Here is a 72,089-nt window from a genome sequence, read left to right as displayed (position 1 = left end):
AAAATGGAAATGTCTTTTTGAATAACGTCATTTCTCAATTGATGTAATTGCTGTTGCTTTAAAATGCTACTCATGCTATTTTTAATTATTCTTCCCAAATGTGTGAATGCAAAGATGAAAGTTGTCTTGTATGTTTATAAATGTTTTGAAAAGCTATTTAAAAATAATAATGGTAAGGTTATCTTCAGAGATGTCATTTATGCTGCCTATTTACTTTTTTAGGGATTAATTCCCATTATCTACATATGTCTCATTTAAACACTTGCACGTTCTACTTGTTTTTCATTTTTGAGTTTTTAAATATGCTATATGCTACATACCGGTATCATTGAATGACTGATTAAGATCAAAGTTTATGTACGACATACTTGCACGGACCCTCCGCAATTAAGTCGATCCTTAATTATGTCGGGGTAACAGGGAATCGTAACGAAAAGTGAAGATAATGAACAGTGATTAATTTCGTAAATCTAAAAAAAAAAAATACAAATTTTAGAGTAGGGCAAGCATAGCCCCTGGACACACCAGAGGTAGTATCAAATACCTAGGAGGAGTGAGTATCCCCTGTCGACCGGTCACATCGGCCGTAATCCCTATATATTGAACGGAGTAATCCGTAGTCCAAATCAGTATTTGAAGTATCTAGCAATTGAAATGAAACACGTCAGACAACATTCGACCTAATGACAGGTTTGATTTGTAAGTAAGCTCATAATAACGATAATTGAATTTTTGAAATGCTGACATCCTATCAAATTGTTGAATCCATGTAACATCAACTTATTTGTTAATAGCTTGCCTCGATTAAAAAATTGATCATACCCAGAACATGATCTCGTGTATCGCATCAGTTGAGAGACATAGACGTCATATGCAAGTGGTAATGTAGCATTGCTACACAAATATGGAAAGTTGACGATGTAGAAGCAGAAGTCATTCTGTTTGTCCTAAAGTTGAGTTAGCAGTTAACATTTATGGTCAATAAAATAGAATAATAATCAATATAATTCGTGCGACTGATTCGTCGTGCTTCATGAAGTTCGATTTTTAGCTCCTTTGTCTTAAGGAAGGAATGTGTTGTCGCAAGAGTATGACAAGTGTCATTATTTGTGTCTTCAAAGGAATATGAGTAGATGACGAACACACACACACACACACACACACACACACACACACACACACACACACACACACACACACACACACATATATATATAGGTGTGTATGTGTGTAAAGTATTTATGTATTATAGCTTGTGATTCGGGATGGATTGCATTTGATGGACATTGTTATCTCGACGGTGGAACATTGCTGTCCTGGAACAACTCAATCGTGGGTATTTAATTTGAACCATGTTAATGACGTTTAACATCTCATTGATTATGTAAGCGTAATGATGTTTATATTACTCCAGGAAAAATGTAGGAAATATGGTGGTTACCTTTTGGAAGTAGAAACTCAAGAAGAAAATACCTGGGTCACGAACGTTTTCCTAACCCATGCTGATGGTAAGAAAGTAATCAAAGTAATGATGATAAGCAAGTAAAAATCAACTGCAGAACTTTGGAGGTTTTCAAAGCTTTTGTGTCTTCACCTCATAGTAAATAAATATACAGACGTGTGTCAGTATGTAAACTCAAAACCAAAATTGCGTCGCTCAAGCGTTATTTATACCTCATACATCCAAACAAGTAAGACATAACTGACCAGTTTTTAAGATTCTGTAATTTTACCTTGGATCCACAACACTTTACTAATGCGTCTTGACAGAGGATTATATAGTTCCTGTATATATTCCAACGGAATATTAGTACTCTGTCACATGTTATGATGGACTATGGTAGTCCATCGGGTGTGATGTTTTCTATGCATTGTAGGAATCTCAGTTGATGGTTTAGCCATATACTAGTATTTTCAACAATATGTAGATCACGTAACTGTGTAGGACAGGTGATTGAATTAATAAAGTTCCTGGCTTTGTAATTTTCGACTTTTGGGCTCAAAGCATTATCGTTTTGAAATAGATAAAAAGGTTTGTTTGGGAAAATGGATAGCTATATCCATAAGTTGTCCGCTAGTATATATATATATATATATATATATATATATATATATATATATATATATAGATATTATATATGCCTATTTTTATAATTTGATAATTGTACCCAGAACATAATATGTTATGCATCCCCAGATCAGAGTAGAAATTCTTCGCTGAGATGCTTGGCAGACACAGTATCCCAGTATTAGGACCCCGATTTATCCTTTCTCCTCCATATACAGAATATATTCTTCTGACCCAAAGCAACTTTAATTTCTTAAGAAACATTCACTCTATCCCACTGACCATTCACGCGACAGTGGAGCTTTCCTCTGCATAAGTCGCGGTAGCTCAGAGGTAAAGCGTTCACTTCGTATGTGGGAGGTCCTAAGTTCGAGCCTCAACACTAAGACGTAACCATAGGTAGTGATTGTTCCTTCTCCAAACGCTCGGCATTTTGAAGTGAGAATCACAGGTCTTTCGGGTATGACATTAAAATCGGAGGTCCCGTGTCGCGGAAAGCGTTGGCACGTTAAAGAAGACTCACGGCCACGGCCGTAAGCGCTTAGCAAAGGTCAACGTTTGTGTTACTTTATATACACCTGATGACGTCTCAATATGAGTAAAAAATTCTAAAAGGGACGTGAAACAAATAAACAACTAATCAACCAAAAACCGATTTGAATTTGATTATTTACCAGTGTGTGGGTACAGATACACCAACGGTCAAAACCACAGTCCATTGTCTTTGTAGATTGCCCTGATTGGCGTGAATGTAGTGTATGGGTGGGCGCAACAGATGCGGAAACTGAAGGCACATTTACCTGGGCCAGAAGCAAAAAGAATCTGACCTACTTACCCTGGAAGGATGGTCAACCTGACGATCTTCGTGAACAGGACTGTATCCGCATTCAGTACACCGGACTATGGCTTGACGCTACTTGTAACGACGTCAATGTTCTAAATTTCATATGTGAGAAAGATTAGTAACCCCTTTCCTGAGTCAGTGATGATTCTTAAACACTCGAAACGTCGTACTAGTATATGTAAACAATGAAGTTCGATATTCAAATTTTAAAGAACATAACAAAAACGCCAGATGGTATCACAAAAGACATTAAAACATGTATCGTTGGAAATTGTCAATGTATTATGAAGGGTTATATCCTACGCCATGTTTTCAGAGAATGGTTGTATCCGGCATTGTATATTGATTATCACTAAAAATCATCTTAATTAATTGTAAAGTTTTTTTTTCCTGACGTTTAAGATATAAATTTATAAAGATGTTTTCTTTTCACTGATACATTTTATATAAATTTTAGGTGCGTTTGTCTGGTTTGTTTTTAAAGCTATGAAATACACAAACGGCCGAGGCCAATTTATAGAAAAATTTCTATGTCGCAGTATTTCAACAAGTATCCTGCATTTCGTAGAGCTGGGTTGCTTCTGTACACTGTAAATACTTTAATTGTAAATGACGTAGATTATGTTAGAAACTAACGTAACTACCTGGATACGCGCATGATGACGACAAACATTCTTCAATAGCATTTAAATTGTACATGTATTAGAGGGGCATACTGCACAGTTACAAAATATCACAGAAGTTCAATTCAGAAACTGAAGTACTTTTGATTTATCTTTTATCCTGATAATGAGTAATACATTTTTTTCTGTGAAATGCGTTACTTTCGACATACAATTAAAAGGACATGGACACGATTTGAGATAAAAAATTTCAAATTTCATTTTTCCATTTTTAATGTTTAGAATGCTTCAATATGGTATTTCTAATAGTCAGCAATAAAATTTGAATGTTAGTTGTCGAGGTACATGGGAAATACAATGCCCAAAATTATTTGTTATGTAAACAAGGCTCATGTCATGTTTATGCTTATATAGGTTAGATATACTAGTAAAAGTTTCCTTTAAAGCAGATTTGTCAAATTACATTTTTTTTAAGATATAATTTCTTTAATTTTCTTTCATACAAATAAAACATTGAAATCAATATCAATAGCATTTGTTTTGAAACGCATACACACACATGCCACTCTCACTCTGACTCTCTACACCCGAACACTTTCAAAGAGTGCATACATATTGTACAAATAAAAAGAACAGATCTAGTTAAGTGGTTACTTGCATCGTTTATAACAAAAACGTCTATACACAATATAGAAAAGGAAAAAAGTAATAACAACAGGAGTAATGAATGAAATATATGTAATAACAGCTACACATCAAAAATACTTTGAAACAATGACCACTGTTTTTCAAAGCTTTTCATTCTAAAAATTTGACTTGCAGCATATTTTTCTACCTTATATTTTATCTTTAAATGACATAATAATCCACATAGATTTGGCATTTTATTTTGCAATAAACAAATGAAAATATATTGCTTGACATAGAGAATAATACAATTAATGACTTCGTTATGAGAAGATAAAGGAATTTCACCAAAAATTATGTTTGAAACATTGACACCAACTCTTTCTTGTGTCTTTCTGTAAATGTGAAGGCTCAACTCACTCCATAATGGTTGAGTTTTTTCACAAAAAGTAAAGATATGCACAATTGTTTCCACATTTTCCTTACAAAATATACAACAATCTGTAGAATTAATACTAATTTTCTTTAAGTAATACTCAACCGGGAGTAATTTATGTAAAATTCTAAATTGCAACCACTGTACAGTTGAATCACATGTTGTTTTTAAAACAAACTTCAAAAATATCTTTAAGTGAAACAGTATTTACTCCATATACAATTAATTCTTGCTTCCATTTGTTTATAGACGCTGGATTAACATCTTTCACATTCAAAAATTTATAAATGATCTTGGAACATTTTTCTACCGTTAAAATAGGTTCAAAATATATAGGCAAACATGGACTAGGAAATCTGATAGAAGTTTTGTCGATGGACAGTAGTTTCAAATATTTTAAAATTGCTGATTTTACGCTATTATATTTCATGATGCAGAAATCATCAAGATTATGTAAATGTTGAAATACATCACAGGATAAAATATTGCCATCTTCATCCAAAAACTCTTGTACAACTTTGACTCCTTTATCATATCACATTTTGAAAAATACAGATTTATTTGCAGTTTTAACATTGAAGTTGTACCATAAAGGCATACTGTGGAAATTGTTTTTAAAATTTCCTTGTTTATCCAATACCTTCATAAAACATAACCATGCATCTAAAACATCCTTCCAAAATGCATTGTTTCTGTTGTGCACGCATTATAGCACAAATGTATTTCCAAATTCATATAGTTTTACAAGGATGTCCTTCCCATTAAGCAAAAGAAAAATATCCATCCATGGTTTATTTAACTTACATGTACCTTTGGTTAGCCTCTTAATCCAAGAGCATTTAAGTGATGTAATGAAACAATTGATATCAATCATTTTCAAACCTCCAGAAAAATAATCTTGTGTTATGACATTCCTCTGTACTTTGTGTACCTTGGATTTCCATAAGAACTCAACGATAATAGCTCTAAAACTTCATTGTTATTTCGGATTTCAAACATTTCGGTTGAACATCACTGAAGAGACATTATTTGTTGAAATGTGCATCTGGTGCATCAAAATTGGTACCGTATAAGATTTACATAATAATGATAAAGTCTCCTTTTTTGGAGTAGGAATTGAAATAAATAGATGATTAAGTTTTGGGATAAGTAATGTTTTGATAACAGTTACTCTTCCAATAGGGGTAAGAAGTCTTCTTTTCCACTGTTGAATGAGTGCGATAACTTTTGGAATTTGAATACCATAATTCATATCAATAATTTCACAAAGATTAACAGAAAAAATTGATACATGTACCTAGGAGACTGAAAGTTGTTGAGCCCAATCCAACTTCCATCTAGTATGGTCAAATTACAAGTTAATTCTTATCACAATTAAACAGTTTCTAGTGTTTGACACATCTCGTTTTGTTTTAAAAACGCTATTTCAATTGAGCAATATACATGTATATGTAAACAAAAACACGAGCCTTGTTTACATAACAAGGAATGGTGAGTGCTGTATCTCACTCGACAGGTGATATTTCAATTTTTTTACGTTTAAAAATACATATACGTCAGTTAAGCATTGTAAACAATAAAATTCAAAAATAAAATTTTCAGCTCAAACCGTATCCATACCCCTTTAAAGAACAATGCCACGCCCCACGAATGAATTATTCGCATGTTTTCTGATTAATACAGAGCAGTTTTATTAGTCCTCTACCGACGAAGTCGAAGGGGGCTTTAGGTTTGCGCTCCGTCCGTCCTCCCTTCTGTCCAGTTTTCCGCACTTTTTTCTCTGTTCTTGCAGATATTTATTTTATATTTGGTATGTCGCTTTGCCATAACAAGTTACAGATCAAGTTTGAATTTGGTTTCGGTCCGTTCATTTTTCACTTAGTTATGACCCTTGGACTTAGAAGAATAGCATGAATAATCAGTTTTCCGAACTTTCTTTGGTTGTGCTTGCAGATATTCATTTGATATTTGGTACATTGCTTTGTCATAACAAGTTACAGATCAAGTTCGAATTTTATCTTGGTCCATTGATTTTCCATTATGTTATGGCCCTTGGACGTAGAAAAATAGTATGAATTGTTAGTTTACATCCAAGTTTCTTATCTCTGTAGATAGGAGTATTACACTCATTAAAACTTCTAGCATAGTAATACTACAATATAGCTAAATCATTCATGATCATCTACATGTCACAGTTTATTGACTTGGTTAAAGACCTAAACCTAATTATAAATTTGTCTTTTTTCTTGATATAGTCTCTACTCGAATAGTATATGTAGTTGATTTCCAATCATTCATATCCTGGTTCCCCAATTTTCCCTTTTACCATACCTACATAATGGATTTTGAATATTGTTGTGGTACAGTAATTTTTGCAACCGGTAGGGGACTATGTATTGCCATGCAATACTCTCAGAATGCCTGTTTGGGTTGTTTTTATCCTTGTTTGAAATTGATTCATTGAAATAGATATTGAATGAGCACATGATATGAATGGTGGTTTATTTAATTGTTTTGGTTTCATATGTCTAACGTGTCTTAAACCAATTACACTCGGGTTTCTAAGGAACGGACCATACCTCGTACATCGGTACATTGTGTAAAGCGTCGACCAGTTGTTTCCGATTTTTGTTTCGATCTTGCATGCATTGTTACGGCACGTTTGGTCCCCTTGGCACGTTCCGTCGCCCGGCAACGATACGTGCGGCACGTTTGGTCGCCGACGATCATTCGTGCCGCACGTCTCGTTGTCAGCAACCAAACATGCCGCACGTATCGTTGCCCGGCGACTGAACATGCCGTGAGGGTGGACACGAATGGTCGTCAATTTTAGGCCATACCCGAGCACGAATGGTCGCCACCCAAGCCCCCTGTCGCAAACACCAACTTTGGTTTTATTTTGCAAAAATGGTGTGTGTTCACAAGTGTGTTCGTTCGTGCATGTCTTTGTATTTGAGTGACGGTGTGAGTGTGCGCGCGTGTATGTTTGTATACGTGCATGTGTGCATATGTGTGCGTGCGTATGTGTGTACATTCATGTGCATTAAAGTTTGTTTTGCAATACACTTGCACATACGTGCACACATTTGTGACACAAGTCAAGTACGATACAAAGCCAACAAACAAAAACGCTGGGCATTACTGGATGGAATTTGATGTGAATTTATTTTGCAAACACACGAGTCGCAACATTTTTTTTTAGCAAAGCTATTCTTACATACCATCCTTATTGCACGCCGTTTTTACATTTATTCCTCTTCAAAGGTATCTCATAAATCTAATAAGGCATCTTGTAAAAGCTGTCAAATATCTTAATATTTGTTTTCTTTATAAGATTTTTAAAATAGATGAGATATCTTATATAATGTATAATATACATGTATCGTAACAATGCATGTTAAATAGTGAACTTGGTTTGCATTTTATTTCATCTTAAATCTTGTATGATTCTTTCATTTCCCCCGAAATATTTTGATAGCACTAGAATATTGATAGCATGATGAATATTTCAGTGTAAATGAAATTATACATTTTCTAAATGAAAATGATATAGTTTGATTATCTCTTTGCATTTTGTTGATAAAGAAAAATAATGGAGCGATAAGCATTATTGAGTAAACACGGCAAGCCGACAGTAAATACGGAAACTTGCAGGTTACTAGATAGATAATGCACAAATGTCAGAAATGATTTGTTTACTTGGTCAGTGGGTAAGAATGCACTATACCACTGTGGTCAATTCAGAAACAAGTAGCTTCTCACATAGAGCCAGGGAGATGAGAGTATTAGGATAGGCGTTATGTAAGAATAATAATAGGTGGTAGAAGGCGAAAAATCGTCAGAATTCCTTCGCTAAATTCTGACGAAGTCTTGCTGTTCTTAGGTAAGAAGAAGTTGTGTGGTTTTGTAGTTTATAAGATTAACTTGTTGAATTTGCTAAGATAATGGATTGTTTTATTGATAATTTATTTGTTGATGTTTAAGCTTTACTTTAATATTTGTAAATATAAAGTTGTGTTTATTAAATGGGTGTGTTAAAATAAAGAATTCCTTCGCTAAATTCTGACGAAGTCGTGCTGTTTTTAGGTGCTAAGGACGTTATACACCAAAGTTAACGGGTTGGACTTTTCGCATTGGAATTGAGATTGTTTCGGTAGTTATCGCTAAATGAATTAGTTGATAATTCATAAGGGGAGACTGAACTCGTATTAATTCCATTGAGTTAAGACCCTGTAACTATAAGGGATACCCCAAATACGGGAAAATCATAAATGTCATAACAAAAGAGAAATAAAAGTTATGATATTTACGTCATGTTTTTGGGTTGCTTTTTTTTTTAAATTAGAAATGTATATAAAATGAATTTTATTGTTTAAACACATTTTCGTTGTGTGATCTTTTGTTTGATGATTATATACCATTACAAATATATATAGGAGATTCATTTTCACGTCTCTTGATCATGATGTTCTGAAATTATGTAGATATTCGTGTCGTTGTTCCGTCGGTTTCTATAACTTAAGTTCCCTACCAACTTCACCGAAGGGAACAACACGTTTCCTCTCTGTCCGTCAGTCCTTCCGTCGAAACTAATATTTTCCGAGCTTTCTCCCCCGTTATGCTTTCATTTAGAAAGCTGAATTTGGTATATGATTTGCTATTGTATGTTTACATACATGTATGAAGTTCCAGATTCACCACCGTTAGCTAGGTTATTATTACCAAATTTATCCGACTTTGTGCAAAATGTAGTTTTTCAGAGATTTATGAAGAATTTTTTTTAGGAAACTGAAATTTGATTTGTGGTTACGAAATCAAGAGACAAAAAGATTTAAGACTTAGTTTCGTGGTTGACTGAACTTTCTTATTATACTGGTTTCTCTGTTTTGTATGGTTGATTGATACATGTCTGTACTCTGTATATTTCTCTGTATTCGTATTTATTGCACAAACTCCATTCTGATCAAAATTTGACCTTTGTCATGAACCTTAGACTTGCGGTCGATTGGAGACATGAACTGTTATACATACAGATTAAGGTAGTACTCTACATCGTCATAATGGCTGACTTCCTTTAAAAACCTGGATGAAAAAATCTATGTCAGCAATATTTGACTTTTCCTTTTCCATTTTAATACCTAGCTGAGTAGCTCAGTAGGTTAGAATACCGACTGCTGAACTGTAGGTCGCAGGTTCGAGTCCAAGAGGGGTTTTACATTTTTTCCAGATTACCTTCTACTAAAACTGTATTTTTAGACAAAATAAAGTAAATTTGAAATTTTTCAACTTTAAAATATTGTTGTACATATCCTCCACTTTTCATCTACATCAAATTTCTCTGGTGTAGGATACCTCCTTAAGTGAAAACATTTATTCACAATTGCCTATTTCATCCTCGCCACATTATAAGGTATTTACATCGCTATTTGTTCGCACTTGTGCTCTGACATAGACCAAGTACGGTCGACTATTAAAACTTTGCAATTTGTCAACATTAATTTCACAATCAGATGATCGGAGAAAGTTGCATGGACGTCATTGTATCACGTGACTCTCTACCTAATTAAGGATGTATGCTACACCGGTGAAATTTGATATGGATGAAAAGTGGGGGATATGTACAACAATATTTTGAAAATGAAAACTTTCAAATTTACTTTATTTAGTCAAAATATGCAATTTTAGTAGAAACCAATCTGAAAAAATTTAAAACGTCTGCTAGACTCGAACCCAGGATCTACAGTTCAGCAGTCGACGTGCTAACCTACTGAGCTACTCATCTAGGCGTTGAGGTTTGAAATGAAAAGACAAATGTTGCTGATATCTATATTCCATCCATGTTTTAAAAGGAAGTCAGTCATTATGACGATGTAGCATACATCCTTAACGAGATATGTATGTTGTAAAATCTCGGGAGAGAGGAAAATAAAGATAGAATGAATGAGTCGCAAATTTCGGGGAACTAACTATTAGAATTAATTACTGTATGTATTTGGTGTAATTGTACGTTGGAAACATGCTAAAACTCCTTTAAAGATAATGCTGCATATTTGCTTACATGCCTTCTCAGACACAACCATGAGACAAAATCCATCAATTTACTGGCGCAGTTTTGTGAGCATTGTGGTTTACCGTGAGTATACACATGATAACTATGGACATTTGACCGTGGAAGTTTCTTCTTTCTTTAATACATGTATGACTAATCATCATTGGTCCTGTTGGTTTTGAGAACATTTTTAAAGATTATTCCCCATATATTACCATGTAACACTGATGTCTCCTATGGAGACCCCATCCTAAATCCGGCGCCCTGATTCGAACAGACTTGAATCTGCACTACCTGTGAATGTTTGCATATTACTAGGGTTAATAATAACACGGTTGCTTTAGGGGAAAATATTGTTCAACTATTTTTTCCATATAAAACGTTGTTCCTCTATTGTGGCTCCACCTTATCCCCGCGACCATTATATGAGCAAAATTGAATCTACACTACTTAAGGAAGCTTGTTTATTGATATGAAGATTTTTCCAGGGGCCGGGCCTACGTGGCCGAATGGTTAGAGCATCGCTTTCAAAATCACACGGCATCTCACCTCTGTCGGCGGGGGTTCGAATCCCGCTCGCGCCAGTAAGTGAGAAAGTTTCCCAGTTTACTTTCGGAAGGTCCGTGGTCTCTTCCCAGGTACATTGTATCTGGGTTCTCTCTTCCACCAATAAAAACTTGGCGCCACCAGATAACTGAATAATTGTTGAATGTGGCATTAATATATATAATATTCTATAAATGAAATGTATTAATAACAGCATTTCCCCGTAAGCACTTTTCAGCACAGCAACAAATATAATAGCAATCTCTACCCAGAGTTATCGTTCCTTAAACTCACATATACATCTGTCAACGTCTCAAAAACTAGCAGTGTTATTCCACGTGTAAAATCACTTTTTCACGGCAAGTAAAAATAAGACGAAGAACGAGTTTACGAAATATCAGGAAAATGTAGGTCAAGCAACTTATTGTAGTTTTTATTTTCCATTACAACGTATGTCTACCTATATAATGTAATCAAACAATATCCGTGCTTCAACACAATTTATCCCCTGAGATCCGGGTTAGAATAGGTCCTCGCGATAAATGTATAAGACCCTTGCTTGTCGTAAGAGGCGACTAAATGGGGCGGACGTTTGGATGAGACCGCAAAAACCGAGGCCCCGTGTCATAGCAGGTGTGGCATGATAAAGATCCCTCCCTGCTCAAAGGCCGTAAGCGCCAAGCATAGGCCTAAATTTTGCAGCCCTTCACCGGCAATGGTGACATCTCCATATGTGTGAAAGATTCTTGAGCGTGACGTTAAACAATATACAATAAATCAATCAACACAATTCAACGCTTTTTGAGTCACAGAAAAACTTTTTTTTTTCATGCTTTATTTTTAGACATTTACAATTACATCTACATAGATGATCTCACACACAAAATCACACACATGCATACAATATCTTCCATACAAAAACTTTCTACATGAACTCGTATTTGACAGCTAGGCATAATTTAAAGGTATTGAAAATATACATATCAACAAAATGATACTAAAAGTAATGATAACAAATATAACCTATAAAGCTTTGGTGTCACAGAAAGACTTAGCATCTATTTGATATTGATTTGTTTACGTTGATCAACTCAAGTCTAAATCATATTTTATTTGAGCATTTTGACCGTTTTACAAGAATATTGAAAAATACTCGAGATTATGGAACTGCGTTATGTGAATAATACTCATGTGATGATATTTCATTATGCTGATACTTCATCATTATGCGATATATCCCGTGGGGATGCGAGTAAGAGTATGTCCTCATTACCCATTCCTTATCGTAAGAGGCGATTAAATGGGGCGGTCTTTCGGATGAGAACGTAAAACCGAGGCCCAGTGTCACAGCAGGTGTGGCACGATAAATATCTCTCCCTGCTCAATGGCCCTAAGCGCCAATTGATTGATTGTTTTGATGTTTTTCGCCACACTCAACACTTTTTCAGGTATCTGGTGGCGACCAGTTTTTATTGGTGGAAGAGATAACCCAGATACCCGGGAAGAGACCACCGACCTTCCGAAAGTAAACTGGGAAACTTTCTCATTTACCGGCGCGAGCGGGATTCGAACCCGCGCCGACCAGAGGTGAGAGGCCGTGTGATTTTGAGCGCGATGTTCTAGATAACCACTCGGCCACGGAGGCCCTCCCTAAGCGCCGAACATAGGCTTAAATTTTGCAGCCCTTCAACGGCAATGGTGACGTCTCCACATGAGTGAAAGATTCTCAAGAGGGGCGTTAAACAGTATACAATCAATCATTATACGATGTTGTGCTTCAATTTTAAATGTAGTCAATGCCAAATAATTCTACAAATATTTTGTGTTTATTAAACGTGTTCAACAGGAAAATGAATTTTGTACCAAAATACTAGAATACATTTCATATAGTGATAATACTTCATCATTACAGAGTTGTACATTATGTATATGATGATACTTCATCATTATACGATGATACTTTAAAGGGAAAGGCAACCCCAAACAATTTTTCATGATAAATGATATAGGATTAATTATATGATAAAGATTTGTCATTATACTATTCTGTTGACATACGGTATAGATAATCTTCAGTACTAATTTGAAAATGTTGAAAATTGAAATTCCCGCTATCTATAAAGGCTGTCATGATGTGAAAGTCTTTTGTATCGAAAACCACAAAAATGAATGATTTTGTTGTCACACCGTCTGTTCCGGTTTTGATAAGATTCTAATAGTATGATCATTAAAAATGTGCACGTGGTAGATTTTACGAATAAATAGGCTGATGCCTTCTAGTCAAGCAGTTAATAACGCTAAAGCGGTGGGAAGATGTGAATTTTTTTTATTTCGAAATTCCTGTCCCAACCAAGTCATCTGAAAAGAACATACTTTGTAAACTGTGAATCCATCATTTGCGTAGTGACTAGTTGAGGTTCGAGACATTTGTATTAAGGAACGTGTACCATCTGTCTGGTCTGCGACTTGACTGAACGTCTATTTCTCTTAATTTCTTCTTGCGAAAGAACGGGGTCAAATCTATACAGCTCCAAACTTAATTGTACGTGACTTGTCATGTTTACAGTGCTGTTGATGAAATAAAGCGGAACCGACGGTGTGACATCATAAATTAAACTTCAATGGCCGCTCTCTTAGCGGCGGGTAATTTAGAATACATGATAGATTCCTATTGATTTAATTATTAAGCAAGGATTTCTGTTGTTAAAGACTGTCTTTTACGATATCAGTAAGTACTACTTTATTCATAAAAGCAAGAATGTGGTTAGGGTTGCCTTTCCCTTTAACACTATATGCTGCTACTTCATCAATATATGATGCTACTTTAACATTACATGATGATACTTTAATATTACATGATGATACTTTAACATTACATGCTGATACTTCATCATTACAATATATGATGCTACTTTAACATTACATGATGCTACTTTAACATTACATGATGATACTTTAACATTACATGATGATACTTTAACATTACATGCTGATACTTCATCATTACAATATATGATGCTACTTTAACATTACATGATGCTACTTTAACATTACATGATGATACTTTAACATTACATGCTGATACTTTAACATTACATGATGATACTTTAACATTACATGCTGATACTTCATCATTACAATATATGATGCTACTTTAACATTACATAATTATACTTTAACATTACATGATGATACTTCATAATTGCATGCTGACACTTTAACATTACATGATGATTCTTTAACATTACATGATGATACTTTAACATTGCATGATGATACTTTAATATTACAGGTTGATACTTTAATATTACATGCTGATACTTTAACATTACATGCTGATATTTTAACATTACATGATGATACTTAAACAATACATGATGATACGTCTTTGTTATACGATGATACGATAAAGATCCCCCCTGCTCAATGGCCATAAGCGCCGAGCATAGGCCTAAATTGTGCAGCGTTTAACCGGCAATGATGGCGTCTCCATATGAGTTAAAGATTCTTGAGAGGGGCGTTAAACAATCTACAATCAATCATCATTTTATAATGATACTCTCACATTAGTTGCTGTGAACTCAAAATAAAAGACAACACAAAGTCGTCCACTTCTGGTTTATACTTAGATATTTTATTAAAAATTGATACCAACGGCAAACTAAAATCTCAACTTTATGACAAACACGATGATTTTAGCTTCTCCATCGACTCAATTTCCGATCTTTATGTAGCAATATCCCATTATCACCTGCACATAGTGTATATATTTCTCAACTGATTCGATACTTAAGAACTTGTTCTGCGTATGATCAGTTTTAAATCAAGGCAGGCTACTAACAAACAAGTTGACGGTGCAGGGGTTTCAACAGTCTCGTTTAAAGTCAGCATTTCGGAAATTATATGGTCGTTATAACGTTCTAGTTTTCCAATACAACCTATCATTGGTTCAAATGCTGTCTGACTTGTCTCATACCGATTGGTAGGCCATCCTCGGCACACTGATTTTGACTACGGATATTGTCGTTTACCTGATCAAGATATAGGGCTCACTGCGGATGTGGCCGGTTGACAGGGGATGCTTCTTCCTCCCAGGCACTTGATCGCACTTTTGGTACATTCAGGGGTCCGTGTTTGCTCAACTCCTTATTTTGTATTGTCAGTATGAGTTATGAGATTGATCACTTCGTTTTCTTCACCTTTCATACAGGTGACAATGGGCCAATGCTACAAAATATGCGAAGACAACGATGTAGAAGCTAAAGTCCTCTTGTTTGTCATAAAACTGTGATATTAGTTAGCCGTTGACATCTATTTTCAATAAAATATCCATATATGAAGCAGGTATGGAAGACTCTGTGGTGTCTTTTATTTCGAGTTCACTGGGATATTTCGAATCGGCGTATGGATGAAAATGAGTATTATTAATAGAGAAAACTTTAGTACATCGTAGAAAATTTATGTTTCTCTATTTGTTTAACACGGGCTGTAAAGTTTCCTTCCTGATCGAGAATGGAATTGTCAATCTGACAATGAGATAGATTCTAAAAAAAAACAAAGGGACGCGAACTGGATATGGGGTTCACGGCGGGTGTGACCGGTCAACAGGGGATGCTTACTCCTCCTAGGCACCTGATCCCACCTCTGGTGTTTCCAGGGGTCCGTGTTTGCCCAACTATCTATTTTGTATTGCTTGTAGGAGTTATGAGATTGATCACTATTCGTTATCTTCACCTTGCATTCACTTGCATGGCGTGACACAATCAAATAAGGAGACATTTATCGCACAGTTTGAATATTAATGCTGATACCTTTCTTCTACAGTCACAGTGCTATGTACAAGTACTTTAATTGGTACATAAACTGTTACATCATCAAAATCTTAGTGAGGGTGGATTTTTTCTCTTCCATGAACCCTAAAGAGACAAAGGAAAACATAAAGCTGCAGACATGTAAATGAAGTCGTGATACTGTATGATCTTGTAAGAGGTTTTGTTTTAGTGCACTCACTACATCAACATAGGATGTGATACTCTCACCATGGCTCTAAATATGGGTGGATTTGTCATCTTTTAATGAATGGAGGGAGACGGATCCTTCACATTTTGTTTACCTAGAGGCAATTGGACTCTTTGTGTATGTGGTAGTGTGCCTTACAGGTAAACAAGGATAGCCTTTCATGTGATAAATAATATTGGGTTTTTGTGTGTGTTTATTTATGAATGGTATGACTTGACAATCCAATCTAACTATTTTAAACTTCATTGCATGAAATTGTATTATGTATTACACTACAAATTCATTGATATATAACATATATTTGAATATGTAGAACATTGAAATAATGTTGATGAATGATTTATATATTTGTTGATATTGAATTAAATAAAAGATGAATAAAAAATCTTTTATGAATCCAAAAGGAAGGAATGGATTAAATAAAGCTGCAGACACCAAGAAGGAGAGCAACGTCAGGGCCCTGGAATGAATGATCTAAGAAGATGATCAAGTGCAAACAAGATGGAACATATCCTTGTGACTATACCTAAAGCAACTCAGTTAAAAGTGATATAACATCACACGTTTACACTAAATGTACCGGACAAAAGTTTGCATAGCATTAAACATATCAGACAAAGGAAACGGGCATAACAAAAGAGACCAATTCCTGAAGGTGATTTATGGAACTTTTTGATAGAGTGGATATTATGCATTTATTGCATGATAGTGAGGGAGATATGAAGATTTATTCACCCAAGAAAAAGCAACGCCCGAGGGGAATATGATTTTTCTTGGGTGAATAAATCTTCATATCTCCCGAAGATCCATGCAATAAATGGTTTATTATACCGAAACAAAGCAAGACCACAAAATTGCATTTGAGATTGAAGTCCGCTCATCTATACATTGTAAATGTATGTAGCTGAGATTGCTCTAACGATAACACCGCGCCTCAACGAATCAGAAGGTACAAACAGCGAAATACAGTGATATGATAACCAGTTTTTGTTTTACCATTCACCTTCAATGCTGATTTACTTGTTTGTTTTTGTATCAACCAAAACCAGGCGATTTAACTGTGTATCAGAGACCCGCATATTTTGTGCCTTACAAATTATGGAAGTAGAATGACTCGGACTTATTGTGACGTGACAATACATTTCGTCGTCTTTGACGTTAAATTTATGGAAAATGCACGAGGCTGCCCAAGCAGTAAACATGATAGGGAGATATGATGTTTGAGAGGGAGATATGAAGTTTTGTTATCCCTGGCATGTGACCGTCTAGACCAATCAGATTACGCGTTGCATAGAATTCTCATACTGAGGTATAATAATAACATTTATTGAAGCTGGAAAATTAAAAGGTGACACTGTTGACATCTACTTTATTTACTTCGGAAAGAACTCTGGAATTGATAACTACCAGAAATACTAATTCCGAATAATTCTTGTATTGTCAATTAACATGGCGTAGAACACTTTGTAAAGAAGATACACGTGCACCGACTAAATCCCAAATGCAATTTAAGTATTTGGTACTCAGATTACCTAAAATCTATGTGTTTTAGGACAATCTAGAACATGTGTTTGGTGAATGGTCTGTGTCAATTGTTTGCTATAAGATAAGCCTATCACCATATTTATTACATGTCTTATAACAAACATAAAAGAGCTCATCACGTTTTGTTCTCTTTCGAAGTATAGCGTGACGGATATTATATCCTCGACGATGATGATGATTGTGAATTGCAGTCAAAGACTTCCAACAAAGAGTTAGTTGATTATTGCTTGGAAATCCAGTTTGGTAATTGGATAGAAAAATCCTTTTAAACAACTGTATTGATAACAGCGTCAATGCTACTATTCCAATGCCTTGTAACTTTTCTTTATACACTTAAATCATTTGTTGTTGCTATCCAATCAATTTGAAGAAAATCATGTTGGTTTTGATGTATATGTGAATTGTTTACGCAGGACTGAGTACAAAGGAAGCTTACACGATTAAGAAAAAATCATTCCGATTTAAAACCAGCACCGACACGAAGATTAACACATAAAACGATTTTTCTGTCCTATTCCAATATGCAAATGTCTAATATCTTCGTATTAAATCTAGCTGAATCTAAAGCGGTATCTCTTATCCATTTTAACTGACAGATTGCTAGTTGCTATATAATCCGCACTGTATCAACTATTCAACAAAATGAGAATATTTCTTGTAGGCCTTCAAGTATTTACCATCGTCGCCATAATAGCTGTTGGATCAAAGTTTAAAACAACCAGGGATTTTGCTTTTGATGACGTCCTACCAACATACAACTATTGCTACATTGAATCATTTGGGGATATCAGTCTATTAGCCTGTGCCATGGAGTGTTTGGTACGGCTGCCTATATGTGCCGGAATGCTGTACAATGACATTTTGATGTCCTGCAGGCTACTAAGATGCCACCTTAACGAGAGATTGGTCGACAGGACACAACTAATAAAAGGATGGAAGTACTTTGGTAATAGTAATGGTAAGGATTGGAAGCTTTCTTATCAGATCTTTAAATTTCGAATTTCAAAAGGGTGAGCTATCAATAACACAAAGACAAGGGGTAATAATCATTATTCCCAAGAAATACAAACCTAGATAATATCTTAAAAATTGGCATCCAATATCTCTTTTGAATGTTTTGTATAAAATTGCTTCTGCATGTATTGCAAATAGAATTAAAATGTTTTAGATTTCCTTATTCATGAAAACCAAAAGGGCTTCCTTAAAGGTAGATGTAAGGTGAAGATAACGAACAGTGATCAATCAATCTCATAACTCCTATAAGCAATACAAAATAGATAGTTGGGCAAACACGGACCCCTGAACACACCAGAGGTGGGATCAGGTGCCTAGGAGGAGTAAGCATCCCCTGCTATTGGTGAGAACAGTCGCATGATATATGATGTAGTGCAATGTGCTCATGAACAAAAGATACCTGGGATGATCTTGCTTATTGACTTTGAAAAGGCTTTTGACTCTGTATCATGGAAATTTTTATTCAATACATTAGAGTTTTTTTTTAACTTTGGACCTGATATTGTCAAATGGATTTCAGTGTTCTATAATGAGGCCAAGCTTTGTGTTATAACAAAATGGTATTTTTTCAGATTTTTTTGAAATTGGAAGAGGCTGTCGTCAAGGTCTTACCATATCTATTTGATCTATGTGTTGAAATTATGGGACATATGCTTTGTCAAAACAATAATATCAGTGGCATGAAAATAGGTAAAGAAAATATTTGTCTTTTGCAATATGCTGATGACACTGTTCTCTTTCTCGATGGGTCTGTAAAAAGTCTGAAATCTGCTCTTGATCTTTTTCAGTTTTCAAAAATTTCTGGTTTAAAGCCAAACATTTCTAAGACCAAGGCCATTTGGATAGGTTCTAAAACTTATTCTACTGATACTTTGAATAACAACTCTGGAATACAATGGACCACAGATCCTTTTAATATATTAGGTATGAAATATACAGCAGATTTACAAAATGTAGAGCAGCTGAATTTTGATGAGAAATTGACAAATAACAATAAAGAAATTATTGAATGGTCAAAAAGAAATATTACTCCAATTGGTAAAATTACGTTTATAAAAAGCTTACTGCTCTCTAAGATTACCCACCTCTTCTTATCTCTCCCTAGACCCAACACATTATGGATAAACGAATTAGAAATTTAAAAAAAAAAATTTATTTGGGGAAGTAAAATGATTGAATAGCAATGAAAACAATGCAGTTGGACCTGGGTAGAGGTGCATGTAGAATGATCAATTTAGACATCTTTATCAAATCTCTTAAATTAACTTGGATAAGGTGATTGCTCATCAAAACTCGGCATGGTCAAGCTTATTCTCAGAAATTACACAATATAATATCTCACATCTCTTTCAATATGGAGCAGACTACTTTAGGCAAAAAGATTTTTCTACCAGTAATATTTTTTGGAAGGAAACTTTACTTTGCTTTGCTGAATTTATCAATATTGTTCAACTTAAAAATTGCATGAAGTTCTTCTTGAACCCTTATGGTACAATGATAAAATTAAGATAAAACAACCTTTTTTAAAAAAAAACTATGACAAAATTTTTCATTTAGTCTCAGATGTATTAGATAAAGATAGTGATTTTATTAAGTTTGAACATATCTGTAATGAACATTTAGTTAATATACCGTTTACTTATTATGAAGGGCTTAAGAAAGCAATACTGAGATCTTAGCCGGATGTTCGATATCTGACATTAAACCAAACCTTAAAACCCTATCAGCCCATAACTATTAAAATATGAATTAAAGATAAAGAAGGATCCAGAACTATACACGATTATCTTAGTAACACAGAAGAATATAGACCGATATGTGAATCAAAATGGGAACTTGACCTAGATCTACCATCTACATTTAATTGGAAAAAAAGTACATAGGAATATGTTTACCACTAAAGACACTGGACTGATATGGTTTACATACAGAATAATACACCGAATTATAGGTACGAATAATTATCTGCATAAGATAACAAGGCTTGCTCCATCTGTTCGGAAGAACCAGAAACCATTATACATTTATTTGTTAACTATCCATTTGTTTCCAGAATTTGGTCATGCCTGTCTTTTTGGATATTACAAAAGACAGGGAAAAGAGTTCAAATTGATTCACAAACAATAATATTTGGCCTATTGACTGAACATGAAAATATTATTAATCTTATTATTATGTTGGTCAAGAGATGTATATTGTCATTCTCTAAGAAAAATTTACCTTTTATATTTAATGATATCTTAGCATATTTACAATTATACTATTCACATGAAAAAAGTCTTTTTAACACACATGTCTTTCTGAAAAGGTCGTCAAAATGGAAATGTCTTTTTGAATAACGTCATTTCTCAATTGATGTAATTGCTGTTGCTTTAAAATGCTACTCATGCTATTTTTAATTATTCTTCCCAACTGTGTGAATGCAAAGATGAAAGTTGTCTTGTATGATTATAAATGTTTTGAAAAGCTATTTAAAAAATAGTAATGGTAAGGTTATCTTCAGATATTTCATTTATGCTGCCTATTTACTTTTTTGTTTCTTTTTTAGGGAATAATTCCCATTATCTACATATGTCTCATTTAAAAACTTGCACGTTCTACTTGTTTTTTTATTTTTGAGTTTTTAAATATGCTATATGCTACATACCGGTATCATTGAATGACTGATTAAGATCAAATTTTATGTACGACATACTTGCACTGACCCTCTGCAATTAAGTTGATCCTTAATTATGTCGGGGTAACAGGGAATCGTAATGAAAAACGAAGATAATGAACAGTGATCAATCTCATAAATCTAAAAAAAAAAAATTACAAATTTTAGAGTAGGGCAAACATAGCCCCTGGACACACCAGAGGTAGTATCACATGCCTAGGAGGAGTGAGTATCCCCTGTCGACCGGTCACATCGGCCGTAATCCCTTTATATTGAACGGAGTAATCCGTAGTCCAAATCAGTATTTGAAGTATCTAGCAATTGAAATGAAACACGTCAGACAACATTCGACCTAACGACAGGTTGATTTGTAAATAAGCTCATAATAACGATCATTGAATTTTTGAAATGCTGACATCCTATCAAATTGTTGAATCCATGTAACATCAACTTATTTGTTAATAGCTTGCCTCGATTAAAAAATTGATCATACCCAGAACATGATCTCGTGTATCGCATCAGTTGAGAGACATAGACGTCATATGCAAGTGGTAATGTAGCATTGTTACACAAATATGGAAAGTTGACTATGTAGAAGCAGAAGTCATTCTGTTTGTCCTAAAGTTGAGTTAGCAGTCACACACAGACGCACGCACGCACGGACGCACGCACGCACACACACACACACACACACACACACACACACACACACACACACACACACACACATACTTGTATACACCTGAAACTCACTACACATGACTTTACTCCTGAAAGTCACTACACTATTTTCTAAGCATGTTGGAGAGCAATTTTGAGCAAATTTGTAAAAGAGGGCTTGCTCTAATGTGCCAACAGGGTTTATTACCCATGAAATCCTTTTATTAAAAATTTGAAATTTCACCTGAACTCCACTACATCTGACCACATGACTCTTCACTGACACACACATGATTCTCACTACATTGTCAGTGTTGATATACACACATGAAACCGACTACTTGCGTTAAATTATGAACTTACCTGTATTTATCTCATCTCATTAACCACTCGATACACATGTCTTTACTTTGAGTATTTAATATTGAGATTCCTGTCATACACGTGTAGTGGGATGTTAGTAGACACACATGAAACCGACTACTTGCGTTTAATTTCGAATTTACATCTATTTATTTCCTCTCATTAACCACTCGATACACATGTCTTTACTTTGAATATATTCCTGTCATACACATGATTGATTGATTGTATTTTGCTTAACGTCTGACTCGAGAATTTTTCACTCATATGGAGACGTCAGTCATACACATGTAGTGGGATGCTAGTAGTGTATTTCAATAACCAGCCAATCAAAGTTTTGTAACAAATAGAATTATTTTCTAAAAATATTTTTAATTAGGTAGTTGACACCAAGATTTTTGTAGGTTCCATTAATCACAGGCAACTAAAGTACGGATATTACTACCCCCCCCCTTTTATAAATTTTTCGTGACAATAACTCTGAAATGTGTGAATTCCCTGTCTATCTCATCCCTCTTTCAATTTATGTAATCATTTGATGCTTTTTGTAAGCTTTAAAGATTGGGTCTTCTACCGGTTTATTTTATTATACTGGTAAGGGGGGGGGGGTGTAAGCCTAATACCCCATACTTCAGGTGCCTGTGCTATTAATTGGCCACGGTAATGTACTTTTGAGGAAAATTGCAGTTGACCCCTATGCTTGTGAAACGGGATAGCACTACATGGCTATCCCACTTCTGACACCAAAAATGTGCAACAGGATAGCGCCACTTGGCTATCCCACCACTGCCACCAATTTGTAACATGTAGCTGTCACCCAGCCAAGTGCTGATCACGCTCGCTGTTGCTTAACTTGCATAATCAAGAGAGATTCTACCACATCACTAGAAAAGCTAGTTCTCTAGCGAGGCAGTATAAGTTCCCTCTTATACTGTTCGCTACACTTATATTACATGCATTTAAGCATAAATTCTTCATTTTCTGGCAAAGCTATATAGGTCAAGTACATAGTAGACATTTCCATTTAGAAAGCCACCATTTCGAGACTGAATGACAGGACAAGTATTGAATCTAGCATTATATTTAATGATGTAACTTACAGGTTCATCGTACAATTGCAAAGAATCACAAACAACTTCTTTTCAAATGTTAAGTCCCAGTTATTGCATCTACATAATTATGCAGTGCATAGAAAATAATGTATATTAAGCAAAATCGGTTTTACTAGTGATTACATCAAATAAATTTATACATAATACACACATTAATACTTTGAAGTTCCTCCCTCATTTATCCCCTTTCTTTACTTTTTGGGAGGAAAGCTAAAACCCTAGCTACTTCAATTTCTGCTTTGTGTGCTAGTTCAAGATGTCTTGCAATGTTAGCAATCATCTTATCACAAAAAAGCAGGCATGCAGTTTGTTAAAGTTTCCAATTGAATTTTTGGGAACACCTTATGGCTTAAAAAGAAATGTCTTTTTCTTTCTTTCCAGAGAGCATGGGATAGTTTTCACTCTCTATGCTACCGTAGCTTTCTTCACTATCAGATACTTTTTCACTTCCAGGATCAATGGTAGGACATTCTGAAACTATAATATAAACTTTGTTACTATCAAGTACAGCAAGCAAATTTATAGAATTTTACTTTCCTTACTTCATGAAACAATTTCCTATACCTTTATTTTGATCAAGACCTTCATTACAAAAGGGGTCTTTATTTGTAATAAAAAAACTTAAAGTACAAGCAAAGTTTTAAACCAAGACCCCAAATACTATTTGAGACATCATTTAGAAACTTTGAACAAGAAAATAATATAGGACGTAGGACATGCGTAGGAGATTTAGGTATTTTTCAAAAATCAGCAGTTTCATGCCAAAATCTCATTAGGGTCCAGTAAGATAATGTGACTTAAGTAGTTCACATAAAAAATAATGGGTATTTGTTATTGGTATATAAGGAATTTGCAAAGATCTTAAATGCTACTTGAGATATCATCCACAAACTACATGTTTTCTACACTGTGTAACATCACAACATTGGCCTTTAAGCATTTGACTTAAAAACAAGGGGCCCATGGGCCACATTGCTCACCTGAGTCTCTAAAGATTTTTCCTATATATTCGCATGTAAAACTTTGATCTCTATTGTGGCACCAACTTACTCCCAGGGACCATGGTTAATACAAACTTGAATCTATACTATGTCAGGAAGCTTTCATGTAAACATAAACTTTTCTGGCCCAGTGATTTTTCAGAAGATTTTTAATGATTTTCCCTATTATATAATATATTTGCATGTAAAATTTTTACTACCTACTTCAGCCCCATCTTACCCCTGGGGACCATGATTTTAACAAACTTGAATCTGCACTATCTCAGGATTCTTTCGTGCAAATGTAAACTTCTTTGGCCCAATGGTTCTTACGGATAAAATTTTTAAAATATTTTTTTCTATTTATTAGTTATGTAAATGAGTTTAACATAATTGAATCTGCACTATTCAGGAAGCTTTCATGTAAATTTCCGCTTTCCTGGCCCAGTAGTTTTTGAGAAGAAGATTTTTTTCCTATATATTTGTGTGCAAAACTTTGATCCCCTGTTGTGGCCCCATCCTACCCCGGGGGGGGGGGGGGGGGGGGGGGGGGGGGGGGCTGATTTTTACAAACTTGAATCTGCACTATGTCAGGAAGCTTTCATGTAAATCTCAGCTTTTTGCTGGCCCAGTGGTTCTTGAGAAGATTTTTAAATGACCCCACCCTATTTTTGCATTTTTGTGAGTATGGCCCTTCATTTGAAGAAACTTGAAAGTCCTTCACCCAAGGATGCTTTTGACCAAGTTTGGGTATAATTGGCCCAGTGGTTCTGGAGAAGAAGTCTAAAATGTAAAAAGTTTACAGACTTATGGACAGATGACGGACAACAGGCGATCAGAAAATCTCACTTGAGATTTCAGCTCTGGTGAGCTAAAAATAAAGGCCGTTCTAAGTCATGAGGATAACACCTACAAAGTTTTATTCCAAGTTCTTGAGATATCATCTGAAAAACCCTTGGTTGACTAACAGATGGATAAATGGAAAGATCCAATTTAATATCCCCTTCTTTCGTGCAAGGTGTGAGACTAAAGAAGATGAAAGGCAATTACCTTCTATCATGAGGTCACTTTCCTAAAACTGTCAGGAAGATCATCTTGGTTTTCTATTGACAAAAAACATTCAAGGAATAAATACAAAAGCTACCTGATTTATATGAGTATAAACTGTATTGGGGCAGCTTATGCTTTAAAACCCTGAAAGCAATATATATTTAAGTGTGAAATGTTCGTGCTAGTATAAACTATATTTTTTTTACCCAAACAAATAGGTGTTACAACCAGAAACAGTGTTCGAAATTGGTTTAAAACTTGGTATAGACCATTGGTCTATGCCAAAACAAGATGACATAGACCTAATGAAATTGGCATAGACCGCAACATTGAAAAAAAAAAAACCCACAAATTTAAAACATTGTCATTTACTTCTAATGTACTTAGCATATTTTCTTTCCATTTCCATAACAATGTCCTTCTTTCCTCATAACGTTTATCAGAAGTCGACTTTTGGGATAACTATTGTTTTAGACCGAGAAATCGGCATGGACAATTTGGTCTATCTTAATTACAATTGGCATAGACCAGTGTCATTTGACATAGACTCGGTCTATCGGTCTATGGTTAATTTTGAACACTGCAGAAATAAGAGGTCCATGAGCCACATCGCTCACCTGAGTCACCTTGGCCCATATCTGAAGACTTTCCATATAGATTTGCATGTAAAACCTTAGTCCCTATTATGGCCCCAACTACCCCTGGAGGCCACGATTTTTGCAAACTTGAATCTACACTATGTCAGAAAGCTTTCATGTAAATATCAACTTCTTTGGCCCAATGGTTCTTGAGAAGAAGATTTTTAAAGATTTTCCCTATATTTGTATGTAAAACTTTGACCCCCCCCCCCCACTTGTGGCCCCACCCTACACCCCGGGGCCATGATTTGAACAAACTTGAATCTGCACTATGTCAGAAAGTTTTCATGTAAAAATCAGCTTTTCTGGCTCAGTGGTTCTTGAGAAGAAGATTTTTTAAAGTTTTTCCCTATATATTTGTATGTAAAACGATCCCCCTTGTGGCCCCATCCTACCCCTGGGGCCATGATTTGAACAAACTTGAATCTGCAATACGTCAGGAAGCTTTCAGGTAAATTTCAGCTTTTCTGGCCCAGTGGTTCTTGAGAAGAAGATTTTTAAATGACCCCACCCTATGTTTGCATTTTTGTGATTATCTCCCCTTTGAAAGGGACATGGCCCTTCATTTGAACAAACTTGAAAGCCCTTCACCGAAGGATGCTTTTGGCCAAGTTTGGTTGAAATTGGCCCAGTGGTTCTGGAGAAGAAGATAAAATTGTGAAAAGTTTACAACAACGACAACAACGATGACAGACAACGGACAAATGTTGATCAGAAAAACTCACTTGAACCTTCGGTTCAGGTGAGCTAACAAGTTATTTACACAATAAAATGCTTTCTTTGTTGTTTCATCGGGTAATGAAGGTAGCTAGCATTGCAAAAAAAAAATTCATAACCCGTGTAAACGGGTTATGTAAGCTTTTTGTGCAATGATTGCTACCTTCATCACCCGATGAAGCAACAAAGAAAGACATTTTATTGTTCATATTTATATTTTGTTGTATTGTTTTCAAATATAAACTAGATTGAAGTACTAATATAACATATAATTGACCCATTTGTTACGTTAAACAGAACAGCCAACGCACCCTTTGACCTTGATGACGCCCCATATTTGGTAATGATTACACAGAAAGGTGGTACAAAAAAACTGGATCCAACAAGTTTGCAACAAACATGCTTTCATTGCTCCAGATGAAAGCAATGTCAATTTCAATAGAAATATAAGAGAAAAAATTCAATGAATGTAAATATATGTATATAAGATTGTTCTGTTTCAATTGCTGAGTACTGCAGTACAGGGGAAAATGACTTTAAAGAGATAATTACCTTCAATTTGAGTCTGAATCACTGTCTGAGCAGTGGTCTGGTTCATAATCAGGGTCCTTCACTAAAAAAAATAAATAAATGAAATTGATTTAAAGCTATATACATGTATTCCGTATTACAAAGTATGTTTGCAATGTTGGAAACCAGACCAAAATTTTGTCAGTATAAACTATATAAAAGAGACCTTTCTGACAAGTGTGATGAATCATTATTGGTACTGTGGTTTCATCATTATTCGTTAAACATCAGTTCCTTGTCAAGTGAATTCCTTGTCAAGTCGATCACTCACTCTCTCTTTCAAAACGACATGGATTTTTATACACATGTAGTAACAATCAGGTAAAGTGTCAAAATTTACAGAAAAGAATGTCTGAAATACAAGCTGATCTCTTTTACTGAGATCTTTTTTTCTCTCTCCATTTCTGATGTCTTTCTTCTGTAGTTGACCACAACTTTGTTCATACCTAAAAGCATATAATCCTTCATATCTTCTGTATCAGTGTCACTGTCTGAAAAAACCAATCTATGCCAGGATATTTGCGTTAAAATTCCACAGAGGTATTACAAATGCAGCCATACTTTTTTAATATGTATACTTTCTTCTCTTACTCTATTTACATTTAAAAAATTCTTATACAGATATAGATTTAAGATTCCTGAAATCCTGTCCCCCCCCCCCACCCCCCGGTCTCTCTCTCTCAACTTTTATTCATGTGTTGTTCATTTACAAATTATAAATTCTGCTCATACCTGCAGGAGCGTATCTCCAACTTTTGCATTATAAGATGAATCACAGTCATTGACTGCAATATCCTGTCCCTTGCTTAGACATTTCCCTGAAAGATAGGGGTGAATCAATATATCGAAATGCACCGGTATACGCCTGTCTAGCGATATACAATATGGTGTTTCGACGATACGATATGTCGGGTTTAAAAATAGCCCTTTTAATAGTTGGGATCGAAGTTCATAATTTAAAAATGGCTTCTAACAGGAACACGATTCTTCAGACCATTCTCTCACCAGAGGGCGTGCTACGCAAGCTTCACTGGGGCGTAGCGTAACGCCCTCTGGTGAGAGATTGTTCCTCAGACTTTAATACCCGCTTTTACATTGTGACATCAGAGGTTCCTCAGACTTTAATTGTCATTGTTTGTTTTGTTATGAAATAAAAGATATTAAACCACTTCATTTTTTTTAATTTTGATATTTTACTTCAGAAAATGCTTAACTACATTGTAAATCCAATATATCAGATATCGCATCAGAAAATATTGTATTGTATCGTATCGGAAAATCTTGATCAATACACACCTCTACTGAAAGACAACACATTAGAAAGTTTATAGTTATGCATATTATCTCTATCTTGTAAACTTCCTTCTTCCATTCTTTCTAAGTGATAAAGAACATTATATACATGTACATTGGATTCTTATATACATGTATTGAAATTCTGGATAGCTTCAAAATGTAAAAATCACGTGGGGATCCGGGTTAGAATAGGTCCTCAGTACCCCCTGCTTGTTGTAAGAGGCGACTAAATGGGACAGTCCTTAGGATGAGACCGCAAAAACTGAGGTCCCGTGTCCCAGCAGGTGTGGCACGATAAAGATCCCTCCCTGCTCAAAGGCTGTAAGCGCTGAGCATAGGCCTAAATTTTGCAGCCCTTCACCGGCAGTGGTGACGTCTCCATATGAGTGAAAGATTCTCGAGAGGGACGTTAAACAATATTTAATCAATCAAAATGTAAAGGGAAATATTTATGTTATACTAAAGAATGCTTGCTTCTCTCACTCTCATTTTCTAACCTCTTCTCTCTTTCAAAATGACACCAATTTTAACACACATGTAGTGACATTCAGGTGCCAAAAAAATTTGATTCTTTTTCTCTTCTAACCTCTTCTCTCTTTCAAATTAACACCAATTTTTACACACATGTTGTGACAATCAGGTGTCAAAATAACAAAAATTGATTCTCTCTCTCTCTCTCATTTTTAATGTTGTAGTTGCAAGAAGTAATTAATTTGTTTTATACCTGAACATGCATCATCCTCAACATTGGCTTCTGTAAGTGAAACAATGGCGCAGTTTCTCATCATGCTTGAACATTTTCCCTAAAAGCAAAAGAGTACTTTAATTTGAAATGCAGGTGAATCCTGATGTTTACTTCCTTCTTCCACTCTTTCTAAGACACACAAATTATAATACACATAGATTCGTATACACATGTAGTGACATTCATGTTGTGTCCAAACACACAAGTTGTATTCAGGTTATACTAAAGGATTAAAAGATGCTTGCTCTCTTTCCCTTTCTTTCTCTCTCTCTCCTTCCACTCTTTCTAAGACACACATATAGTATATATATATATATATATATATATATATATAGATTCTAACACACATGTAGTGACATCCAGGTAGTGTCAAATTACAAATGTTGTATTCTTGTTATACTAAGGATGTTCTCTCTCTCTCTCTCTCTCTCTCTCTCTCTCTCTTTCTCTCTCTCCATTTCTAACATCTTCCCTCTCTTTCAAAATGACAATTTTTTTTACACACATGTAGTGACATTCAGGTGTCTAAATGTAATTTTTTTCAATTCAAGTTAAACTAAAGGATAATTTCTCTCTCTCTCTCTCTCTCTCTCTCTCTCTCTCTCTCTCTTTCTTTCTAACATCTTCCCTCTCTTTCAAAATGACAAAATTCTTTACACACATGTAGTGACATTCAGGTGTCTAAATGTATTTTTTTTATTCAAGTTAAACTAAAGGATAATTCTCTCTCTCTCTCTCTCTCTCTCTCTCTCTCTCTCTCTCTCTCTCTAACATCTTCCCTCTCTTTCAAAATGACAATTTTTTTTTACACACATGTAGTGACATTCAGGGGCCCGTTTTACAAAAGGTCGTAAGTCTTAAAATTAGTCGTAAGACATAACTTACGATGTGAGACCGTTTTACAAAGATTTAGGATTTACAAGTTACGATGAAATTCAGCCTTAAGTCTACGACCGCCCGGGGGCGACCCTATGTCCCAAGTTTTGTTGTAAGTGCTCCATAAAATCTTTGTTACTATGGTTATTAAAATAATTCAACATGGCTGCATTTCTAATGTTTAATGTTATGAATGAGACTCATAAAAAACGTGTGCTGCGGGTGTTTCGCGATAGAAATAATCCGTTGGACTACCTCAGTGATGTTGAGGTAGTCGAGAGGTATCGTTTGCCCAGGCGGTATCTCTACGAGTTAACAAATTTAGTGCCGGGAGACGTAGAGCATCCTACAAACCTAAGCAAGGCTGTACCAGCTGTTATTCAAGTACATACCATGATTCATTATTGTCTGCACACATAAAGGCCTGTCCTGCCTCCTTTGTTTACTACAATGCATCACTTCCTCTGATGACTGCGTCACACAAAATGTGGTATTTCCGTCAGTGCGCGGATCAAACAAATGTAGCAAGTGTGTGCCATAGGACCCATTGCAATGTTTTTTTACAATGTTTGTATATTCCCGCATAGACCATACTTTTTCCAATGATCATGATGATGTTGACTACTTCAAGCATTTTTAAAAAGAATATGTATGTCATATCAGATCTTATATTTCGACGCACCCATCCACGTAGGCCTAGTTATGTACGCCTATATTATACGTGTATGCACTTACATGTACTAGTACATCATTTATATGCACGGTTTTATCCAATATCATGGTAGATTTATACCAATTATTAGTATGTATGAGAAAGACACTGTATTGGGGAAAAATTGTGAGTGAATTAATCCCTAACCCTTTTCCACATCCGCCCCCATCCATTAAATTATCAGTTAGGCCTATTAGTATGTTTGTAATGTATTTCAAATGGAAAAAGAAATTGTGAGTGAATTAATTAATTAATAACTACATTCCCCCATTATACCAGTTATTAGTATTTATGAAAAAATAGACAGTGTTGCATTTTTTTTAACGTGTGATTGAATGCCCCCCCCCCCCCCCCCCCCCCCCCCCTTAACAAGTACCATCATCCATCATATTGCTTGTTATATAGCCATTAACGAACTGCAAAGATTCACCTTTCCGTCCTATATTAGACCACTTGATACAGCCACGTACCTGTAAAATTATTATTTTATATCGCCTAGTACATGTATATTATAATACACAAGAATAACTCTTATTTAAAATCTAACTTTTAAAAAATCAAGTTAATTTCCTTGATATTGGAAATCTGTAACTAATATTAAGATAATTAGGAATATATATAATTTGAGATCGAATAATAAGTCTAATTATTCATATAATATGCATGTATTAGCACAACTAACTTATAATTAGCAATCTGACCCCCCCCCCCCCCACCCCTCCCCACCTTAGTCTTGTAACTCGAATATAAATGCATGTGCATTTGTATATACAATGTATGTAAAAACAAAATGCTTGCTCATAACATGCTATGCAGTAATCAAGAATTGTTTATATGTACATGTATTGATCAGCTTCAAATGGTTAACATTCAATTAACAGGTTTTGGCTACAGTCAGGCCCCCTCATCCCCTTGATTTATTTTGGCGATATTTTCTTCAAAGTGTGTGGATTCCCTGTCTATCCCATCCCAATTTAGGTAGTCGTTTCACTGTTCGTATGAATTAGTAGTTTATTAATTAATGTATCAATTAAGATTGTATGCCAACATGTTTGGTAAATCAATAGATTGAATTGAATAAATTTACTTCGCTTAATTAGCAATGCAAATATATAATTCAAAGTTAATTTGCTCCAATTTTCTTTCCTCCCCAGTGGCTGCACGTCAAAGCGTCGGGTTTCGCGCAATATCTATGTTCAATTCTACAACTTCATGCGCTGAAGAGTTCCATATACGACTTGCGACAAAAGAATTTACGATATACGATTACGATACATTTTGTAAAACGGTCCTACGATCTGTCGTAAGTTCTTCAAATTTATGACTTAGGACTTAAGATTTACGACTTTTTGTAAAACGGGCCCCAGGTGTCTAAATGTAATTTTTTTTAAATTCAAGTTAAACTAAAGGATAATTTTCTCTCTCTCTCACCTCTCTCTCTCTCTCATTGTTGCTAACAGCATGAAGTATTTAATTTTTTATACCTGAAAATGCATCATTCTCCTCACTGGCTTCTCTAAGTGAGACAATGGAACTGTTCCCTATTTTCTCATCATGCTTGGACATTTTCCCTGAAAGTAAAAGTGAATCCTGATGTTTACCTCCTTCTTCCACTCTTTCTAAGACACACAAATTATAATACACATAGATTCTTATACACATGTAGTGACATTCATGTAGTGTCAAAACACACAAGTTGTATTCATGTTATTCTAAAGGATTAAAAGATGCTCTCTCTCTCTCTCTCTCTCTCTCTCTCTCTCTCTCTCTCCTTTTTTAACATCTTCCCTCTCTTTCAAAATGACAAAAAAATTTACACACATGTAGTGACATTCAGGTGTCTAAATGTAATTTTTTTTAATTCAAGTTAAACTAAAGGATAATTCTCTCTCTCTCTCTCTCTCTCTCTCTCTCTCTCTCTCTCTCTCTCCTTTTTTAACATCTTCCCTCTCTTTCAAAATGACAAATTTTTTTACACACATGTAGTGACATTCAGGTGTCTAAATGTAATTTTTTTAAATTCAAGTTAAACTAAAGGATAATTCTCTCTCTCTCTCTCTCTCTCTCCTTTTTTAACATCTTCCCTCTCTTTCAAAATGACAAATTTTTTTACACACATGTAGTGACATTCAGGTGTCTAAATGTAATTTTTTTAATTCAAGTTAAACTAAAGGATAATTCTCTCTCTCTCTCTCTCTCTCTCTCTCTCTCTCTCTCTCTCTCTCTCTCTCTCTCTCCTTTTCTAACATCTTCCCTCTCTTTCAAAATGACAAATTTTTTTTAAACACATGTAGTGACATTCACGTGTCTAAATGTAATTTTTTTTTAATTCAAGTTAAACTAAAGGATAATTTTCTCTCTCTCTCTCTCTCTCTCTCTCTCTCTCTCTCTCTCCCCTCTCTCTATCTCTCTCTCTCTCATTGTTGCTAACAACAAGAAGTATTGAATTTCTTATACCTGAAAATGCATCAGTCTCCTCACTGGCTTCTCTAAGTGAGACAATGGCACTGTTCCCTATTTTCTCATCATGCTTGGACATTTTCCCTGAAAGTAAAAGTAAATCCTGATGTTTACCTCCTTCTTCCACTCTTTCTAAGACACACAAATTATAATACACATAGATTCTTATACACATGTAGTGACATTCATGTAGTGTCAAAACACACAAGTTGTATTCATGTTATACTAAAGGATTAAAAGATGCTCTCTCTCTCTCTCTGCTCTCTCTCTCCTTCCACTTTCTAAGACACACAGATAGTATATATATATATATATATATATATATATATATATATATATATAGATATAGATTCTAACACACATGTAGTGACATTCAGGTAGTGTCAAATTACAAATGTTGTATTCTTGTTAAAGTAAAGGATCTCTCTCTAGTATTTAATTTCTTATACATGAAAATGCATCATTCTCCTTACTGGTTTCTCTATGTGAGGCAATAGCACTGTTCGCTATTTTCTCATCATGCTAGGACATTTTCCCTGAAAGTAAAAGAGTACTTTAATTTGAAATTCAGGTGAATCCTGATGTTTACCTCCTTTTTCCACTCTTTCTAAGACACACATATCAGTATACACATAGATTCTTATACGAAACATTGTAGTGACATTCAGGTAGTATCAAAACACAAACTGCCACGGTGGCCTAGAGGTTATAGCATTCGCCTCGCATGTGGAAGGTCGGGGTTAGAATCCTGGCCGCGACAAACCTAAGTCATTAAAACAGGTAGTGACAGTTCCATAGCCAAACGCTTGGTATCAGGTGTGAATGTCACAGGTCCTCAGAGATGACTTTAAAAACAGATATCCATTGTCACAGTGGGTGTGGCATGCTAAAGAACCCTCACTGTTTAATGGCTGAGCAAAGGCCTGAATTTGAAGCCCTTCACTGGTCTTGGTGACATCTCCATATGAGATAATTGACAAGCATTAAGAAACCACATACCTGAGTGTATAATGTTTGAATAGTTTCAATGAAAATTTTCAGAAGAAACAAGGTAAAATTTATAAGTCTATACTAGCATTACATCTGAAAAAAGTACAGAGATCTATAAAAAAAAAAAAAAAAAAAAAAAAAAAAAAAAAAAAAAAAGGCAACATAGAATGCATCACTCAAGTTTGTAAGTAACTCTTTGAATGCAAAAATGATCTTCTTGACCATCCTTGTGATTTTACTATGCTATAAACATACATTGCCAAGTTAATTTCAAAGTATAAAATAATGAATGTACATGTTCAACATATTAACAGATATAACAATAGATTACTTTTATAGCCTAAAATAGTCACACAAAATGAAGATTGCTTTATGGAAAAAGTTACAACTAGATTTCTGATCAGATTATTAACAATGACATATGTCAAATATTTGGCAATATGCATAGTTATTATGTAAAATCCTATAAAGCTTTCAGGATATCTAAATACGAGTACAATTATGTCTCAGGCCATCTACTACACATAAAACACTATACAGAAAACTAAACACACTGTTTCATACCTTTTTCTCTGATTTCTTTGGCTTTTTGAGATCAAAGGGATCATCATGATTCATCTTCTGAAAGAAGTATAATTACTCAAAATTGAAGTATGGTTTTCAACTAGAAGCATGAAATGTTAAGAAAGGCTAGTAGAAAATAATTGTGCGAGTACCGCTGCACATCCCACTCAATAATATCTCACTCCTATTGATACACATATTGTCAAATGTCAGGGATTTAGACCCCTTCTTAGGCACTTATGGCCTTTAAGCAGTGGGGATTCTTTTATGTGCCAAACCTGTTCACAATGAACCTGTTTTGAACTTCACAAAGGACTGGCCCATTTCCTTCCCTTTTATAACAAATGGGAACAGGGAATTACATAATACATTTAACTTTACTGGGATTGGCGAAAAGAGGAGGTATTAGACTAAATATTACTATTTTGTATTATTTACGAAAAAATATTTATTGATTATCGCATTGTTAATTCATAAATGTATTTTAATACATACAAAATTAATTGGAAAATTTATGATTTCATATTTAAGGGCGAGATAGCTCCTTGACGATGGGCCTGGATAGAGATATCTTGGCTCTGAGCACAAGGCAGCCCTAGGTTCCAGATGCTGTCTCACCTTGTCCATGACATGTGTATCAGCTAGAGCTGAGCCTGATAAACTACTATGCATATGATATAGAACATGAAACAAGAAACTAAGATAATTTGTTGAAGATCCCCACATAACCGAAACTTTCGCTCTCAATTGAAATGTTTTCATTTGTAGTCGACCAATTATAAGATAGCAGATATCTATACTTATACATGAATAAATTTTGCCAATAAACTAAGAAATGCTTGCAAATGAGCTATTGCTTGCACCTTTAAAATTTCAACCACATATGAGATGATGTCCCTATAAACTATAATTGAATTCTACCTGATCAGCAATTATTGTGAAATTAATTGAAAACCTACTTTCATTTTCGATAAACTACCCCGAAATAGCAAAAATGAGAGTAAAGTGGTGGACACGCTTTGGCGGATCTAAGTCATTTGGAGATGACAACATATAGTAATATATTACATAAATCTGTTAATAGTGAATATGTTAATAGGAAATTGATTTAAAGTATGCATAGGATTGGGCGAATTAGGATGCGATAATTGTTAAATCTATAAAATGCGCGAATTTGTATCTTCTATCCACAATTTTAGTTTTAAAGGAAATTTCCAGATGTTCGGGTAGCTAAACAGAGTTTCGTATAATATTCATTTCACCATGGACCAGACACAAATTCACCATGAAAAGAACATTTTTAATGCACGTTTTTTTTCTTTTATTCATATTTATAACTTCAAATACATCTATTAGTAAAATAAACTTTTAAAAATAAACAAAGCAACAGATACAGTACTACTCCAAGCGCTCAAATTGTGGGTCTCTTTGATAATGCATTTAAAAACTAAAGTCCCATGCTACGGTAGGTGCTGGCACGATAAAGAACCCCTTACTGATCAATAACCCTTAACACGGAAGTTCCAATTGTTAATTGAAGAATTTACATGGACATAGATATATATGTTAAATTAATATTTTTAATTCTTTGGATCTGTGATTTATTTTCATAAGATAAGAAATTCTTTTTATTCTAAACTTTTACTGCATAGTTGTTCGATGCTTGGTCAATATTGTTCAATCCATGGTGAAATAGCTCAATACTGCATTAATTAGTTTTATTTTCTCTTACACTGTCATTATTTATGTGTAAAGTGTGATTTCTCGTGCTTGTGCGGGTATTCAACTAGTATAATCAGAAACACAAGATTGGAATTAAAAATTAAAACATTATAACAATATGTTATGTTTAAACTTATAAAAAAGTTCAACTGTTTGGTGGATAAAAATATCTACACTTTACTATATGTATGCATGTTTGACTATAGAATGGGGGTCAAACACACTGTCAAGTGAGGAAGGGGGGACAATTGAGGGGTTGGAGCAGATGTTACAAATCTCATATCGTTAAAGGCTCTGTTTATTACAAAAAAATTATGCACAATGGCAGGACCAAATAAAATACATTCATCCATCCTCCAACAAGTTCCATCAAACCTGTACTTAGGAATTACCATCTGAAGAGCTAAAGCGGGGAACACAAATTTCTAACATCACCAAGAAGGCTGATTCAAACCTAGGCTATATCTGTGAAGAAATCTACAAAACTGCCCCAAAGGAAGCCGACGAAATACCTATATCTCATTTATATGACCTATCTTAGAGTACGTATCTTTTGTATGGGATCCTTACTACACTAAGGACATCAGCAACATTGAGAGAGTCCAAATCATCGGAGCAAGAGTTATCTCTCTGACCATACCAACCGAGTAGCAGAATGTATCAGTGCAATATTCAGAGATTTCAAACAACCAACACTTCAAGACAGATGCTGTAACATTAGACTAACATACTTCTACAAGGTAGTTTAGGGACTGATGCCAGCCATACACCGCCACAAAATTACTGTACCCACCACGTACCTTGAAATTATGCAGAAGTGACAGAACCATCACTGCCCATACATATACAGACTATAATACTGATAAAATATCTGACCATTCAGCTTTACTATGACAGCAGAGGATTGATTTTTGCGACAAAGTCCTGCACTCTCTCACTAATTGAAATTACACTAAATTTGCAATTTGCTATGTATTCATAGATACAAGTATTGAACTGTTGAAGTAAAATATTAATATGTATATGCTACCCGGAACAAGGTTTAACCTGTTAACCTCCAACATATTTCCAAACTTAATTTTGATAAAACAAATAACCTCCATTGTTTACGATTATGGTGATTTATACAACACTTCAATATACAGGATTACAATTCTGATTAGTCCCGATCCACAATGCTGCTCATGTTCACTAAGTTCAGTTCACTCACCAGCATGCAGCAGCCATGATTTCAGTGCCTACTGGGCTACTTTCACTTTCACAGGAAGTGAATGCAGATCGAGGTCAAATTAACGTTGTAGACCCTGTTGTTTGGAATTGGACTCTGAGCATAGATTGATCATACATGATGAGTATTTACTCAATGATTGATCAGGAGAGATACTTCGAATTACATTTCATGCCCAGATATGTTGGGCCCAATGCGTCTTTGCTCCAACCATCACAAACTGACAAACGGATGGTGACCGTGATACTGATAGTAACAGCTGAGTAAGGTAAATATCTTGTAAACATGCAGAACTTTGGAATACGTACTTTTAAGATTTGAATATCGTGGCCAGATAGCAGGATAGATAGATTACAATTTATCAAGTGTATGTATCAGACATTCTTAAAAGCAATTTTTCTTTGCCTATAAGATTTCAAAATAGACCAGACTTAATTTTATCTTATTCTAGGATATTTTAGTTTTGACTATATGGTAATTTGTCATGACTTTCGACAGGCTACATGTACCCCGATCATCACTGAAAGGCAACCGGGATGCAGTCTTTAAATCTGGAGTTCTGGGCAGAACTGTGCATTTCTGGAACAATGATGAGTTTAAGTGAAATGGTAATTTGTCATGAATTTCTACAGTGACTACATGTACCCTGACCATCTTTGAAAGGCAACTGGGATACAGTGCAGTCTTTATCTGGAATTCTTGACAGAACTGGACATTCCTGGAACAATGATCAATTCAAGTGAAACAGACTTGGGTGCAAGCAGACATTCTTGTAATTACAGAATGTATTCCTTAAGAGAGGCAACATGTGACCTGAAAACAATTCTATTCAGATCTATTTAAGGAATGAATTCAATATCTAATTCATCCAAGTATATACTGGGTTTGGGCAGTTTGCGCTTTTTTAAACTGCTAAGTGGTTTATGAAAAAGCACATTTTTGAACTTGCAAAAGAAATCAGACCAACTGCTGATATACGTGGTTTTCAGTGAGTTAATCAACGATTATCTATGAAAAGTTAGCTACACTGAACAGTTTCTTTTTTACATGAGTATATATACCTGAAACCCATTGCACATCATAAGAATTTTATTTTATTTTGGACAGTGCTCTTGTTGTAAAGTGTTATGTGTAATGCATGCGAGTTGTGGACAGGGTTTGTAGTCATCTGAGAACAAGGATTGGCACGTTGGGTGGACTTGGAGCAATCTTCATATGCTAAACCCAGTTTTAGAAGAAACGAAGAAAGCAAACACTAGATCAGTTCCAACTAATAGAGCTGTCAATCAGGATAAGCAATAAAACATGTTGACCAAATTGGCACTCGGCTGTAATAAAACATTGTGTGTAGGGAACATGTACTAGAAGGAAAGAGCGTTTATGTATACATTTAGTTTTTATGTAATATTCATTAATTATTATTATATGATTGATATTAAATATGTAAGGCCACACCAATTTGTAAAATAGTTCTTCGGATTTTCAAACAAAAAAAGTGAGGCGAGAGGGCGAAATTATTTCACAAATATTATTTTTAATTTTGGAGATAAAAATTATGAGGCGAGCGAATACAAGAAATATAAATATTTTTAATTGAATTAAGTGTGATTTTAAAAAGCGGGCGCCTAAAAATAAAGATCTAAAATCATCAGATATCATTTGTTTACCACATAAACTTAATATTTTTCAACTTTGTTGATATAGTTTACAATAAATAAGAAGTATTTCAGGTTTCAAAGACTTATTTTCTTTATACCTAATACATGTACTTTGCAACATTAACTGATAAGGTCTTTTTGAAGCATTTTATTTAAGTTTCATTTCTACAAACTTTCGATTCAGAGATATGCATATTGCTAGGGACACATCCAGTTTTGACATTCATTGCAAATGCAATATCCATTGCATCGCTTTGAGAATTTTCTTGAATTTTGATATGACATCACCAAACCTTTTGTGAATTTGTCGTTAACTGTCGGTCCGGTTTAAAATAGTCATCGATCAGTACCCCTTGCTTGTTGTAAGAGGCGAATGAATTGGGCGGTCCTTCAGATAGGACTGCAAAAACTGAGATCCTTGTCACAGCAGGTTTGGCACGATAAAGATCCCTCAGTGCCATAAGCGCTGAGCATAGGCCTAAATTTTGCAGCCCTTCACCGGCAATGGTAATGTCTTCATGTGAGTGAAATATTCTCAAGAGAGACTTCAGTCAATATATAGGGTAATCAAACAATCAATCATATGCTATCAATGTTCTTTAAATAGTGGCATCGAATAGCGCTTCAAAAGTTTCATCGGCTTCCAGTTCGATTCCAGCATAAGGAACAACTTCCAATCCAGTGTTATGAAGTATCGTACATATTAAGATAGACATCATGAATAACTTAACCGTATTACACTGTTAGGAAATTTCTCGAGAGCCCGCGTTTCTGTCATTGTCAGCATGTACATCAAGGTTATTTGTACGCCTGTTGTAAAAATTAAAAAAAAGATTTACAGATATTTTTGAACACGTGGGCGGATATTATTTTTTGATAATATTATAATTTGGATTTGTTACAAATAGAAGCGGCGAATCCGACGAACTAGATTACAAATTGGCATGGCCTAAATACTTATTTTTATTTTGAATTCTTTTTTACAAAGTGACATACTGGCTCTAAAAAGGTATTTCATTTTTTGATTATGGCAACGAAAATAAGAACATATATATCAGGAATTTATATTTAAGGGAGGTTTCACGCTTTCTAAATCATCCCTTACCAGCTGTTTAAAATTCATCCGGAATTACAATTACAAACCAGGTTGTTTTGGACATTGATATGAGTGTCACATGATTGGGATTGCTGTCTAAAAATAGTACTGATGAGAATTTAAGAAATGGAATTTGAGGTAATTTGATGATTGTAATCAGAAATATTTATTTAGAAATAGTACATCATAAAGGGGCATGGACACGATTTGAGCTGAAAATTTTAAAATTTCATTTTTCCATTTTTACTGTTTACAATGCTTAACAAAAGTATTTCTAATGGTCAACCGAAATTTGAATAGGAGTTGTTGAGTTACAAGTGAGATACAGCACTCACAATTCTTTGTAAAGTAAACAAGGCTTGCGCCATATTTTTGTTTACATATAGATAGCTTAATAGAAAATAGCATGTTTAAACCAAAATGAGATGCCAAACACTAGAAAGTATTTAATTGTGTTCAGAATTATCTGCTTTAAACGAAACATTTACTAGTATATTCAACCTATGTAAACAAAAACATGGCACAAGCCTTGTTTATTACAAAGAATTGTGAGCTCTGCATCTCCCACGTACTTTGACAACTGACACTCAAATTTTTGCTGACCATTAGAAATACCTTAGTTAAGCATTCTAAACATTAGAAATGAAAAAATAAAATTTGAAAATTTTCAGCTCAAATCGTGTCCATGTCCCTTTATTTTCTCCCTCAGTGCCCTCGTCCGAAAATAAATATTTTCTTGACTATTTGATAATAAAACAAAACAGAAAAAGTGAATAGGTTGGTTCCGTTCGTTACAAGATCGCTTTTAATAAGCAAACATCAAATTGACAAAGCTGAAAAATCACCAATGAAAACAGATGAATTCAAAACTGAAAATGGGCTGGGTGGGAGGGAAGGCTATTTAAGCACAGAAATACAAAAGCGACCTTTGTTGCTTGTAACGAATCTTGCATTGCCCGAACACTGACCAGTAGTAGTATATATACTAAGCGCTGGTGCATGAGCTCAAAAACCCGCGAAATGTATTTACGGAAAATAACCAAAAATGACGAAATGTAAAATGTAAAGAAATGAGTTTAATAGATATACAAATAATATCAATTAAGGAAAAAAATCGGGTATTTCTGACAGACCACTTGCTCATGCAAGACACCGTGCTGCAGTATTTACATTCCCTTTGCATCTGCCTGATCATGAAGCAAAAGGGAAAATCTATATTTTTGTTTAAAGCCAAACAGTATTTCTATTTTTGGATCTACATGTATTTACTTTTGACCATCACAATATTTCAAAAGTTCATATTTTCATATGAGAAATTATATGGTTTTGTTTACAGGTAGAAATGCTACTCTCTGTCTGCATGTAAATTTAACATGCTTCACTTTCCAAGGTTGAAGTGAAATGTCTTCAATGTTTGTGCATGTTAGGAAATAATAGAAATACTGTAAGTCCAACATTGTACAGGTTTGTGTGTTGTGTGCAATAAATTGCAAGTGTTTTAACTTAACGAAAGCTACAGTTATGCAGCTAAATTCACAATGGGCATTAGATTGATTGTTTGCTAAATTTATGATCAATGGATGCATTCTTTCTACACAAATTAATAATAATCGGGAAAGTATTTGGCAGTTGCTTGAATATCATAGTCAATATCAACATAGTCATTGTTTTGCTTAAAAATCTTTCATTATAGTACCATGATTCAAAGTAATGTACCTATTGATTGATTAAATTGATAATCTGATTGAAAAGATCCCCAATAATTGCTAATCAGTTAAAATTTTTATCATCTGCTAGCAAATTAATAAATTGTTATTATCAATTATGAAATTGATTAAATATATCACTTGAATATCTGTATTATAACCCTGCATGATAGTTTAATAAGTGAATGCAAACTGATACAAAGTGCACTTAAAAGCTTTTTAAAAAGTTTATTTTCTCTCATTTCTCTCACCACAATCTTTCTCCTCTGAAATTCAAAGGGAATTAATAACTTATTAATTGATTCTCAAGTTTCCAATTCTTTCTAACAATCAATTAATCTCCAATCACTACAAATGAAGACCTGCAAAATTTATGCCAGAGCTTGTGACTTAAGAGTTTTGGTAGTCTCTCCTCAAAGGATTACCTATTCAGTAGCCCTTATTACAAACAAAGGGTTGCCTGGGACAACTTGCTTCTTTTTCCAGATTTATATTACGATCAACAAAACAATTAGAATGAAGAAAGGAAAAGACATAATAAATCACATAAATTGGAAACACTTATTGCACGCTTTCCTTGTGAATATGACATATTTTCTGAGAAAAGTTGATCTGCATTAGCTTCTATATTCTATCAATCCTTAAAATTAAAATCACGATAAATGTCAGAGTAAAATAGATTAATTTGCCAGTGTGTATTTCTTGCTTATTATTTTTTAAATGAATATATACTTGTCCATATAATTGCACTAGTTGTATTTTTGTCTTAGATTTACTAATTTTGTCGATTATACAAATATGATTTTTTGAATATTCTGGTCTAAAGTTATTGAAATTCAGGTCCGTTATTAAATAAATATAAGTGATGATAATAAAATGTCAGATTTATAATAACAAATCTTGATTTTAAAATAGACACTTTTTAACCAAGAAATATCCCCTTGGATATTTAATTTAGCATTCATGTGACGTCACTATTAGTTCTTTCTAAACTCTAATTGTTATGACTGACCTTTTCTTAGCCTTCTACCACAACTCTCTTTTAGAAAAGAACGAAATAATTCCCTAATACCAACGTAAATATTATACTTACTGAGAACAGTTGTCGCCATCTTTAAACAGGAAATTCTCATTGCGCATGCGCATTTAACGCAATGGAGCTAAGTGTGTAAACTGTTCTTTTGGACTCGTGATTGTGTGTGACAAAATTCACGTACACACCGGAAACCGACACATATGACTATTTTATATTTTTTGAATCGAGTATGATGAGAGTTAACGTTTCCGAACGAAATACTTCCCACTACACGGGTGCATGTAGTGGGAAGAAAAAATGTAGTGGGATAAAAGGTGTGTGTTCATACTCGTGTAGCGTGATTCAGGCGCTTACACACACACACACACACACACACACACACACACACACACACACACACACACACATGTGTGTGTGTATGTGTGTAAAGTATTTATGTATTATAGCTTGTGATTCGGGATGGATTGCATTTAATGGACATTGTTATCTCGACGGTGGAACATTGCTGTCCTGGAACAACTCAATCGTGGGTATTTAATTTGAACCATGCTAATGACGTTTAATATATCGTTGATTATGTAAGCGTAATGATGTTTATATTACTCCAGGAAAAATGTAGGACATACGGTGGTTACCTTTTGGAAGCAGATACTGAAGAGGAAAATACCTGGGTCACGAATGATTTCCTAATCCATCCTAGTGGTAAGAAAGTAGTCAAAGCTTTTGTCTCTTCACCTCATAGTAAATAAATGTACAGACGTGTGCCAGAATTTAAACTCACAATCCAAAATGGCGTCGCTCAACCGTTATTTATACCGTATACATCAAAACAAGTAAGACATAACTGACCTGTTTTTAAGATTCTGTCATTTTACCTTGGACCCACAACACTTTTCTAATACGTCGTGACAGGGAATTATATAGTCCCTGTATATATTCCAAGGGGATACTAGTACTCTGTCACATGTTACGATGGACCTTGGTAGTCCATCGGGTGTGATGTTTTCCAGGAATCCCAGTTTATAGTTTAGCCATATACTAGTATGTTCAATAATATTTAGATAAAGTGTCTGTGCCGAACAGCTGATAAAATTAATAAGGTTCCTGGCTTTGTAATTTTCGACTTTTGGGCTCAGAGCATTTTCGTTTGGAAATAGATAAAAAGTTTTGGTTGGGAAAATGGATAGCTATATCGGGCATAAGTTGTCTGCAAGGATATATGATTATACATGTATACTTGTGCCTGTTTTTATAATTTGATAATTATACCCAAAATATAATATGTTATGCATCCCCAGATCAAAGTAGAAATTCTTCGCTGAGATGCTTGGCAGATACAGTATTGGGACCCCGATTTATCTTTTCGCCTCCATATACATAATATATTCCTCTGACCCAAAACAACTTTACTTTTTCAGATAAAATCATTCTATCCCACTGACCATTCACGCGACAGTGGAGCTTTCCTCTGCACAAATCGCGGTAACTCAGAGATAAAGCGTTCACTTCGTAACCGGGAGGTCCCAAGTTCGAGCCTCAAAACTAAGACGTAAACATAGGTAGTAATTGCTCATTCTCCAAACGCTCGGCAATTTGAAGTGAGAATCACGGGTCTTTCCGATATTACCTCAAAATCGAAGCGCTTAGCATAGGTCTAGTTTGTGGTACTTCGCCTACACGTCTCAATATGAATGAAAAATCCTAGACGGGACGTAAAACAAATAAACAACTAATCAACCAAATACCGAGTTGAATTTGATTATTTGCCAGATACACCAACGGACAAATCCACAATCCATTGTGTTTGTAGGTTGTCCTGATTGGCGTGAATGTAGTAGTGTGTGGGTGGGCGCATCAGATGCGGACACAGAAGGCACATTTACCTGGGCCAGAAGCAAAAAGAATCTGACCTACTTACCCTGGAAGGATGGTCAACCTGACGATCTTCGTGGACAGGACTGTATCCGCATTCAGTACACTGGACTATGGCTTGACGTTACTTGTAACGACGTCAATGTTCTAAATTTCATATGTGAGAAAGATTAGTAACACCTTTCCTGAGTCAGTGATGATTCTTAAACACTCGAAACGCCGTACTAGTATATTTTATAAAAAACAAGGAAGATCGATATTCAAATTTTAACAAGATAACGAAAACGCCAGATGGTATCACAAAAGACATTAAAAACATGTATCGTTGGAAATTGTCAATGTATTAGGAATGGCTGTATTCTACGCTATGTTTTCAGAGAATGGTTGTATCCAGCGTTATATTTTGATAATCATTATTAATCATCTTACTTGTAAAGTTTTCTTTTCTGACGTTTAAGATATTTTGTAATTATGTTGTCTTTTTTAGGTGCGTTTGTCTGGGTTTTTTTTTTAAATATGAAAAAAAAAAACAAATGGCCGAGGCCAAAATTGTACACAAAATTTTCTATGTTGCAGTGTTTCAACAAGTATTCCCCATTTCGTAGAGCTGGAATAATTCTGCACACTGAAAATACTTTAATTGTAAAGTGACATAGAGTATGCTCAGAAACTAACATAACTACTTGGATAAGCACATGATGACGACAAACATTCTTCAATATCATATAAATTCTACATGTATCAGACGGGGATACTGCCCAGTTACAAAATATCACAAAAGTTCAGTTCAGAAAATAAAGTACTTTCTAACAATTTACCTTTTATCCTGATAATGAGTAATACATTTTTCAGTGAAAGGTAGTGATTGCAAGGCATCACGTGGTTTATTCATGTAGTATCTAAAAAGAGACTATTTTCGTTTCCGATTCCGGAATACGTCAAGCGCTTAAGCAACAGTAATAATGACAGACGATGGGAACAGACTTGTCAGCTATAACCAGACACAGGGTAAAGTGAAACAATGTTTAGAAATATACAAATGAAATACAATACAAATGAAAAATCCCTTATGTTTTAATTATCTTTTTTAAAAAAAAATAGTCATTAGGCCCTAAGTCTCCACAATACATGTACCCCCCCCCCCCTCCCCTGTTAATTTTCAGTCTTGCAGCACGTAAATTTAATTCACAAACAACTAAGCCTATTATAATCATAATATATAATGCTATGAATTTCATAACATATATATAATTGTTACGGCACGTTTGATCGCCTTGGCACGTTCGGTCGCCCGACGACACGTGCGGTACGTTTGGTCGCCGACGATCATTCATGCCGCACGTCTTGTTGTCATCAACCAAACATGCCGAATATATCGTCGCCCGGTGACCGAATGTGCCGTGAGGGTGGACACGAATAGTCGTCAATTTTAGGCCATACCCGAGCACGAATGGTCACCACCCAAGCCCCCTGTCCCAAATCCCAACTTTAATTTTGTTTTGCAAAAAGGTGTGTGTTCATGTGTGTGTTCGTTCGTGCATGTTTGTGTATTTGAGTGAGGGTGTGAGTGTGTGCTAGCGCGATTCACAGAATTTGCCTCCAATCCAAATCCATTCATAGGTAAGCTACTGACAAACAAGTTGATGGTACAGGGGTTTCAACAGTCTCGATTGAAGTCAGCATTTCGCAAATTCTATGGTCGTTATAACGATCTAGTTTGTCAGTACAACCTCGCATTGGGTCAAATGCTGTCTGACGTGTTTCATACCGATTGTTAAGCCGTTCTTGGCACACTGATTTTGACTGCGGATAACTCCGTTTACCTGATCAGGATATAGGGCTCACGGCGGGTGTGACCGGTCAACAAGGGATGCTTACTCCTCCTAGGCACCTGATCCCATATCTGGTGTGTCCAGGGGTCCGTGTTTGCCCAACTATCTATTTTGTATTGCTTATAGGAGTTATGAGATTGATCACTGTTCGTTATCTTCACATTGCATTGACCATAAACAGCTCAAAAGTGATATTCATTTCTTAAATATTTATATTACAAATCGCATTTTCCTCTATGAACCAATCACTTTCAGCACGCCACATAATCCGTTCGCATTGACTATGAACTAGTTTAGAGCACGCGACTGAGAGAGCGTAATGATTTGTAAAAATACAATATGTGTTACAAAGATCTCGCAGTCACACCCCGGATTAAGATTGTTCGTTATCTTCACCTTGCATTGTGAAGTTAAGTGAATCATCATCCCAATCTTGTGGTCTCCTAGCTCCAAAATGCAGTGCACCGTGCAATGTTGATATAAAAGGCAGGATAAAGTTTGACGTCATGTCTATGTTTTTGACGTACGTCACAATACGACTGTGCCCTAGATGGATCTTAGGAGTTCGTTTTATGCAACAAAATATTTCGACTTATACAAGCAATGTAAACAAATGGTGATTTAGTAAATGATTTTAAATATAAGAAATGAACAGCTCAAAAGTGTTGTACATTTCTTAAATAAATTTTTGTTCCTCTACTGTGGCTCCACCTTACCCCCGCGACCATTATATAAGCAAAATTGAATCTACACTACTTAAGGAAGCTTGCATATTGATATGGCTAATCATGACCCTGTTGTTCTTGAGATGAAGATTTTTTTAATGAAAGACGAAGATAACGATAAACCCCAATGCAAAATGTAAATCTCCTATCGTAGCCCCACCCTACCTCTGGGACCATGATTTGAACAAACTGGAATCTGCACTATCTGTTGATGTTTGTATATCTATATGACTTATCATGGTGCAGCTGCTCTTGACAAAATAGTTTTAGTCTTTTTCTTATATTCCCGTATAAAACTTTGTTCCCCATTGTGGCCCACTCCACCGTACCCCCTTGGGCCATGATTTGAAGAACTTAAGTATGCATTACCTGAGGATGCTTGCAAATCAATAGGTCTAATCAAGTTAAGTTGTTATTGAGAAGTTTTTTTCAAGATTTCCTACATTTCCCTATTTAAAACTTTGATCCCCTATTTTGGCCCCACTCTACCCCCACCGACCGTGATTGGAACTATTTTCAATCTACGTCCACTGAGGACGTTTTACATAAGCTTGCCTTTTCTGGTCCAGTGATTCTTGAGATTTTCCCACCCTATTTTATCAAATTATTTCCATGTAATTATAACTCTTGCAAGGACATGGGTTTTGAAATAAAGTCTTGGAAACTCTTTACCCAGGGACGCCGTCTGTCACTTTAGCGACCCCTAGCACCAGTATCAGTCATTCATACTGCTTTGTGTGCAAGAAGCCCGGACCAAAGTTAATTGTTACTCCAACCTATGCTAGATACAGAACTTATATTCAAAGTGAAGTATTTGTGCAATCAGGATCACGATGCCGTCCAAGTCACATTGAAAATGGAATTCTCTCAAAAGACGCCGTAGACAAGGCCAAGACTTCTAAGGATTCCTGCCACCTCAACAGATCCGGAGTACTGGAGCTTTTACAGCAAGTTAGAGAGGAGGTCCTTAAAAACGAGGGTACAGGACTTGACTTCGATAAACCTACTGGTTTAAGTGACTCAGACTATTATAATTTAACCGGACTCACTGGAAAGCAGTTTGATGACATCATGACAAATGTTGACACCATAAGACCAACAAAGACCAGGTCAATCCGTACCTGCGTAGCCATCCTTTTGACTAAGCTACGTTCTGGAATGGACAACCAAATGCTTGGAACAATCTTCAATATGAAAAAATTCCTGGTAAATAAAATTGTTAGGTTAACTTTGAAGGTAATGATTTGTGCATATAATATATGAATATTAAAATTATAGATTTTATTGAATGATAATATTTTTTGCAGATTCGCAGGGCAGTCCAATCTGCAAGGAAGGCTCTCATGGCAGAATTTGTCCCAAGGAACCTCGGATTTTCCCACATCACAAGTGAAGAGATCATTCAGACCCATTCAAGGCCACTTGCACAACAAATTTTGTCCGATGTAACATCTGTACCTGCAATATTAGTGTTGGACGGAATTTATATCTATATTCAAAAAAGTGGAAACTACACCTTTTCCAGACGATCGTTCAGTATGCACAAGCGAAGACCCCTTTTAAAACCCATGATGATCGTCTCCACAACAGGATATATCGTCAGTGTCCTTGGACCTTATCTGGCAGATCCAAAGAACAATGACTCCTCTATTCTCAACCATTCGATTCATTCAAACACAGATGAAATAAAGACCTGGGTCAGAGAGGACGATATATTTGTTGTTGATAGAGGTTTCCGGGATTCAAAATGACTTTTGAATGACCTGGGTATACGTATGGAGATGCCTGCGTTTATCCCGAGGGGCCAGAAGCAATTGTCTACAGAGGAAGCTAACAGTTCCAGACTTGTAACAAAGGTATAGCTAAGCCTGTCATCTTTCTGAATAAAATGGATCTGCAGTTTGAACAATGAATGTTTACCTTAGCTATTCCATGCTTGTGCACTGGTATATCTAAGATTTAAAATATCATGCAATTGATTGAAAACTTTAATTCTACTGAAAGTTGTGATGTCAAGTAATGTTGTCAAGTATGTTTATTGTTCATTTTAGGTCAGATGGGTTGCTAAATCCGTAAATGGAAGAATAAAGACATGGAGATATCTTGGTAAAACACTTCCAAACAGCCAGATCCCGTGTATTGGAGATTATGTTAGGATTGTCCGTTGTCTTTGTAACAAGTACCGGCCTCCTATCAACTCTGGAACATTTGATGACGATATCACCATTGCATCAACAATGACAATGTTGTCCAAAAAGACAAACGAACTTCAACAGTTTGTTCTTGAAAATGGTATGTTAATGATTGATGACATGTTTGTTTTACATAATGGTAATTGTACATATATTCTATTACATGAAAGTTGAAGATAACGAACAGTGACCAATCTCATAACTCCTATAAGCCATGTGTAATTTCAAACTTGAGTTCATATGTTGAGTCATTATACTTTTGCAGGGCTTGATAAAAGATCCATGAAATGGACTTCCATCGACGCTGACAGCAACACCATCACCGATTTTTCCAGGCTTACTGAGGAAGAGATCAGAAACCTTACAATTGGTGTCTATCAGCTAAAGACGGCAAAATCATATGCGACAGAACATCTCACAGATGATGGATTATTTGAAATTCTTGTGAGCGATAATGTACCCAATATTGTCAGTACCAAAATTCAAAGCCGCCACACTTCATCTAAAAAGTATTCCTTATGGATAAAATACGATATCACCATCTTGTCCTGGTATTGTACCTGTAAAAATGGAGCCCGGGTTGTTGGAATTTGCGGTCACATATCCTGTATTATCTGGCATTTAGCCTTTGCTAGATATCAGAGCGAGTCTTGTGGTATTCGTGACTGGACAGAGGAAGTGAATGATGCGGCGAGATCCATCGACAGCTCCGAGGATGAGGAAACTGTCGATTATGATGGACAAGAAGAGTAGTGCAAACCGTTAATTGACGATATTTAGTTAATCCCGCCCAAAATGATTTTTATCAGTTAGTAATTGTACATGTAGTAAAAATTTTTAAATATGATATTTTAAATCCACATTTCATCTAATTATGTAAAGTAATGTAGAGTGCATCGTAACTTTCACATTATTTAATAAAACACACTTCATGCTGAAATTGTGTTTTACAGACCGATGTTGTTGCTGTTTTTATTGGGGGAGGGGTGGAGATCTTTGTAATAATGACACGTGGACAATTAATACAGATTTAAGTTACTCCAGTCAAATTCAGTACAGTCCTGACCATTCATTTATGGAGAAGTAAAATATTGGGTTACCATTTTAGATTATTTATCATAACTATTTGAAAATAACTGCAATAACGTCACAATGCTACAAACAACGTCATTAAAACGTTATTAAAAAGACTCAATATTTGAGTAGTTGCAGAAATAGAAATAATGAAGATATCCTCAAAACCTTTATATTTAATGAAGTAATACACTTATATCTATATTTGGGTACAATATTGTCCAATTTGAAGATTGGGCCATTTAAGTCATATAGCGTACCTAGTCCTTCGTATCACTTTGACCGTGTGGTTCTGGAAAAGATGAAAATGTGAAAAGTTTACAGGGAAATGAACAACAGGTGATCAAAATATCTCATTTGAGCTTTTAAGGTATTCCATGTATAATGAAGGATAATGAACAATATTGAATGATTAAGATCAACATAAAAGTTTATTGTTAAATAATAATGAAAGTGAAGCACATAAAATTCACATGACTGGTAAAAGATTAGAAGCTGACCTTTTTGCACTTAATATTTTTGGAAGAGTTATCTGCCCTTTGTAAAAATAAGAAAAATCTAATTATCTAAAAATATGTGTGCTCCATGATTAATTTTATTTCATATTTTCATAAAAGGAAAGTGTATGTAACTTTCTACCAAGAGATTAGTATGAAAATATAATTTGTTTTTATAATATTGTAATAAAAGATGTTTTTCCCATATTCTTCAATGTTAAATTCTAGGTGAAATAAATGAAGCAGTAAACAAAATTTTGAAAATTCCTATGGTGGATTATTTTTATTTGATGAACCCTTCAAACTGATACCATGATTACAAATATTCCACTATCCATTTATTAGATATGGAATAAGGTTGTTATACATTGAATACCTTAACTCAAGTGAGCTACATTACTCTTTGTATATATGGTAGTCACATCACTATCAAATTCTATTAATGACTGTGACCTTGACTTCTTACCAGGATATCAATTATCGATTAGCGACACCAGTCACGTGCTGGAAGTACATCATTATTGTGACTGTCACCTCATTAAAAAATGACATAAGTAAAACGATTAATATATTGCCAATCTCTTTATAACTATATACAAAGTTTTCATTATGAATAAGACTGGTCAAAAATTAAATTCCATGTAAGGAAATTCATTCAGTTTACCCAGATAAACATAAATTTAGTATCCATTTTCATCATTTTTAAAAAGTTTGTGGCATAAAAGAAATATCTGTGTGAAGATGTGGACGGTAAAAAAACGATACCGAAAGGTTTAGTATTGAATATTAGTAGTTTTACCTCAAATACCGACCTGTGGATTGTCTAATCACACAAAAATACCGACCTGTGGATTGTCTAATCACACAAACATACTGACCTGTGGATTGCTTAATACCACAAATATACTGACCTGTGGATTGCTTATTCACACAAATATACTGACCTGTGGATTGCTTAATCACACAAATATACTGACCTGTGGATTGCTTATTCACACAAATATACTGACCTGTGGATTGCTTATTCACACAAAAATACTGACCTGTGGATTGCTTAATCACACAAAAATACTGACCTGTGGATTGCTTAATACCACAAATATACTGACCTGTGGATTGCTTAATACCACAAAAATACTGACCTGTGGATTGCTTAATCACACAAATATACTGACCTGTGGATTGCTTAATCACACAAATATACTGACCTGTGGATTGCTTAATCACACAAACATACTGACCTGTGGATTGCTTATTCACACAAATATACTGACCTGTGGATTGCTTAATCACACAAATATACTGACCTGTGGATTGCTTATTCACACAAATATACTGACCTGTGGATTGCTTATTCACACAAACATACTGACCTGTGGATTGCTTAATCACACAAAAATACTGACCTGTGGATTGCTTAATACCACAAACATACTGACCTGTGGATTGCTTAATACCACAAAAATACTGACCTGTGGATTGCTTAATCACACAAATATACTGACCTGTGGATTCCTTAATCACACAAATATACTGACCTGTGGATTGCTTATTCACACAAATATACTGACCTGTGGATTGCTTATTCACACAAAAATACTTACCTGTGGATTGCTTAATCACACAAAAATACTGACCTGTGGATTGCTTAATCCACACACCAATTGCAACCCCCGTCCTCACAGTGCTATGATTTAGAAAGATAATGCCGATCGCCCCGAGTAGGCTCAATCTAAAAACAAAAGTTGGATCGGGACCGGATCGGCGTCAAAGCCAAGCAATTTGGCAAATTAAGGTCTTAATTCATTACTACCGTAATAAGATGTTCCTACGTAAAACGAACTCTAAAAAAAAATGATTTCTGTATTCATTCGATAGGTAATGATTCGGTTTGTTGGGGTGGGTGAGGTAATTATCATTTTGTTGCTTTTGGAAAACTGATCAGTTTTATTTTATATCACGGGAATATATTACATTGTACATGTACTTCTGAATGGAGTATTGAAATATAATAGTATACAGTACCATATGCATTGTCATCATTTAAAGCTTATATTAAATATATAAGAACACCATTTGCTTTGCTTGATTTTGCATCACTGAAGCAAATGGAATTAAGGGAAATATAGGATTTGTCAGGGGAAGTGTCAGACGTAGTATATTTAAATCTTATTGATAGCATCTACAGCTTCTTCTGTAGTGTCCATACATCAATGGCAGATTAAGAGCCCCCCCCCCCCCCCCTTTCGCCAGATTTGTTTTTATTTGTTAGAGGTAAAGGAACTTATAAATATATTTGATGCGAAGTAAATCGCAAAAGGTGACCTTTAGCCAAATGGTGAAAGTAAAGGAGTTTAAAGGTGATCTTTATAGGTTTAATTTCGCGTAAACTTACTTGAAGATAACAATAATTCTTTAATTAAAGTAAAGTTGACGCAAAGGTAACCTTGATTTTTGGTTATCCTTTACGAGAATTTACTTCCGAAGTAAAGTTTTGTAAAGTTATTTTTTCATACAGTGTTACATTCATACAACCCCACAGTTCTGACCCATTACAATGGATGTAAAACGCCACTGCTTCCTTCTGCATCATCAGGTTTCATTTCAGCTACGATGATTCCATATAAAATATACAGTTGGTAATCCCTCTCTTTTAACAGTAAAATAGTGTTGTTACTTTTCGATATAAATTTTTCCCCATGGTTTTCCCCGCTAAAACCTAGACTGCTTGGCGATAAATCCGTCCTCATTGATCTTTTCTTAAGACCATTGTCTATATCTTCGATCAACTCATTTACACTTTCGTATTCCCAAAATCGTTTCTGAACGTTTTACTAGTTTATTTCGTTGATCATAACACTGGCATTTTCTTTGACGCTTTATCGCATATAAGAATATGATAACTCTACTTAGAACATCTAGTTACTGCGCCATGTATCGTGCTCAACCGTAAAAAAACCCAATAGCGGACTGCTAATTCAGGGCCGTAGCTACTTTAGGCTCGAGTAGGCACGTGCCCACTTATTTTTTTTTTCATTTTCAAAACACATTTTTATCCAAATATGTTTGCAAATAATAAAGATATTTCATTTATATTTCTAGTTTTTAAAATCAGATATAAAACTATCATTCCGTCAGACCTATTCTTTTTATAATGTATTGTACATAATGGTTATACATTTCTTCTAAACTTTGGTGATCACAATGACTCGCTCTCGAACTTAACAGTTTAAAAATTTCCAAAAGTTGTACAATGAAACGTGAAGATAACGAACAGTGATCACAATCTCATAACTCCCACAAGCAATACAAAATAGATAGTTGGGCAAACACGGATCCCTGGACACACCAGAGGTGAGATCAGGTGCGTAGGAGGAGTAAGCATCTCTTTAATGTTTATTACAATCATTTTGATGCTCAGATTAGTGCAAACTAGACCTAATATTTCAAAATGTTCTCAGGGATGATCCCCGACCCCCTCCCGCACCTACCCCCTCGGTGCTTCGTGCCTTGGTGAAATAGTTCCGGCTACGCCCCGGCTATATGAATTCTTTGTTCTTTCTCCCACCCCAGGAGACTGTACATCTTGTATAAAGCCAAATGGAGTTATCTTTCTTTACCTGTATTGTTTGGAAAGGAAACGCATGTGCTTTTTTGTTTGTTTTGTTGTTTTCCGCCACACTCTACAATTTTTCAGTTATCTGGTGGCGTCCAGTTTTTATTGGTGGAAGAGAGAATCCAGATACAATGTACCTGGGAAGAAACCACCGACCTTCCGAAAGTAAACTTGGAAACTTTCTCACTTACCGGCGTAGCGTTGTGGTAGAACGTTAGCTACGTGATCGAAGGTCGTGAGTTTGAGCCCTGCTCAAATCTAAGACGTAAACATAGGTGGTGATTGTCCCTTCACCAAAATGCTCAGCATTTAGAAATGAGAGTCGCGGGTCTTTTGGATTTGACCTTGAAAACAGAGGTCCCGTATCATGACAGGCGTTGGCGCACGAGTCATTTGGATATGACCTTGCAAATGGAGGTCGGTGTATCGCGTTGTTACGATAAAGACAGAGGAGCCCTAACTGTTACGGCCCTGAGCGTTAAGCATAGGTCTAAATTGATGACACTTCACCTACAGCTGGTAATGTCTCCATATGAGTAAAAATTATCGAATGGACGTAATATGAACAAACTAAAGCGTGACCATAAAAAACGGTTGCATAAAGCAAGTAAACCATCACACTACAATGTGAAATGGTTGATGATATATTACTAATACTTGGTGGCGAGAGAATGCTCCTTTGCTGAACACCATGCTGCCATGCGCTACTCCATCCCATCTTTCCTCTTATCCCAGTAGAAGGGACAATCTCTACTCAGAGTTATCGTTCCTTACATGCACAAATGTGAGAGCAAGGAACGACAACTTTGGGTAGAGATTGAAGTATTAACAGTTACATGCACAATGTATGTCGGAACCAGTTCCGTACAAAATGATAGCCACAGTGTTATTTTCAAAAAGCAGTGTTTAATGTTGGACATAATTTTCTTAGAAATAAAAATATTGTTCAATTCTTATTTGTTTATTAGATGAACTGGATTTTTACAGTTGTCAGAAATGAAATGATTCTGATGTTATATACATGTAGTTAGTTAGTAATTGATATTTCTTCCATTTGATGTGTAAGACAACTGTTCTCTGTGAATTTCAAAGTCTTGTGTGTGTTTGTGTTTATTTACAAAAATACCTGATACATTCTAGTTGTAATAAATTTTTTGTATAATTATTTCTTCGATGCCTGATCATATCACGTGGGTGGTTAAATGAATGCTATCTTGCAGTGCTATTTAGCATCACTGTTTTCTTATATTTCATGTAGACGGACGACAAATGTCCAAATTGCTATCCAAAGTATCCTAACAAGCGAATGCACGAATAATAACTTGTTCTTGCTGACTCTAGTGGTGCATCAGAGGCAGGGGAATTAGTTGAGTCGGATGGCATTCATTTTGCAGCAGAGAAATTTCACTAATATTCAAAGAAGTTTGAAAACTTGTGCTGACTTGCCCACATTTCTTAATTTTAGCATCAGCATTTAAAGCGACAATGATAAAAAACCTGACAAATGTTGTGACTGTAATGATAGCATTGCAGGCGATGGTTCTTACAAACAAGAACATCTCTATCATTTATTTTTGAATGACGTGCATTGCCCATAATGCAGCTGACAAAATGAAGGTTCTTGGTGATAAAACGTTAACAACACGCTCTGCTTTCTCGTATTGGAATCTGAGCCTTTAGCTTACCACCTACTGTTGCTGTAGCTACAAACATAAAGTCTAGAACGTATAGCTCCCTATGAGAAAACTGTTATTACCAAGAACATGGCAAGTAAAAAAAAAATATACGGGGTTTGGACACAAGTTCCGAAAATGGTAAATATGGGCTTAAATAAACTAGGTGGACAAGCTAGGCTGAAGTGCAAAGAGAAAACTCTGAATAGTATCATTTCAAAACGATCAGGTCTTTTGTAATAATTATTATACCACCACTAAAATGTTTGGGGGTATCTAGGAATTCCCCTGCCCATCCGTCTGTCTGTTTCGCTTTCATTTGTCCGGATTATACCTTTGTAATAAAGATACCTCAGAAACCCATACTAGGTACTAGGAATGCTTATGGTCTGATCAAATGGGGCGGTCCTTCGGATGAGGCCGCAAAAACCAACGTCCCATATCACAGAAGGTGTGGCACGATAAAGATCCCTTCCTGCTCAATGGCCATAAGCGCCGAGCATAGGCCTAAATTTTGCAGCCCTTCACCGGCAGTGGTGACGTCTCCATATGAGTGAAATATTCTCTAGAGGGACGTTAAACAATATTCAATCAATCAATCATGGTCTGATGGTGTGCCATCATCTTTAAAAAAAAGGTCAGCTGGCTAAGGTCAATGATAAAAATAGTTCGAAATAATTTTCTGGACAATAACTTTGTACTGGGGAGATTAAATCGACCATAATAGATACTGGATTTTTATGACCTGATGATTTTTCATGACATTGAACCAAGATTTGGATAATGTTAACGTTTTTGATTTAATAATAGAAATTATGGTCTGACGCATAACTTTATAATGGAGAGATATCAGTGGAAACATTCGCCACAAAATCTATGTCCTAAACTTTTAACAAGGTTACTTTTCCAGGTCAGGTTCAGTGGAAAAATTTATTTTATCCAAGCTATTTCTCTACATTGTAGAGGCATATGCGACTTATGTACTGGTGTAACGATTGCTTACAGCTTGGTGATATTTTCAAGATTCCGATCCAAGGTCATATGACTAGGTTCAAGGTGACTGGGAGAATTGGCTCGATGTTACACAGTGGAAAACTCTCCAATGGAAGATGTATCGTCCGTTTACAGTCCTTTTCTCTGAAACGATAGCAGTATTTTTGGTAATTTAGCGACTAAATTTGTAATATGATTTTGATGTTTTATATCAAAATCAACATTTTTTTTATACGTGCTTATGTGAAATTTTGTATTTCTTCTGATCAGAGAGAGCCTATTCCATCGAATGAAGTAAACAACACGTCGACCATTCCTCACGATGAATAAACACTTCGGCTTCTTGACATCTTAGAAAGCTTTTTGACATCATAGAAAGCTGATTCTTTAATAATAAAAAAAAAAAGAAGGAAAAAAGAAATCCATATTTTTATTATCAGTCATCAAAAACATTCCTTTGTTCTGCTCTGAAGTTGAAAATAAAAGATGTTGGAGTTCCTCGTTGACAATATTTACGTAGCTTTCACTGGTTTTTTTTGGGGGGGGGGGGGTGATCAGGTCTTCAAACAGTCTGTTGGAATTCCCATTGACACGAATTCTTTTTATTACCTGTCATTTGGTTAAATGCTGTCAAGATATAGAGCTCACGGAGGATGTGACCGGTCAATAGGGGATGCTTACATCGGCTTGTGACATCAGCTTGTGACTTCTCTCTATGACTGAAACCCTCTCAAATAGTACGTAAAACAACAAATATGAAATATGTCATCTTACCTTCCCACGCGTGTAAGTTTTAAATCAAAGAAATGTGGAAATTAATAACTATTTAAACAAGAGGCCCTTATCGGTCACCTGAATACTAGTGAAAGGTATAACTACTTCCATGGGCTATGAAATCTAGAAAACATATCCTGTTCTGAATATCTAAGCTAAATTCTAATGTTCAGCAACAGTATAAAACAAGATGTGTTCTTGAAACTCCACTGCCTTCAAAAGTGCATACACTTATGAAAGGCATTAAATAATAGGTGTATTAATATTAAAACATCAAACCATATGACTAATTTGGACCATTCTAAAGTCATAACCCTGGGTTGTGAAATTTACCATTTCTGCTCTTCCTTAGTATGCATTTAGATTATTTTATAAAGTATCAGCAAACTTGCACATAAATACTATATACTAATTTTGGCCCCACCCTGGGGTCAGGACCCTTACTCTGGGGATCATCAACTTTACAATATTGGTGAAAGACTACCTGCTCTATCCATTTAGTTTCAATTTAGTATCAACAGCACTAAAGAAGATGTTATTTAAGGGTTTTACACATAAATACTATATAAAAAGTTTGGCCCCGCCCAGAGGTCAGAACCCCTACCCCTACCCCGGGGATCATGAAATCTACAATTTTGGTAGAGGCCTTCCTGCTCTACATCACTATGCATTTAGTTTTTCTTACACGTGTGCGGTTTTTGAGAAGATGAGTTTTGAAAAATGGTCAATTTTGGGCAGTTTTTGTCCCGCCCCTACGGACCCAGGGGTGCTGGAGACCTGAAATTTACAATTTAAGTCACCCTTATCCCAAAGATACTTCATACCAAATTTGATAAGAATTTGACGGGAAGTTATCAAGAAGAAGTTAAAAATGTTCAATTGTTAACGCACGACGAACGACGCACAACGACGGACGACAACCGATTGCAGTAGGTCACCTGAATTTACTCAGGTGACCTAAAAAGATGAGTAATGCACTCTCACAACGTAAAAAGAAATATTTCATAATTCAGAAAATTTTGGATTTCACATGAATCTAATAACAAAACATTATTTCTAGGGTGCGACAGACGAAAGACACAGACATATATCTAATCAATGCTTTTCAAGATACACGTGCGATACCAGCAGATAGTTTACAAACCAGGCATATGTAAGGTAAATATTAAAACCCTACCCTTTACAGTTCATTTATAGGTGTGATCCAAAGAACGCATGACTGGTCTGCAATAGCTTAAGTAAGAAAATCAAAGTAGATATATGTTATCTTCACCTTTCATATAAATGATTCTCATACAAAAAGGATACACAATATCGTAGGGTGCTACATCTAAACGGAGGAACTGACAACAAGACACACGGACGGACAGACAGACATATAGCGGACCAATAATTCCTTTAGATCGTTAGGTCTCGCATATGATACGAAATATTGATTTATGTCGAACATGTGTAAAACTCTGTTTAGTTTGTTGGGTATGTGAGGTGTGTAACTACAATTGAAACCGTGATAATTAATACATTCCCACTTTTGTTGATCACCTCACATGTCCAAACTAAACAGAGATCCCTCATACCTGGTATTTATATTGAGATAACGTTTAAGAAATAGTGAGAAAAAAAACCGAACAGTGATCAATCTCATAACTCCTAAAAGGAATACTAAATTAGGAGTAGGGCAAACATGGACCCCTGGGCAAACCAGAGGTGGTATCAGATGTCCAGGGACCCCCCGTCGATCGGTCACATCCACCGTGAGCCCTATATCTTGATCAGGTAAACGAAGCAACCCGTAGCCAAAATCAGAACGACCTAAGTACGCCAGACAGAATTCAACCCAGTGACAGGCGGTATTGATAAGCTTAAGTTCCATATATGGGTAACTTGGTACACCAGAGCTTCAAATAGTTATCATTGAAAAAGCAATTGGAAATGTAATTATTGTGGTATATTATCTAATTATCGATATTTTTGCGATGTGCATAAGAAATTTCATTCATTATGAAGCACTTTAATTTATTAAGAAATCGAATACAGCCTACATGTACGGATGTTGACATACGTGCATCTATCACATTCAGATATTTTAATTGTCAGTGTTACATGTAGTAGTGGACATTATGATATATTCCGTGCTGTATGTTATGAATACTTCGGAATCTCTCTGGGCAATTGCTTGAATCAAACGGAAATTAACAAATGCAATAATCTCCATGGACTTTAGCCTAATTAACTCTCGAGCTAGGTCGATCATTTACGAGATACATGTGATTATAATCATTGTTTACGAACTGACAACAATGGGTAGGCGATGGACGTGGTTGGTCTTTGCTTCGAACATCTTGATTAGATACTAGCATCGTTTAATTGACGTAGATATAGGAAAAATTTATTATGGACGTGTGTAAATAAATTCGAAAATGGTTCTTCAGACCTTCATTAAGATTTGTGATCGTGACATTTTGAAAGTAATCCAGAATATTCATGATGCTTTATGCATTCACTGATTTGACCACGTGGTATCGATTCCATGGCGCCCCTGGTCCACTGGTTTCTTTCTGGCAAAATGCTGCTAAAAGAAATGACAATTCATTATTGTAACTTCCGCGCAGCATTTTTTGTGTGTGTTCTTTTTGTGTTTTTATTGACAGCCAAAATGTTTGTAGATAATTCTTATCCATCGTTTAATAACATCATGAAGATGATTAATTGCGATTCTCAAAATGTTGATTTGATGTTTCTGGAACTAATGAGGAGAAATGTTTCCTTAAATTCTCCTCAAGTGGATGACGTTATTCAGAAGTATGTGTATTTAGAATCGCGGAACCATTCTTTTGACCTGTCTGAGATTGTTACAGACATTAACAAGACCATGGACGAAGGCGAACGTCTAAATGCAAGTATCTTTTAAACAACATATTCATGTATTTTTCCATTGTTTTGTCTTAGAAATCTTTACAGATTGTTTTATTAGCCATTTCCTCTTGAATACGCTGCAGTTGTGAACGATGCACGCATGAATCTTCATTTAATTTAATATATTACGTCGACTTTAGCGGCTGGGAATATAGAAATATACATGCTGTATATTAAAAAAATACATTTCATTTTTGAAAACACATGAGGGTATGAACTGCGAGGCTTCACGCCGTCATACTTCATGAAGCGTGTTAGTGTGCCGTTGTGAAGCATTAAAGTTTGAAAATGAAAATTTAAAGAAGACCCGTGCTAAAATTCCATCCAAGGTGCATTCGTTAGATGAATAAATACAATGTAAGTAAGTTAGAACCGAACACAACAATCTATAAACTAACAGTCTCATGTTTGTAATTTTTTAAATATCATACAATTTCGTGCGACTTTCCCCTGCCCTCGCAACATAGTTGTTTTGACTCCATTTACATGGATTCGGAATTACATGATTGGTCAATCCTCGCCGTGTGCATTTGAAAATCTTAAAGCTTTGAGCAAAAACTTCAACAAATATTGAAAAACAAAGAAATGAAGACATTTCCTCATCCTTAAATGATTCGATACCTTTATCATATCCTATCATTGGGTCAAATACTCTCTGACGTGTTTCATAAAGATTGTTAGGCCGTTCTTGGCACACATATTTTATTTACGGATTACTCTGCTTACCTGATCAAAATAGGGCTCACGGCGGGTGTGACCGGTCGACAGGGGATGCTTACTCCTCCTAGGCACCTGACCCAACCTCTGATATATCCAGGGGTTCGTTTTTGCCCAACTCTTTATTTTGTATTCCTTATAAGAGTCATGAGATTTATCACTGTTCGTATACACTGAATGTATATGGGACTATGCAGTTTGCTCATACTTATTTCTACTCGTGCAAGCATGAATCTGAAAGTACAATAGAAGGCGAAAGTTAAAGAAATTCATCGCACAGTCTGTTACACGGCGTACTGAACCATCATTACTTCAAATTCACTACCTTGTCTATGTACGACTGGCAACATTTGTTCTTTCTTAGACTGGCAACATTTGTTCGTTCTTAGACTGGCAATGTTTGTTCGTTCTTAAACAGGCAATGTTTGTTCGTTCTTAGACAGGCAATGTTTGTTCGTTCTTAAACAGGCAATGTTTGTTCGTACTTAGACAGGCACTGTTTGTTGGTTCGCAGACTGGCAATGTTTATTCGCTCGTATACAGGCAATGTTTGTTCGTTCGTAGACTGGCAAAATTTGTTCGTTTGTAGACTAGCAACATTTGTTTGTTCGTAGACTGGCAATGTTTGTTCTTTCGTGGACTGGCAACATTTGTTCGTTTGTAGACTAGCAACATTTGTTTGTTCGTAGACTAGCAACATTTGTTCGTTCGTAGAATCATTGGCAACATTTTTGCGTTCGTTATGAACAATAAAATCCTAAAATTGTTGTTGTTTATACATACATAAAGAATCACCGACGTCCATACACTTCTGATTACCTCGGGAAATCAACATAGTTTTAATTGTCATCAAAATGATTTTGCTATTGTGTTAACGAGATATTTTTGTGCCTCACCCTGACATTGTTTCAACTTTCTGAAATGATGGAATTAATTTCACACGAAAATTTCAAACTAAATTGTTTGCAAATATAAATTGATATATTAGATCTACGTTACTGTTACTTGCTGGAAACATTGTTTTAAAAAAAATACTGAAAATGAAAACTAACTCTATGTTTTGAAAATGTTTTTAAAAATAAGATAAATACAATTTACCGTATAGAATGTATTTGAAGCCCATGATTCCTCAATTTAGTAAAATACAGTCGGTACAATCTGTATAGAGTTATATAGAAAGAGGTTATACATTTCAACTTTTGAACATCACAGAAAATGTACGTTCATTATAGGTTTTTGGGAATTTCATATTTGTACGTATTACAACCAAACTAAGCCAAAAAATATCAACCTCTGCATCCAGTGTTGGTTTTTCGTATCACGTGTCCTAAAGATGATATATTTTCCCACCTTTTCACTTTCCACAACATAGGTATAAAAGTACATTGTACGTATAGGTAGGATTATTATCTCCAACGGCAAATAGAAAACTCGATGTACTAACATATACCAGGTCATACTCAGTTCACTAGCCACATCAGGGAGGACATGATACCTGTATTGTTTTCTCATTGGTCAACAGAGTTAGTATCAATACGGAAATAAAGCTACGAATTCTTTTGTTATAGGTTTATACTTTTTATGGAAAGAATTATTTCGTAGGATTACGTTTTTGGGATTAAAAAAAAAATTGAAGTCGTATCATAAGTACACACACATGTAACAATACTAAACGAACCTCTAAATACGAACTAAAAATGAAGCACAAAAATGGTTCATCTATTACATTCGATTGGAATAAATATACATTTATTTAGCTGTCTTCATACATGTATAGATTAAATCTTTCGGTAAAAAAGGACTATTTATTTATCAGCTCATACAGAAAAATACAACTATTCGAATTCTTGAGTCTCATCTTGACTGTTCACATTATAAATTGTAAATTGCTGTTTCAATATGCACTTAGCAGCAACATTTTCAAAGAATTGGAGGAAGAAAATCGAAAAGCAAGAACAAACTCTTAGTGTTATTAGAATGCCACAATTTGGCCGTTATATTCCCACATGCTAAGTAGGATACCTTCTGTTGTATTACTTTACACGTACAAGGAAGGTATAAATAACAAATAACAAACAGATAACAAAAGGTTAGGGAAAGGGGGCAGTATTCCTGATCCCTTTCGTGCTATGTACCCGTTTAAAGTGATTAATATAGACATGTAATTAAAATGTTTATATTCCCCGAGGACGCATATTCGTTCAGTACCAAAGTTTTTAAAATATAAACCGTCATACTATTTTGCACATGCACCACGAGAGGACAAACACCGGAGCACTTCGTATTATGAAGGTAATTAGTAAGAATTTAAAGAATGGCAGAAAAGGAGTCCCTGTACATCTCCTCTAAAGAAATCGATCATGGCACAGCTGTCAAAAACAGAGATGGCCGTAGTCAGCTCGTTCTGTTGCAGTCAGTGCCTATACTGGAACTCGTCACGATGAAAGACAAATTCCTAATTATAACCAGTTATTCGAGATTGACGCTGACAGGCCTTGTGTTCCTTTAACAATCTACAATAATACTGCTAAACTAATAACAACCCCAATCTTTCCGACGACATCGATTATTCATTAATCAAAGACTGCAAACATTATTCCTGTAATCATTTTGACCAGTGAAATATTTTTTTTCCATTCTAAATAATATAATACCACGCTCATGTTCTGTACGTTTTCAAATGATGATGCCCCTAAAATGTACACACACCGTGTATAGAATCAATATCAATACAAAGGTATTTATAAATTCGCCGAAAATCGAGTGTGCATCAATTTTCAGTATTTCGACCTTCCCTAAGTATTCGACAACAGTTTGAAAGGTATCAAACGTACAAAATGCCGTACATGCAATTTGTACAGCACGTTGAATTTCAAGGTGAAATTGATTAATCAAATATACAATGTATACATGCAAATTTTGAAACGTATCAATTTAAGTTTAATTAACTTTTTTTTGTTAGGTTTGGAATCTCACAGCATTGTTGTCCAGAATAAGGAACGCAAGAAGACAAGTCAGATGTAAAATGCAAAAGTATGTTTCAACTAATTTTACTATTGTTACGGCATATTGGAATCTGGGAACTTTTCGAAAGGGCAAATCTCTGACGTATTCAAAAACTCTGTACATGAAGTGGGCAGCGTCATTCCAGTACATGCTAAACCCTTTGGTAGTCTACACCGATTCCACAGAATTCAGAGACCTTATGCAAGCATATCGGAATGATCTTTTGTGTAATACTAAAATTATATATATGAATAGGACAGATATTTATGCATTTCGAAAAATTGATGAAATAAAATCTGTTTATAAGCAACCAGGTTATCCAAAATATTATCCTAATACAGTGAGCCCTGAATACACGGCCGCCCAGCACGCTAAATTCACGGTGGTAGCTGACACATATAAACGAAAACTGTTCACCACTCGTTATTACGCATGGATAGATGTTGGTTATTTCCGGGATATTGCAAATATCCAAGACTACTATGTCATGGTTGTGCCCCCGGATATGGACCCAAAACGTCTTGCGTATAATTTTGCCAAGCAGCATGTGAGAACGGCAGATCCAATCACTGTGTTCCGGAACAATCTAGTCTGGGTAGGAGGGGGCATGTTCATCGGTCTAGGTGAAGTGATTGATAGGTTTGAAAGGTTCTATCAGAAAGCTGTGGATTATTTCATGAATTCAAAAGTGATGAATTCGGATCAACAAGTGTTGTACTCAATATACACACATAAAGGAAGAAAGGCACTGAATCCGCCGGTTGAGCTGCAGCTCTATGTACCGAAACTTCCACATAATTCCTGGTTTTATTTGGGCTTTCTGTGCCGAAAAGTCATAAAAGGCCTGCATCCTGTGAAAATTCAAACTCTTTGTATTACCGCCTCTGGAAACTAAAACACATGTTAACCACGCTGAATTCATCGACTGACTATTGAAAGGTAGAAGGTACATGTGCCTGTTTAAATGTTTTCATGCTGATCCCATTTTTAAAAAAAAAATTAAACAAACATAACTTTTTTTGACCAGCAGGTATTCAGACATATGCGGATTAGTGTGATCACCACTACTTATACAGTGTGTTACCAGAAAGGTATGCAAGGCGAGGCTTCTCACACATTTCCCTAAACAGCCATTAACAATCCTTTGATGTTTGTTTTGTCGAGGACCAAAATTTGTATAGTATTTGAATATATGTAAGAGAGAAATACTACCAAGAAGACACTTCGGTGACAGATGTCCCACTGTACAATTAATTACTTGTACACTGTAAGTTTCATGATAACAATAATCTCTCTCTCCCTCTCAAGTCTTATGTGACAGAAACATGAATAAATTTACATGTACCATTAATGTCGCAACATTTCTTGTGCAAGATGTTTCAGAAAATATATGTAGCCATGCATTTGAAGCATTTCATTTGTCTAATATATATCTTAAGCTTATTAAACTTTGATCGATTACAGAAATGTATATTTCATTTAAAATAAAATGATTTAAAGAATTATTCATACAAACATCGTATTAATGAAAAATACTGAAAAAATTGAAAACATAACAAAAACATACACGTACATACAAACTACACTCAAAATGACGTAAACCATATACGGGGTAGTCATTAATTTAATTCAGTGTTAAAAAAACATTTCTTGTGCACAGTCAAGTGTGTGAAGAAATGAGCATATTTTCACTAACCAGGGTACCCGTTTAGATGGGGATCAAATTAAACGATTATAATGATGTAAAATGTGGTCGTCGAATCTGAAATTGCGGTCCGTCACCAAAGAGGGTAATTGTTGCTTTAAAGTCACAGGATAGCAGATATAAGAAAAATTTGGTAATGTATCGATATCAATTCATCCCATGATGATTTGTAAAAAAAAATGTGCTAATTTGTTACAGTATATCCAGCTGATCTCCATGGAAATCCCATCACCATGTCTCTGTGTAAACTTTTCAGAAAATAAAACCCCGTTTGTGCCTTGTCTATTGTTTCTCACTTTTTGTCTGCTATTTGTCTCAATATTTGCTGAATTCAGCATTGAAATTTGTACAATGATCTTGTCCATAAACGGTGAAGGAGGTGTAAGTGAAGCTTGCATAACGCGCCCTCTGATGAGAGAATGACCCTCTGTTTACATGTATGTAATACGTCGGAAATGAACATTGTATGCTTGCTGTCGATTCGCAGATAAGAAAAGCACAGGCACCTGAAGTATGAATATTACGGTATACGGACAGAAAGTCACAGGACAAAAAGTCACAAAATACGTAGGACAAAAAGTCACAATGATGACTTTTGATTAGATAGGATATTAATTCACAGGACAAAAAGTCACAGGACAAAACGTCACTGGACAGAAAGTCACAAAAAGGCTCACAAAAGCTGTTAAAAATTCAGACACCAGACATTTCTTACAGTGGATGGGAGGTAGAAGGGTATATATTTCATCATTCTTATTGGTGTTTGTTTTGCCACATTTAGCACTTTCAGTTCATTGTTAGATGTTCATTATTAGATATTAAGAAAGGAAAATTCATTGACTTGTTTATATAGCAATTATTATATGACAGTTCACTTACTTCTTGTTTTGACAATAATCTGAAGTGAAAGGAAGCCAACCATAATTCTGCCATCAGATTTTGTTTTGACAATCATTAATATGTAGTATACTAAACCAAATGATCAAAAAGCTTATTTTCATTTTATCTCAATACAAAATATCTCTTTTTAAAAATCAAAATAATATTTTACAATAAATATGATAAAAGGAATAACAATTTTATAATTATTATCAAAATCTCATAGAAAATATAAATTTTATCATATATATTTTCTTAAACTTTACAAAAAGAACATATGTTTTTAAAAATATATACCAAATCAATACTTTTTATCTTCTTATAAATTGTGACTTTTTGTCCTGTGGCTTTTTGTCCTGTGACTTTTGTCCTGTGACATTTTGTCCTACTTTCATAAAATTTCTTATTGTGACTTTTTGTCCATGGTCATTTTGTCCGTAACTTTTTGTCTGTGACTTTTTGTCCTGTGACTTTCTGTCCTACATTCGAATATTTCTACCCTCTTTTTCATAATTTGTTTTTGGTGGCAATAATTTCTCTGAAATGTATGAATTCCCAGTCTATATCATCCCTCTTTCGATTCATGTAAATAAAAGAGATGAGATGGGTTTAGAGTTGAAGAGACTTGTAGTATGACATCTCCCCGACCTGTCACTCGCCAACATTCCTTAGGTAACGTTGTAATTACTTGGAAAATGTGCCCCGAAACGGGGACCCCTTGTTTGTTTACAAATTTTTGTTTCTTACATGTACCTTGCGTATTTTATTATACCGGTAGAAGGCCAATCTCTAAAGCTTACAACAAGGGTGAAACGATTACATGAATGGAAAGAGGGATGAGATAGTCTGGGAATTCATACATTTCAGAGAAATTATTGCCACCAAAAAAAAATGAAAAGGGGAGGGGGGGGGGGTAGTAATATCCATACTTTGGTGCCTGTGAAGAAAAGGATACAAAAACTTTTTTCGTCAACGATTTTTCGAAAGCAACACATTGTCATATAAGGAAGCTGTTCGTTCGCCCTTCATTCTATCCAGTTAACTTAGACCGGATCATATTGGGCTGATATCACATGTACTGTGTAGACGTGTGGACGAAACAAACGCCCATAGTACAGACAGTCAGCCGTGTGTATTTAAGGCTTGATAGGGCGCAATTACTATCTACTAAACTATTTATGAATGGAAATTCGTATTAATGTGTTCTATATGCATGTATATAATGTAATTATTGTTAACCAATTCTACAATCGCATAATTTGTCTTCGCAGAGGAAAAACGCGCAAAAATATGCAGTGATCATAGGTCATCGTTTATTTAATCAATTTGATGGTACATGTACGTGACGAATAAATATACTTATACAGGACTGGTAAATCTATAAATAGATCTATAGCTGCAATGAAGCCCCTGATGAGTGTTGTGTACTTATATCTTTGATATAAAATCAATACACATTCATGCATTCCGGAAATACGAACATCTGTGGAGAAAAAAAAGTGGCATCGTATATTGCCTGAAATATTGACGTATTACTGTCCATACAGAGGGCGCAGATAGAGTCATGTGAATTTGTGACAGGCTGTCCAGCGGCCCTAACATTCCTAAAAATCCTACTTAATACCTAAAAATATGTTGAATTCAAGGAGAAATCCTAAAAAGGCTCTAATTTTCCATGTCAATTCCTTATTTGTTCCCCTTGCTACTCTATCAATTTTGAAAATGTATTCATAATGAATGTGTATGCATATGTATGTACGTAGTTTGTAGATCATATTCAGATAATGCAATGGAAGGCATTTGACCAGTGGATCTATGTGTCAAGCTTGCTTACTTGTGACTGTGACAAAGATGTTACTTTTAAGTTTAACTAATAATAGCTGGGACAATGGACCCTGGAAGATGTACTTCCTGCACTTACAGTATTTTCAGGTCACCTAATCACTCGGGTGACCTATTGCATTTGGTCTTCGTCTGTCGTCGTCCGTTAACAATTTTACATTAATTTTTACTTCTTCGTGAAAACCACATCGTCAATTGTTACAATTTTTGGTGTGAAGCATCTCTTGGATAAGAGGAATATAAATTGTGAAATTTATGACCTTATATCCCTGGGGCCTCATGGATGGGGCCAAATATGCCAAAAAGGGTCATATTTTCAAAAATCTTCTCAACTCTCACAAATGTGGAGAAAAAACTAAATGCATTGAAATGATGTACAATGAAGCCCTCTACTTTAATTGTGAAATCCATGGCCTTAGTGTGGGGTCAATAAGGCCATATTGTGAAAATGTATTAGATCTTAGAAAATCTTCTCTACTGCCCTATATATTTGAGAAAAAATAAATGCATGGTTATGATGTCCACGAATCTCTCTACCTAAATTGTGAAATTCATGGCTCTTGGGTCAGGGTTCAGGCCTGAGGGCGGGGCCACTCTGGTAATATAGTCAAAATGTATTAAATCTTCTCGCCCGCCATATGTAAATGAGAAAAACTAAATGCATGATTATGAAGATGTTCATGAAGCTCTCTACTAAATTGTGATATTCATGACTCCTTGGTCAGGGGTTCAGGCCATTGGACAAGGCCAATATGGCCACATAATAAAAATGTATAAAAATCTATTTTTTTCTTCTATACTTTCACAGTCATAGGAAATAAATTAAATGCATGGTATGGTGTTATTCAGGGGGTTGGGGGTATCAAAATGACTTACTACTATTAATAAGTACTCTGAAGTTGAAATAAAAAATATACTAGAATTCCTCATTGACAATATATTCATGATCTTTGGTGATCAGGTCTTCCAACAGTCTGTTGGAATTCCCATGGGCAGGAATTATGCTCCTTTGTTAGCTGACCTGTTTCTATATTCACATGAAGCAGAATTTATTCAAAAACTTCTACGTGAGAAGAAAAAATCTCTCGCTGTTTTCTTCAATTCGACATTTAGATATATCGATGACGTTTTGTCTATTAACAATAATAGCTTTCATTCATATGTCATTTTGATAGATCCCTGTGAGCTCGAAATAAAGGACACCACAGAGTCGTCCACTTCTGCTTCATACTTCGATATTTTATTGAAAGTAGACATTAACGGCAAAATGACAACTCAACTATATGACAAACGGGATGATTTCAGCTTCTCCATCGTCAACTTCCCATATTTATGTAGCAATGTTCCATTATCACCTGCATATGGTGTTTATATATCTCAACTGATTCAATATGCAAGAGCTTGTTCTGCATATAGTCAGTTTTTAAATCGAGGCTACTGACAAACAAGTTGATGGTACAGGGGTTTCAACAGTCTCGATTGAAGTCAGTATTTCGCAAATTCTATGGTCGTTATAATGATCTAGTTCGTCAATACAACCTCACATTGGGTCAAATGCTGTCTGACGTGTTTCATACCGATTGTTAAGCCGTTCTTGGCACACTGATTTTGATTGCGGATAACTCCGTTTACCTGGTCAAGATATAGGGCTCACGGCGGGTGTGACCGGTCAACAGGGGATGCTTACTCCTCCTAGGCACCTGATCCCACCTCTGGTGTGTCCAGGGGTCCGTGTTTGCCCAACTATCTATTTTGTATTGCTTATAGGAGTTATGAGATTGATCACTGTTCGTTATCTTCACCTTGCATGTTTCAAACTGCCATTTTTCCTTCTACTGTACAATAAAGGAATAGGGAATGTGTTCATATTTTGAAGATCATAAACATATGCTCAACAGAATTCATATTGAGACTAAAATGCAAATATGAGACTCCCTGTACGGGCTATGATACTCAGGTGACCGTCAAGGCCCGTGGGCCGCTTGTGAGTTTCTTTATTAAAAGGTAAGTTCATTTAAATGTCTAAAACTGCCCTGATTTAATTATGAAATTCCTAACTTTAGCACTACAATTTCAGAATTTTATCCCTAAAATTAGCCCTATTTTTTGTCAACAAGTGCTGGACAGCCTGTACATTATATGTATCCAATTGATCGTCTCCGACATGTAT

The 72,089-nt window shown here is 35.3% G+C and overlaps 3 protein-coding genes and 2 long non-coding RNA genes across 12 annotated transcripts; 4 read left to right on the top strand and 1 right to left on the bottom strand.

The window, feature by feature from the left end:
* Positions 1 to 23,515: 23,515 nt before the first annotated feature.
* On the bottom strand, positions 23,516 to 38,174 carry LOC130048193 (uncharacterized). Of its 8 annotated transcripts, none has more exons than XR_008797032.1 (10): positions 38,093 to 38,174; positions 35,161 to 35,217; positions 34,056 to 34,142; positions 33,604 to 33,690; positions 32,631 to 32,717; positions 29,538 to 29,616; positions 28,250 to 28,335; positions 27,500 to 27,560; positions 25,593 to 25,645; positions 23,516 to 24,039 (listed from the first exon to the last, which is right to left on the bottom strand). It is a non-coding gene; the product is annotated as an uncharacterized LOC130048193 (long non-coding RNA). The 8 variants fall into 8 exon arrangements; XR_008797036.1 differs by having other exon boundaries at positions 34,080 to 34,142; XR_008797034.1 differs by having other exon boundaries at positions 34,080 to 34,142; positions 38,034 to 38,122.
* Positions 38,175 to 38,227: 53 nt separating this feature from the next.
* Positions 38,228 to 40,734, top strand: LOC125661265 (uncharacterized). The gene is made up of 2 exons (XR_007364806.2): positions 38,228 to 38,378; positions 38,609 to 40,734. It is a non-coding gene; the product is annotated as an uncharacterized LOC125661265 (long non-coding RNA).
* Positions 40,735 to 44,103: 3,369 nt separating this feature from the next.
* Positions 44,104 to 45,789, top strand: LOC125653994 (perlucin-like protein). Its single transcript, XM_048883711.2, has 2 exons — positions 44,104 to 44,308; positions 45,417 to 45,789. The coding sequence occupies exons 1-2, from the start codon at positions 44,194 to 44,196 to the stop codon at positions 45,650 to 45,652; spliced, it is 351 nt and encodes a 116-aa protein (XP_048739668.1). The 5' UTR covers positions 44,104 to 44,193; the 3' UTR covers positions 45,653 to 45,789.
* A 4,483-nt stretch (positions 45,790 to 50,272) lies between these two features.
* LOC125654003 (uncharacterized) lies at positions 50,273 to 50,981 on the top strand. The gene is made up of 2 exons (XM_048883742.2): positions 50,273 to 50,327; positions 50,493 to 50,981. Exons 1-2 carry the CDS (start codon positions 50,273 to 50,275, stop codon positions 50,978 to 50,980), a joined length of 543 nt encoding a protein of 180 aa, XP_048739699.2. The 3' UTR covers position 50,981.
* A 13,753-nt stretch (positions 50,982 to 64,734) lies between these two features.
* LOC125656479 (protein HtrL-like) lies at positions 64,735 to 66,388 on the top strand. Its single transcript, XM_048887080.2, has 2 exons — positions 64,735 to 64,779; positions 65,450 to 66,388. Exons 1-2 carry the CDS (start codon positions 64,735 to 64,737, stop codon positions 66,386 to 66,388), a joined length of 984 nt encoding a protein of 327 aa, XP_048743037.2.
* Positions 66,389 to 72,089: the final 5,701 nt, after the last annotated feature.

This window comes from Ostrea edulis, chromosome 7 (genome assembly GCF_947568905.1).
Source record: "Ostrea edulis chromosome 7, xbOstEdul1.1, whole genome shotgun sequence".
In the NCBI taxonomy this organism is placed as follows: Eukaryota; Metazoa; Mollusca; class Bivalvia; order Ostreida; family Ostreidae; genus Ostrea; species Ostrea edulis.
The sequence above is the reverse complement of the archived record's forward strand: the minus strand, read 5'-3'. Positions and strand labels throughout refer to the sequence as shown.

Excerpts from the sequence above, each read along its gene's own strand:
- LOC125653994 (XM_048883711.2), top strand. The coding sequence starts at position 44,194 with ATGATGTTTATATTACTCCAGGAAAAATGTAGGACATACGGTGGTTAC. Across the intron at positions 44,309-45,416 it reads TTTCCTAATCCATCCTAGTG|GTTGTCCTGATTGGCGTGAA; the intron begins GTAAGAAAGTAG and ends TTGTGTTTGTAG.
- LOC125654003 (XM_048883742.2), top strand. The coding sequence starts at position 50,273 with ATGACAATGTTGTCCAAAAAGACAAACGAACTTCAACAGTTTGTTCTT. Across the intron at positions 50,328-50,492 it reads ACAGTTTGTTCTTGAAAATG|GGCTTGATAAAAGATCCATG; the intron begins GTATGTTAATGA and ends ATACTTTTGCAG.
- LOC125656479 (XM_048887080.2), top strand. The coding sequence starts at position 64,735 with ATGCACCACGAGAGGACAAACACCGGAGCACTTCGTATTATGAAG. Across the intron at positions 64,780-65,449 it reads GAGCACTTCGTATTATGAAG|GTTTGGAATCTCACAGCATT; the intron begins GTAATTAGTAAG and ends TTTTTTTGTTAG.